This window comes from Diplotaxodon limnothrissa, linkage group LG12 (genome assembly GCF_057381915.1).
Source record: "Diplotaxodon limnothrissa isolate DT_005_m linkage group LG12, D_limnothrissa_male_GT1.1, whole genome shotgun sequence".
In the NCBI taxonomy this organism is placed as follows: Eukaryota; Metazoa; Chordata; class Actinopteri; order Cichliformes; family Cichlidae; genus Diplotaxodon; species Diplotaxodon limnothrissa.
In genome coordinates, this window is record NC_140607.1 from 24,932,165 (window position 1) to 25,003,288 (window position 71,124).

The following is a 71,124-nucleotide window of genomic DNA, read 5'->3' on the forward strand; positions in this document are numbered from 1 at the left end:
TTTTGTTCCTGCAAGCGCTTTTTATGCAACCTTTGCAAAGCTATGTGTGGAAGGAAACCGTGACCTAGGACAAGCTGATGACATAAGATGTAAGTACAACTCCTCCGGTTTCATATGCAAAAAAAATTATTGCGCTAGCTTACACGGTTCCGGTTCTACAGGGATTTAAAAATAGTTACGCAAAACAGAGCGTGCTGCTCTGACCGGCTTTAAAGGGTTAATTCAGGTCAAATTCAAGGGTAGAAGATTTTGATAATTGGAAAACAAAAGTTTCAGTTTTACTCCACACGTCATTTTGATATAAAAAGATCTGCTCCCTCCTCCACACGACCTATAATTAAAACTTATAAAAATATAAGGTAATCCAAGCAGAACACATTGTGAGCAGGATGGTGCAGGGTCAGCCGGGTTGCACTGTCAGTGTAGCTCAACCACATAGCAGACTGAATGTACCTGCAGCTCTAAGATTACAAACATGCACTTTGGCAATGCAAATATTGGTGATCTCTTGAAGCTTGTTGTTATTTTACTTCTCAGTTTTGCATAAAATGCACAAATACAGGTTGGGAAAGGATTCGTGTTTCACCATTAAGTTGACAGAGGTCAACTATGAGCCCTTTTCCTCTTGTACCTACTTGGGGTCAGTTCGACTCAACTCAACTTGGTTTTTAGGGTTTTCTAATAAGTGGTAGTACAGTACCTGGTACCAGGTACTCATTCAGTACCTACTCAGCCGGGTTTCCAAGGTGATCCAAAAATGTGACATCAAGAGACTGCACGCAACTGATTGCCTAGTCAGTAGCATTGCTGAATCATTTTACAGCGTCTCCTTCACAAAAATAAAAACTGCCTTTTTTGTAGCCTGGTAACGAGGGCAATGGTTGCACAAAAAAAAAAAAACAGGGTGATGCTGCAGCAGTATATTAATGACTAACCTCATATGTCGCCGAAGTACTTGCTCATAGGGGGTCAAATGATTGTTGGGTTTTTCTCTATATGTATTACTGTAGGGTCTACCTTACAATATAAAGTGCTTTGAGGCAACTGTTGCTGTGATTTGGCGCTGTACAAATAAAACTAAATTGAACTGAATTGGTATACCATCACCTCGACGTCCTCCAGTGTTGAGATTTTTGTGTAGCATACAAATGATGACATAGGACTTTCGGCCACGTTGCTATAAAGATCTCACACACATTAGGTGGTACTCAGTTGTAATGGAAAACATCCAAAACTGAGTCGAGTTGAGTCAAGTTGAGCTGAGCTGAGCTGAGAAGGTACTAGCTATAAGGGCCCCAAAATGCATCAAGAATATATCACCCACACTATCACATACCCAACAGCAGCCTTAATCATTGATGCCATCCCAATGTTGCAGCAGGATTAGACATTCATTGACATGCACCTGGTGTAGAGTTCTGCTGCTGTAGTCCGTCTTCTTCAAGATTTGACATGTTGTGGGATCACAGAATCTTCTGCATACCTTGGTTGCAATCAGAGTTTGTTTTGCCTTCCTAGCAGATCGAAGCAGTGTGACCATTCTCCTCTGATATCTGACATCAATAACACAGAGATCCAAGGCTCACTTTTCAGCAAGTCATCTTGACAATGTCTAAATGCATAAATGCCACCATGTGATTGGTTAATTAGATATTTATGTGAACAAACAGCTGAACAGTAGTAAATAATAAAGTGAAGAGCAAGTGTGCTTGAAAGAGTACATGCTGCTAGTATTGGAGTACTGCAGTGTGAAAGCTAATTGTTTATTTTCATGTGTTGATTCACTTTTTGGCTCAATGCATTTTTTTGGTGTGGATGTGCGTGTATTTTTTCCCATCTTGTAAATAATAAAATGGCCAGTAAGTGTATTGTTTTATAATTAGTCAATCTGAGTGTGAGATTGAACAATCATTGCAACTGTCAGACCACACAAAAGATGAATGCAGCATTGATTGAGAATTTATTTCCACTGATAAAGGGAAAAGGTCTTCTGACCCGAACAACCATTTAGGATGTTTCCATATAAGTGTCAGTTTTGCATACTTTGTTTGGGTAGTTTTTGTTCTCTCTGTGTTTCCCTGTCTGTTCCTCCCATTGTCTCTTTTGCTAATGTGTCGCCTCCCTGTGTCTGATCTCCTATTAAGTGTTAGTATCCATGCCAGTATTAAATATCTTGCTTGTTTCCTGTCTTACTTTGAGGGCTGGTTTTCTTTCATGCTTAGTTTTGCTTCCTGTCTCTTGATAGCCTTGACTATTTATTTCCCCCTGTGTTGATAATGTGCTGATTTCCCTGCTTTGCCTCATCCCTAATTGTTATGTCGTTGCTTCCTGTGCCTGTTTTTGTTTTGTATCATGTTTTCAAATGGACTTTTTTCCAATTTTGTGTTGGACTTGCAACCAGCCTCAATAAGACCTTGTCTTTCGCTTAATTCAGCCTGCAATGAGGACCTTACTCCACTCTGCATTGCAATATGTAAGGTGTTGAGGTGGAGGGAATGATAACGTGTTGGATTCAAATACTCTGTTGCAATATTAATGAACACAATGTAATGAAAAGTAAACTTTTTAACCAGGGAACACACAGCTGCCAGTAGTAAAAAACACAAAGGTAAGGTAATGGAGTGGTCATGGTTAACTTTTCTCTCCTCTCTGATCTCCTGTCTTGTCCTTCCTGTGCCCATTGTACAGTTGCCCTATACGAGCTCTCCTTTCAGCTAGTTGCCCTACTCAGGTGAGGGATACAGTATATTGAAGGAGATTTTTCTTGTATTTGATTCCGCTCCTTTTCAGAGCAGCTGAAAGCCTGGCCTCCATGCTGCTCCCTCCTCCCTGTCCTGTCCAGTTCCCAGGGGACCCCCACTCTACCGGGCTGGCCTGGGTGGAGCGGTCTCAGAGTGGGGCAAGTAGGGAACAGACAAGGGTATCACTTACAGCCTCCCTCCTGCACTTACACAGCGCAGAGTACACAGGCACCAACAGCGCACCCCTTCACCTTGCCTATCTCCCTCTCTCGGGTGCACACTCAGTGGTTTTGATGTGCGTTCACATGTACATGGAGACACAAGCGTCTTTTCCAAGTCTTACCAATTCGAGATACATGTCCTATCTTTTTCATCTGTCTTTTCAACCTGTCCGCTCAGTCACTGATCCCGGGTGGAGGCAATCCACAGTGGAGCTGTGAAAAGTCATTTCTTTGCACTGCAAAGCCAGGAATTGAGATTTAGTGACTAAGAGTTATGCATAAGTTTATAGTATCTGGATAATTTTAAAATGTTCAAACGCTTATGCACACAACACATAGAAAAATTAATCAATATTGGCTTTCCACTATTGTCAGTTCAGTGTGTCTTCACACACCTTTGCCCTACTTATTATACCCACCAGCTATGTCGATAGGATTCAGTGTTAGAGGCACAGATTGCTTGATTACGATCTGATTTTCTTGAATTAGCAATCTATGTGTGTATTATTGATTAAACCTGAAGCTTTCATTAAATGCTGAAAAGACTGATTATGTTGTTTGCTTCTGAGTTAAAGCTCAACTAACTTCACACATCACCCACTTAATCAGCATAGCAGTGCTGTCACGTAGTTCTTGACTGGTTCTTTTACACACAGAGCAATAGCTATAGGGCATACTCAGAAACAACAAGCCCCCCAGTAGAAAAAAAACAACAGCACGATACTTCCTACAGTGAAGGAAGAGGATTAACACAGATCTTTTCAACTACACAGGAAGGAAAGTGGGTCCCCCCCCCCCCCCCCCCCCCCCGCCCAAAAAAAAAAACCCTCACAAGAATGTTGTTTATAAGATTAAGTTTGTTTGTTTTTTCTTTTTCATTTTTTGAAATAATTTAATTATGACAATTTAAAAGCATATTATAAAGCTTATGAAACCCTTAACTCTTAACATTTCTAAGTATTTGTTTTCTGTTGGTAGGATGAGCTGTGGGGCATTTAAAGGAATCTGTAGGATCCCAGCAGGATAACATAGCCAGACATTTCTGAGCACTGTAAAGGACTAATGAGCTTCTTAGCGGGGCAGCACAAACACACAAAAATGGTTGTTTAACTAACTATAAGATGTGACTCAAATTCCACCTGTTAACCTCATCATTTCTCCTGATGAGACATAAACCACTTGCTTTCTAAAAACTGAAACTAGCTGTGTACCACATTTCCATTCAGATTTCATTCAGACTCTATTTAAAGTAAAAAAAAAAAAAATACCGTATTTTCCTGCTTGTGGAAAAAAAAGACTTTAGTTGATTTTTGGAACTTGGAACTCAAATGCAAGCTTAAACAATATAAGACATAAAAACCTAAATTAACTGTTGCACAGTCAAAGGAGGTTGAAAAATGTAAATCAGGTTTTTTAATGGAAATTGGAAAAAATATCTAAGCTCACTGACGGAGTTTGTGTTGGCTAATTTTACCATCCTGATCTCTCTCCTCCCAGATCTGTGCTTCATTTTCCTTGTTTTCACATCATTAAGGCCAATCCACATCCTCCTCTTTGGGGGCGGGGTCCTGTGGAGATCAGTGACGCCTCACTGACCACATCAATCAATCATTCTCCATCTGACTAGCTCTCTCCTGCTTCCTTTTGTCTCTCTCTGTATGTATCTGTCTCCATATCTCTCTGTCTCGCCTACACAACTTTAATATCGCTCGCTTCCTTCTTTCCCACACGCAACATGGGAACTATTTATCATAAGAGCACAGCTAAATGTTGTCGAGCAATTCTTAGAAAAGCGGCCACTGAAGAAGGCTCTTTGGGTGGTGAACTGTAACCATCAGCAAGTAGCTGTTATTATTGTGGTATTTATTACTGTATATTTTTAATTTTCTACATACACTGTAGACCACAATTATTCAATTTCAGTTTCACTAGCCACACCCAGACCTGACTACTGCCAGATGAGCTGAGTCGAGAAATAATTTAAAAAGCAGAAAACAAAAGCAACAAATAATGCCATGATCTAAAGAAACTCAAGAACAGATGAGAAACATATCATTGAGTCTTGAAAGGATTACAAAGTCATTTCCAAGGCTTTGGCACTCTAATGAACCATGGTGAGAGCCATTATCGACAAATAGAGACACTTGGAACAGTGGAAAACCTTCTCAGGAGTGGCCAACCTACCAAAATTACCCCAAGAACGCAGCAACTGCTCATCCAGGAAGTCCCCAAAGAACCCCAAATAACACTTTAAGAACCCCAGCCCTCACTTGCCTCAGATAAGATCAATGTCTGGGGAAAAATGTCCTCCATAGGAGAGTCCAAGGAGATATCCATTGCTGACCATACAAAAACACAAAGGTTCATCTCACATTTGACCAAAAAACATCTTCATGATTCGCAAGAATTTTGAGGAAATATCCTGTGGACTGACAAGACAAAGGTTTCATTTGGATCCATCCACATAAAACTAACAAAGCACTGTATAAAAAGAACATCATATCAGCAGTAAAAACATGGTGGTGGTAGGGTGATGGTCTCGGGCTACTTTGCTGCTTGAGGACAATTTGCTGCAACTGATGGAACCATGAATTCTGCTCTGTACCAGAAAATCCTAAAGGCCAATATCAGTCCATCATTTTGTTCCCTGAGTTTTAAGCATTATTGGGTAATGCAGCAAGACAATGGTTGAAAACACACCAGCAAGTCCCTCTCTGAATGGCTTAAAACAAAATGGAATTTTTCAAGTTGCCTAGTCAAAGTCTGGTTTCAAATCCAATTGAGATGTTTTTGCTTGACCTTAAACAGGCTTTTCATGCTTACAAAACTTCAATGTGCCTGAGTGAAAACAATTCTGTAAAGAAGATGGGAAAAACTCATTGCCTGTTTTTGCAAGGGCTTCATTGTAGTTTGTGCTGCCAAGGGTGGTATTGTCTTTTCTCTGTTTTTCTACTTTGAATTTGATTTTGCTGCTCTGTATTTGGTAAATCCCGTTTTTACATATTCATTCATTCACACAACTGAGTGCTTTTTGTGTAACATTCACACTCTTGGAGAGAAACTTGGGGTTCCATATCTTGACCAGAGTTCTTTGGCATGCAGACTGGAACAAAAAAAGATACTCAATGACAAGTACAGTGATAGTCTCGATGTTTCCTCTTATCAGATAATCTAATGAACATGTGAAGCAAAAGGCCAAAGCCTTCCTGATCTCATAAATCAGCGGTCCCCAACCCCCAGGCCTCGGACCGGTATCGGTCCGTGAGTCGTTTGGTACCGGGCTGCGAGAGTTGAGGCTCAGGTGTGAAATGTATGGTTTTCAGGGTTTTTATCGGTTTTCAGCGTTATTTTGTTATCATTTTTATCGTTAACTCGGTTTTCCTGGGTCTTTTCACGTGTGTTATGAATACATCTTCTTTTTTTCGGTACCGAAATTATTTTGTTGTATTTATCCGCGACACCTTAAAGGCCGGTCCGTGAAAATAATGTCGGGCATAAACCGGTCCGTGGCGCAAAAAAAGGTTGGGGACCGCTGTCATAAATGCTTGCTAGTTCAGCTCACCATCAGTCATCAACAGCTGAAAATCCATTTATTTCAATTTATTTAGTGTTTGCTAGAGTGCCCTTCTATTTTATTGTCTTAAATATGAAATGATCGATCTATTTGTGAACTACTGTTAAAAAAAATGTGGCTCCTGAATCAGAAAAAAAACAATTTAGGTTTGATAGTTGCAAACAGAGCAGGAAATTAGGAGTGCGATCGCTTGATGAATTATTTGACAACATGAACAATCCAAGATGGTTATCATTATGCATAGTGGCAGATACTGATATGAAACGGATTACAGTATATGGGATAAAATGAGACAAAGATACATGCCTCAGCTATCTATCACCCGTTTGTTGTTTTGAATGCCACCCTACACACCCGATTTTATTTCTCTCCTTTTTTTGTGATTTGCACACTTTGTTGTTCTGTCGTTCTCTTATCTCACCTGTCTGTCTGCATACCAACCTGTCTGCTTCTTAGTGTTCCATTTTACCTCTCAGTCTGTATGTCTGCCAGGTAGGAAAGGTCAGGGCTAAATGGGCTGAGTGTAAACAATGCCTTTGGCACCTAGGACAGGGACAGCCAACGTCCCACAGCCGCCGTCCTGCCATCAGTGCATGTTGTGTGTGGTCACTGGTCACCTCTTTATTGTTTTCCATTTTTCTCCCCTATGCTTTCTGAAATTGTTTAATGATTTTTGCCAACCTTTTCTACTTTTTCTCCTTCTTGCCTCTTCTACTTTCTACCTCCTTTTTTCTACTCCATCTCCATATCTGCCCTTTCTTGCTTTCCTTTTCTCCCCTCCTGTCCCCATCAGTCCCCATCAGAAGGAACTTAATAGGAAATCAAAGTTTCTGGTGGAAGAATGGAGTAGGGCTTAGCATTACTGTCCCCTGGGTCCTTTCTGCTGAAAGAGGAGTGCAGAAAAGACTCTATGCTGGCACTGTGGAGGGGAAGGTTAATGCAGCAGATAGTCTTTCCCTTGCTCTCTTTCCATGTCTCTTTATTTATTCTTTTCTCTCCGAGACACATGCTCTTTCCCACCTGTCTTTTTAGGCCTTTTTCCTCTTTTGCTGCCTTACATTCACTCAAAATCCACACAGTCAAAACACATTCTTCTTTTAGCGGGTGTGTTTGGCTTTTACTGGCTGAATACCATTTGGTGAGGTTGAATTTGCAGCCCGCCACTGCACCATCCGTCCATTGGGATGCAGTTTGGAAATGGATTGTGTGTGTGCATTTGTGTGTGTGTGAGTAAGCCTCCCCCAGCTCTGCACAGAACACAACCCCTGCCCTTCAAAGCACTGCGTATGTGTAGCAATTGACTCCATTGCCCCTGTGAGCTCAGGTACTATTGCCTTGTCAAGCATGTCAAGAAGCATTTACAAAGGCTGTCTGTGTGCCTTGTTAACCACAGAACTCTTTGACTCATAAGCAATAATAATCAGCAGATTATCAAATATACATAATCAGTGAGCAGGTAAACCTTTGCAGGAACTCTCTTGTCTATTGTGACTTAAGATTAAAACTAAATTGTGATAACTGATTTTTTAAAAGTATTTTTCTTAAGGTCAAAAGCAGAATTTATTAAATGAAAGTATGAACTTTTCAGTATGGCTCTTGGAAAACTGCATTTGGAAAATATCCTACCAACGAGAGAGGAAACAGAGTAACAGAATGCTTTTGTTAAAGGACGAAGATGTTAAATGGCTTGCATAAAGTAAATATTTGCAGTGCCTGTGTACCTGCTTGTTGGGCATCACATATCAATATCAACAGACTGGCAGAAAATGCCATGTAAAAGTCAGGGCTAAGCCTAGAATTAGTCTTGTATTAGCTGTTGAGCATGAGCCGACTTTAGGCTAAGTGGTCCAGATCCTGCTGTGTTAAGCTTCTTAAACACTCAAAGGTGGAAAAGCTTAAACAGTGTGAATGCCTGAAGGCACGAGGCAGCACTGAGAGCGCTGAGCAGAGGGCAGGGATGCTGGTAGTATAGAAGAGGGTGGGGCGCAGGAGTCAGAGAGCAGGAAGGGGCAGCAAAAGATAACAATTCATTTAGTGAAGACACATAAAGCACAGAAGAACGAGGAAGACTACATGTGCAAGAAAAGAGAAGATGCTGTAGCAGAATCCATATTTTCCCCTCCACCCCCAAATTTCCTCCTCTCTGCTTCCCTGCCTCCCCACTTTCTCTCTCCTCATGCCTGCACACCACCCACCTGCCCTCTGCACTCCCCCACAGAAGAGTTCGGATTCTTGGAAGGTGTTGGGTGTCTACAGTGTCACAACTAAACAAAACCATTTGAAAACAAAGTGGGCTCGTGAATGTGCCGGCGCAATCCGACCCCTGTCCCTTTGTGGCCGTAGAGAAAAACGGCCTCTCAGAGCGAAGGGGACGGGGGAGGAGGGAGGGGGCGAGCAAAGGGTGGCACACTATTTCAGTCCACGGGTTAGCCCTTATCCACCCACCCAGTCGCGCTTTTACCGCCCCCTCTCCACCCCGCATGCACCCAGACTTTTAAGTGCACCCTTCAAAGGTGAACATGCTATCTGAGACAGAGCGGTCTGTGTTACAGTACCTCCAAGAACGAGATGCTTCTATTTTTCTCCCTCTTTTTTATTTTTTTTCTCTTCTGAGGCATTTTCATTTGCTTGCTTCCCACATTGGATTTTAGCAATGCTATCTTCTCGTACGAATTTGAAAGCAGTCAAGAAATAAAGAAGTAAATAAGAATTGAACAATATAAAAATTGAGAAGTGTTGCAAGACTTATGAAGGAAGATCACCAAAGAAAAAAACAAATAGCTCAATTATGGCATAGATGAAAATATATGTCTTCTGGGAAAGTCCCATAGCTGACCACAGGCAGGATTTAAGGATGATCTTTAGGTAGTAATTCCATTGATTTATATGAAATATGACAACTTAAGAGATACAGACAAAAGGGGAAACCGTCACATGGTTTCTCAGCCATTTGCTTAAATAAGTATATTAATGTCCATCCATCCATTTTTTTACCACTTATCTGGATTCAGATAGCAGGGGGCAGCAGTCTGAACAGAGAAGCCCAAACTTCCCTCACCCCGGCCATCTCTTCCAGCTCATCCGTGGGGGATACCAAGTCATTTCCAAGCAAGCCAAGATAATTGTTAAGTATTAATGACTTTAACATTCAAAAAACAACAACAAAAAGAAAAAGGAAAAAAAACCCCTCTGTTTCTTCACAACATATGCAGGAACAGAGGTACTACTAACTTCTTGTGAATCATTTACTTTACTATCTTTTACATGTTCAGTTGAGACCTTTTATTTATTTATTTAGTATCTTTATTTCAGAACAGGAACTGTGTGTGTGTGTGTGTGTGTGTGTGTGTGTGTGTGTGTGTGTGTGTGTGTGTGTGTGTGTGTGTGTGTGTACATGCATGTGTACCAGTGTGATGCACTGTCTGTCAATCAGCTTCTGAGTTAATTATTTTGTCACCCCGCTGGGTGTGAGTGTGTGTCAGGAACTCTGACCTGGAGACCTGGGGTTGAGTCACCAACACACACATCAACACATTCTTCCCCCTGAGAGCTGAGGGGTCCACCCAAGTACTCAAAGGATGGTTCACTGGCCACCTGACTACCCCCTGTGTTGACCAAGATGAAATGAATGTGTTAATATGAGTAGTTATGAACAATTTTTACTGACTACAGTCAGGATTTCAGGAGACATCTAAAAATGTAAAAATAATATAATATTTTTTGTTTGTTTATTTGTTTGTTTGTTTTATTAATCTTCACTGATTTTTCTTATAGCATCTTATTCGCATCAAGAACTGCATAATAAGAACTGGTAGTTTTGTGTTTTTTGTTGGTTTTTTTTACATTTGCTAACTAGGAGTGTCTTTGTCCTCTATTCTGACTGACCAGTAGCAGATATCAAATACAAACAATGAGTGCTAAGCCACCATGCTTGAACAAATCTTCGCAGCATGATCCAATAGACATTGCATCTGTAAATAAATAATAACAAAAAGCACCCATTCTAATGACATCTAAACCAAAAAACCCTGCACTTCATTTTCCCACAGGAGAGACGCGCTTGTACAATAATCGGCACCTACATGTGTCTCGGTCCATAAGCTCCACCACACACCGTGAGCTAAACTGATGAAGAGTAACCCAAGAATGAAAATTAAAACACTGTCACCTTGTTTTTGAAGATGAAAGATGCCGAGTAAAAGAACAGTGAGCGAGGACTTATTGGATTAGCAGCCGACACAATCGCATCTGTGCAGATTTGCCTCTGTGCTGTAAATGTGATTGTGGGCAATAACATGTCGATTAAGGGGCCGTGGCTGGACTATTGGAGGCTTTATGTGAGACTGCAGAGGAGATGATTTGATTATCGAGGGCTAAAGTGAGAAACCTTCAGGGAGAAGGGGTGAATACTGATGAGAAGGTCCAGAAGTAACCAGTCAAAAAAGTAATACTTTTTACCACATGACGTATTTGCTTTGTTTTAGTCTGAGAACATCAGGAAGCACTGGAAATTTTTTTTGTACATTTATGATAAAATATCCAAATCACTTAAACTCTATATTTAATGTAGAATATTCTGTAACAGAAGTTGCAACCTCTTCTATTTACAGCACTGTGTGAGTGTTTGAAAACTGAGGACATGAAGACAGTGTGTTGTAATTCTGAAAGTATCATGTTTTCCAACTCTTGCTGATACTGGATTTTCATTGGTCAACACTTTGGGCCCCAACTAAGTTTCAAAATGTCCCAAATGTTTTCAGCAGGTACGGAGCCCCGCAGGGGACATGGGAGAAAAAAAATTAAGACGGACTTTTGCAAAAGTTGAATTCCAACAATGGCGGCAGCTACTTAGTTGTAATATTACTCTTTCTGGGTCACAAAATACTTTGAGGCGTGAATGTAGTTGTGTAAACGTCAGATACATGCTCGGTTTACAAGACATCACATATGTGCAAAAGTGCTCCGACGTTTTCGGAGATCTGACACCCACCATCTCGAAGCTAACGGGAGGTCGAGACCTACTACAGCCGGGAGGAACACCGCTTTCCCGGCACATCGTGCCTCGACCTCCCGGTCGGCTTTGAGCTGGCGGCCTCCAAAGAATGCGAGATCCCGAGTTTGTTTTGCGAGATCTCGCAAAAGTCCGTCTTAATTTTTTTTTCTCCCATGTCCCCTGCGGGGCTCCGTAAGCAGGTGACCAGTGTAGGATAAAGTCTATTTTACTCTTTAAGTAAGTGCAAAGATGTAGTTTGGCATTGTGTTGTTGAAATAAGTAAGGCCTGGTCCCAAGAATGAGCTCTAGAGGAGAGGGACCAGAAGATGCATCATCCACAATATTCCAAAAGAATGTCAAACTTTGATTGGTCAGACCATTGAATAGCTTTCCATTTGGGCTCAGGCCGTGTTAAATGATATTGAAATTGACTTTCACTTTAAATCTTTGCCTCACTTTTCGTGACTTTTAGACACAACCAAATTTCAGGTGTCCTTTTGGGACAATGTTATTGCTAATAATAAACACACAAAAATCACCTTGGAAATCTTTGCAATCATTCGTAGATATTCCTGAAATTTTGAAAAACAATATTGCACTAGTATTTCTCTTCTTGAGCTCCTTCCTCCATCTCTGTCCTCCTGGTGATCAAAAAGAGGCCTCTCTGATTTCCACCTTACAAATTGTCTTATCGGTCTGTGAGCTGATTGGGGAGAATGAAAACATGACCTTCTCAGACGGGGTCTCTAACAGAAAACTCCAGGTACACTGATCGGGGCCGATAAAAGCTCAAGGAAGAGGATACTGCAGAGTCATAGAGAGACTTATCTCTGGGTTCACTGATCAGCAAAGATAAAGCCATATGAGGATAAGGGAGAGCAGTGGAGTGGCAAACAAGCACCATTAGGGTTATTCTTTTCCTACGTAGAAAGAGAGAGGGGGGGGGGGGGGGGGGGGGGGTGCAGGCCTGGCAGTTAAGTGGCTAACAAGGTCCATTATTACTTCTTAGACTTTCAGAGCAATGGCGGGCAGACTGACTGAATGACTGATTAGGCTGCGGAGTGACAGGAGTGATGGGTAGAAAGAAGGAGCATTAAAAGTAAAGCGTGATTACATACACATTTGTACACATAACTTAATCACTGTCTGGTTAATATATGTGTTAAGGTGAACAAAAGTTCAAATTAATAAAACTTTTTCATACAGTGTATTTATGTTCACTTATAAAATGATTTAACATCCTTTTTTTGTAATGGGGCAAACTGCAAAAGTCAGTTTTATCACTTAATAAATGAAGTGGCTATAAAAAATGTAATTTGATTTACTTCTCACAGTTTTTAAAAGATAAATGGATAGAATGTGCCACAAAGGGTCACTAAACCCAAATGTGAGATGATCTCATCTTGATACTTGCTTGTGAATATGCCAACACAGCAGATCACTAGAAAGATTTTTAAGTGGGACATCCGAGCAAAAACTATAATTGCACATTATGACTATCTACAGAAAGATTCAGTCTTATTACGCCGCCTTTAATAGACACTATTTTGTGCAATGTGTGATTTTTATTTTTATTCTTTACCTTAAGCTCATAATTTTTTTGAGAAATTATACCAAAAGCATGGTGCATAATGGGTGGCTATCCGGTCGTTAAGTGATGACGTGGCGAATCCTACTTCTGGGCCTAAAGTAGTCTGCGTTTAATATGGCTTTTGTGTTGTTAACATGTTTAATATTTTGTATTTCCTTCTATTTAATCTCAAAAAGCTCCTAAAACAGTCAGTGATCACTGTTGACCTCCCTCGGCTTTTATTACCGCTAATCATTTATTTAAGCTCAGTTTTTAAAACCTTAGGATGTAACTACAGCCCAGCCCATGCAGCAGTATATGAATGACTAACCTCGTATTGTGGATGGATTGTTCTCCTGGCTGAAGTTTGGTCCTTTTACAGCATCCTGCCATGCGATTACATTTGTTCCTGACCACCGAGAACACTCGTGTTAACTTTTATCGAGTGGGAAAAAAGTTTATATTATGCTAACATAGCTGTGTCACCAGCTGTCACGTAGCACATCATTATATACCAGCTAGCCAAACTTCAGTAACCCTACAAACGTCACTGCTGTTTAGTTTTCTGTCTTCATTTATGTTGGAAGTGATAACAGAGCTGTACGTTTTAATATGTTTCCAAAACCCCGCAGTCAGGACATGCTATATTGTATTTAGATAGAAGCTAGCGAGCTAACTTCCTGCTAACTTCTAACTCTGTTAAATGTCATAAATTCCGTTTTCATGGATGCCTGGATGTTAAACTCAATTGTTACACCTCGTAGAGCAGAACACTGATCATTTTTATTAAAGATGAAAGACTTTAGACAATTTTTCAACTCTCAGTAATGCCATAGTGATCGTTTGATATATGGACCTGCAGCGGAGTTTAGGCCCAGACACGGCTAGTGACGTTCAGACTTAACGACCGGAGCTTTGTAGGTAAAGTGGGTCATCTCCCAATTGGAAGGTGAGTGGTTTGCTTCCCACTTCTTCCTGACTGCATCTCAAAGTATTCTCAGGCAGGATACTGAACCCAGAGTTGCCTGTGATGCATCCATCAAAGCGTGTGTGTGAATGTAGACAAGGTGCTTAGGTATAGGAAAATAGCATTTGTATGAATGTGTGTGATTGGGTGACTGAGGCTTGTTGTAAAAGGTTCAGTTAGAGTAGAAAAGCACTATACAAGTACCAGGCTATAAGACATTTTTTAAAATGAAAAATAAAAATAATAAAAATGGTCACAAATAATAATATTAATTAACTTATATTCAAAGATTTAAACAATTAAGGCTTGGGGTGGAGAATAAAATCAGGTCTATGTAGCAGCATAAGAAAGAGAAGGCTCAGCGGAGGGAGGCGAGTGCATGGGGATACAGTGCAAAGGGCTGGCTAAACTTTCAGATCTGTCCCATTGTTCCACATTAAAAGCATCGGTGTCCATTGTGAGAGCTGGGAGGGCAAGGTTTCCATGCAAGCTGCGGATGGCTGGAGGGAAAAAAAGAGGGGGAAAAGGAGACAGAGAATGACAGAAAGTTCAAGAAATTAAGGAGGATGTGTCGGAGCATAAACAATACATCAAAACAAAAAGTATGATGGGGAGAAAGAGAGGAAAAAGGTGGGCGTAGAGGTAAAAGAAGTTGTGATGTGTGCACATGATAAATACCCCCCCCACCCCACCTCTCCCTTTAGCTCACGCTTGGCTGCTCCAGGATGGAGAGAGAAGGAGAGAGAGGGGATGGGGGAAGAATAGAGGGTCATATTAGACAGTGGGGGCTTTGTTGACACTTATCAGACTGATGGCAAGAACTGGACCCAGAGAGGAGAGACAGTGAATAGAAATGGACCAAGGTGTGTGTGTTTCTGTGTGTGCGTGTTGGACTGAGGATGTGGAAGTGAATGAGGAATGAGCCCAGAAAAAAAAGGGATGATGCAAATACAGATGAGACAAGAAACTGTGACGAGCAAAGGGGGATGAAAGAGAACGGAGACGAATGAGGAGAGCCATAGCACGCTGGAGATCACTTTACCAGCCTGAATGCACCTTCAGGAGAGACTGAAGAAGTCGGAAAGAGGTGGAAGAAGGGAGCGCAGGGACACTGACAAAGAGCGAGAAGGTCAAGGAGAGGTATATCATATGGAGTCCGAGAAAACAGAAAGCTAAGGGAGGAAAGGGCCAGAGAAGATTGTATTACACAAGAGTACACCAGAGCTACATCCACATAGGTGGAGTTTCATAGACAGAGGGACTCTGCTGTGTGTGTTGCTATGTATCAGGGTGGTGAAAAAAGTTATTCCCCCCCCCCCGCTGTTTTCTGTAACTCACTTCTTAACTTCATTGCTTTCCTTCACTTTCCCAATAATACACTGAGACATACAGGCACGCACCGTGGCAGCTCCCAGCTCACTGCGGTGCGCCTGCTGAGAGGGGTCATGTCAGACATCAACTCCCGTCGCGTCAGCTCTTTTTATCCCACTATTCAGCACAGCTGAGCCTGTCACCACACTAACCTCCCCCCACCCACAAAAAGGCCCAGACACGGCCTCTAACTTCCACGTAGACGCAAACATATTTATGATGTACGCACATAATTCAAAACGCACTCACACACTCATTCACAAGCCCCATCAGACCCACCTATTTAGATGCAGTGGCGTTCTAGAGGGGACAGACCCCCAACTGGTGTCCACCAGCAGGGGTGCTGATCTTATGCTGGCATTCCCATCTCAGCCACCTCAAACGTCCCTGCCACTTTACAGACTAGAGAGGCCAGGACACGCACATATGAACTCACACAGTCACGACTGTCCCAGAAAGACTGCCAACAAACAGAAACAACCTAACAAGACTTTGTCCGAGCTCTCTTCTCTCAGGACAGCTTTGTTTTTTTAACAAGGGTGAAAGTTTTCCTGGAGCTTGCAAGTGTACATTTGTGTGCATAGGTGTAAAGTCATGGAGTCAAACAACCTGAATCGCTTCATACAAAAGGCTGAAAGTGAACTCCTGACACAGGCAGGTGCTAAAATACTGCAAGTAAACATGTGTATACTTACTTTTAGGGCTTGTTTTAAGATAAGATAACCTTTATTAGTCCCACACGTGGGAAATTTGTTTCAACCAGAAACAAGCCCTAAAAGTAAAAATATGGCAAATACCACTGAACAAGTTCAGGCACCAGTAAATCGAATGGACACCTAGCACTTATTTCAGTGAGCCAAGTCATGTCCTCTAGTATTGTGCCTGCATTTTATATTTCACTTTTTCCCACTTCAACGGTAAAGTTTAAGGCAGACCCTCCCTTTATATTAAAATCAACAGTTTCAGGCTAAACTGTGGGGACAAAATTGTAGCAGTAGTAGATTACACCAAGCAATCCAAGTAGGACAATAATCAGTTGGTAAAAGCAGAAAAATAAATCATGAAGCCAACAATATTATTTGTCTAAATGACAGAGACATAATTGGCATCATTTGACTCAAACAATTGCAGACAGGCAGACAATGCAAAGGCATGGAGCGCCAACAAAGCTCTGTCTGAACAACGTCGTATAAGGCAGCCTGGGGATCATTCATTGTCCGCCTGTCTTTCTGCATGTCTCCTTCTGCTTAATTAAAACACTGCAATAATGTGACAGAACCATCAGAGTTGACTGCAGCCGCTGAAAGGAAGGAAAATCACCGTTTAGTTGTGCCACACTTCAGGCAAACACAATAACGGGACGCTATCGCTACAAAGCAAATGCAGAGATTACAGTAGCAATATATATTTTCATTTTTTGACACAGATCTAATTAACAATGTTTCATTAACGGAGTGCAAAGAGGACAATACAGAGGAATGCAGCGCTAACAAAGCTCTGTTTGACTGATGTTCTGTAAGGCAGCCAGGAGGATCAGTCATTGTCTCTCTGTGATTGGTGTGTTGTCTCGCTGCTCCGCAGCATCACCGCCAGCAACAGGGGAATTCTCCCCCACTGCTGTTTCGCTTTGCCTGCAGAGAGAGAGGTTATGAGTGATGACTAAACAAAAGCAGTTTTTTCTGTAAAGTGTTTTATAAGTTTTCTGACAGCAGATTTTCAAGTGGATATGTTTTAATAACCCAAATGCTGTCCATAAAAAGCATATTGCTGCAGTCCTCAAATCCTGTCTTCTTTCTTGGTTTGTGTTTTTATGTCACTGTAAATTATTCTGGCCACCTTTTTCCAGGAAATCATATTTATTGGTTGCAGTTATTATGCACGGCACAGTCTTGTCTGCTAACCTTTTGGAAATATCATAAAAAATCTTTATGATATTGTTTGTTTCCCGGTGCATGAGCATAAGCTAAACTTGACTTATAGGCTATTTTGATATTGTTTGCCAAAAGTGAAAGTAAGATACGCAGTTAGTGATACTCTTTTATTATTAAACTTTTACCCCTCTACGTGTCAAATGTGGATATGTGTGAGTTTCTCTCTTTATAGAACAGTTGTGGTCACCTTGACTTTATGTCAGTTATACCAAAATGTAATAGTGACAAGTTTTCCCAGCAGAAATAAGAGTCACCACATCCATAAAAGTTTTCACAGCATACTGTTCACTCGCATGTGTTGGTATTTCTTTTTATACACTGCATCTCTGGTAGCAACCACAAAGGAACAAATAAGGTTAGGTGACTTATTTCACTTATTTCAGTTTCCTAAAGCAAAACTTGCATAAAGTACCCAGTGGCTGGCTATGACACAATAACAATAATTTGCTAAATAAGCTCATGTAAGCATAGCATTGTGGCGGCAAATTGAGGCGGCACATTTTTTTATACAACATCAATGGAAAACCTTCTGTTAATTGAACATACAGTAGCTGTGCAGGGTTGGCTGTATAGACAGAGCTGGATATATGAGAGTAATCTACAGCTCCACAAATGTATTATAGTGTCTGTGGTGTGGAACTTGGTAAATGAATGTTAGTAGAGCTTCAAAACTGTTTTGAAATATCATAAGCTGTTTAAAACCAATAGCCACATCACAATGAGATAGTGCTAACATTATGTTTGGTGGCTTTGTGCAAAAAAGAAACCTAGAATCTGTTTCTCAGTGTTTTCACATCAGTTCATGTTGATTGTTACAGTTACTTCTAACATGAAATATGTCCTACACTCAATGAGTGTGTGTGTGTGTGTGTGTGTGTGTGTGTGTGTGTGTGTGTGTGTGTCTCCCTGCATTTCTTGGGGGAGTTGGGGTGGGGGGGTTACATCCCAGACGTGTTACCAGGGTGACAAGGTGCTCCTTGCCGCCGTCGGGTCTCGGCCAAGTTGGGCGCCATGGTGACTGGGTGGTGACAGACACTGTGACAAGTCCACTGGGACATCATGGATGGGTCAACCTTAAAAGTGCACACACAACGAGCGCGCGGGCATGCATGTAAGGCGTGGACTTACACATGCACTTGACACAGGCCCTCATAAACGAATATGTGGATGCAAGCTTTTCACATATTACAGGAGAACATAAACACTATTTAGATTTACAGTATGAGAAGTGCAAGCAAATTATCTGTGTGTGTGTGTATTTGTTACATTAATAATTTGGTTTTAAAGCAGCAGGATGTCATATCACTTGCTTCACTTTTGCTCTGTGTATGTTTCCATACTTTTGTTTCGCTTATTAACTCGAGCAAAAACATACCGTACAAATGGTTCTTGCCTCACACGTGGAAACACGACATGCTTGCTTGTTTTATTTTTGAATCTGTGTGCAATCCTGAGTTTGATAAATACATAGTAGAAAAGCCCATGTATAACAACCCTGACAAAGCAAAACTAACAAAGGAAAAAACATTCTAACTTTAATGGAAAGTACAAACACACACGCATACACACACATGCACGAACACATATACACACAAACCTTGACCAGGAGACAGGAGAAGCCAGGAGCCACAGTTTGAGCATCCTGCTGTGAAGGGTCACAACCCCTATCAGACTCTATGTCAGTCTGTCTATTGTGCTTTGGGTAGAGTACAAACACACACACATACACACAAGCAATGCTATAACTTACATGGTCTCCATGACAATGGTGGGGGCGACAGTAAGGCGGCAAAATGGCGCTGTACTGGCTGCTGAGGTGTTATGATGAGACGACCAAATGTAACCATCAACACTGCTCTGACGCAAGGTGTAGTGACATCATGTTGCCAGGTTTGGTGAAAACTGGGTTTATGGAAGAGGCCGGTGTTTTAAAGTGTTTTGTGATGTGTCATTAGAAGAACATTCAAAGTTCAATCATGTCTTACTGCAGACATGTTTGTCTGACATGTAGCCAGACCATCTCTAACACATAATCTGTGCACACAGTCTGCACATGAAATACAGTTTAAATCCATCTGTCACCACATCCTGTCAAACCACAACCTGATTCAAGCTCTGTGTGTGTGTGTGTGTGTGTGTGTGTGTGTGTGTGTGTGTGTGTGTGTGTGTGTGTGTGTGTGTGTGTGTGCGTGACTGCCCAGGAGGAAGGCAGACCAGTTGGATGGTTGAGGAACTACAGTAGAGCTCAATCTTAGTTGTTGTTGCTTCACAAATTTGCTTCTCTTAGGTGAGAAGATTTGTTAGAAAGCAACATTTTTAACTTGTAATGGAAATAAATAACTTTGCTTTCTTTGAGCCAGCTGTGAGACAAGTGCACAAAGAACATCTACAAAGTGCAGGACTAAAAAGAAAAATTTATATATTTTATTTGCACAGCCAATATAATTTGAATTTATGACCCTCTTTAGTTTCCCTTTGTTATGTATTTAGTAAAAGCAATATATTGTGTAGTGGTACTACTTTATGTTATAAAATAGAGAACACCAAGTGTGGTGTATGTGCGCATTGATATGCCTGCGCCCTTGCAAAACATGTTAAATAAAGTAAGTTACTTCAACAAAAAGGTGTTGTTACCATAGCAGTTAAGTTATAAGAGAGAACATAACACCCTTGTTATTTTTTTATTTAAACCTTGGCTCAGGTTTGGGGTGGCTGTAGCTCAGGTGGCAGAGCAGGTCAGCCACTAATCAGAAGATTGGTGGTTCGATCCCAGGCTGCATGCCAAATATCCTTCCCCAATCCCATCACCAGTGTGTGAATGGGTGAACGACTAAATGTAGTGTAAAGCGCTTTGGGGTCCTCAGGAACAAAGTAAAGTGCTTTACAAATGCAGGCCACTTACCATTTAAACAGGCATGACATTTTATGTAACTTATGTTAATATACTGAATTATGTGGCTTAAGAGAGAGCAGCAGCAAAGGTCAGCTGATTAAATAACCTGTCAACCAAAAAAAAAAAATCTGCAGAAGCCCAATACTCACTTGATGATTGTTATTATTATGCTACCTTACATAAAAATAGCTTCAAGTACACACCAATAACAGGTGAGTGCCTGCTCCGCTCCCAATGGTCTGCAGTTACTGCTAAGTAATATCACTTAAAAGCGTCTGAGTATCACTTTTAAGTGAACCGGTGGAATTCTCTGAACTGAAACAAAGCATGCTTCAATTCTTCCTTTCTTGATCTCCTGTAGCATAGCAGATACTGAAACATCCATCCGACAACAAAAAAGAAACACCAGATACATCAGTTTCCACAAATACATCAGTTATTTAAATTATCACTGTGATCTTCATCTAATGCCAGAAAATTGGCAATTGACAATAAAGTTGTTATTTCTTTAACAACTTTATTGTTTCTGCGCCCATTAAAATGGGCTGTACCTTGCACACAGAGATTTAATATAGAAGAACTAGTTTGACAGTTCTAGGACTGTATAATGATAGGTTTTTTTAATATATAAGGATGAACAAACTGTATTCTCCCAAAGTGGTACTTAAATGAGAGCAAAGAGAACACACCTCCAGAGGATGCTGAAGTTACAAAAGGAAGTGAAGGAAACTTTGTAGTCCTTTACCCCATCTCAAAAAAAATGTATCTGCTGCCACCTGCTGATCTGTGAATGTGTGACAGTGTTTGGCACTTTTTCATTTTTTTCGTTTTTAAACTGGGGGATTTGGTTGCTGAGTAACGGGATATTTATCAGATTATAAGGACAAAATAAGTTTAAACATCTTGTATATTTATTGCAAAAATGCATCAATACATTTGATCTAAATGTGTTTTATACACTGTACTTTGTGAAAGTCTTGAGCCACCCCTTTCATTGGGAAGATGGGAAAATAGCTGCAGGAATTCATGGAAACACTGCTAACCGTACAGTACATGGAAATACAGGATATAAAGCTAGAACAGAGTTTGTACAAATGTAACAGGCTTTGGTATCACACACACACACACACACACACACACACACACACACACACACACACACACACACACACACACACACACACACAATGAAATCTCACTATTGTTGGTTTTAAAATATCCTCTTCAGTTGGATTTACTTAACATATGAGTTTTTTTTAAGTTTACTTAAGTTATTTGTGTTATTTAAGTAAAATTAAAAAGGTTATTTCAAATGTTTCCACCCAACTGTGTTGAGTAACTCCAAAGAAATTGACTGTTGTACTCTAAATTTTTAAACTGAGTGAATGTAAAGGCATTGAGTATTTACAGTATTTAACTGAAATAACAGATAAATAAAGTCAAAATTAAGATGTTTCATATGAGTTACTAAACATAGTTGTGTGAAACTACTTAAGTAAATTAGAAAAAAAACATTCTTTGAGTTCAAGATGATCCCACACTGCTTTTATAATGTTGAGGTCTGGCCTCTCCTTCCAGGTATGCTTTTACTGCATTGGCAGTGTGTTGGAGCTCACTGTCATGCTGAAAAGTGAAGCCATCCCTGATCAGATGCTTTGCTATTCTTTGCTAAATGGTCTGCTATGTGAACACTCGTTCATGCCTGCAATTAGGTGTGTTTTTGTGCTTGAATGATTCATTGGTCAAGCCATTGTGTTAGTGTTAAGTGGCTTAAGAAACGACTACAACAAAACTCCATTCATTTGAAAATGGTAAGGTAGAAGGAAGGACTGAACTAAAAATGAGTGGAAAATCTGCCTTTGCCCAAATAAAAACCTTGAAAGCTCTTCAGAAATCCTAGAGCACTCAAGCACAATTTCAAATATACAATAAAGTCTGGCTCCTTAAAAGCAAAATTTAGAGAAAAAAAGAGTTTCTAAGGACTTCATGCGTCAAGTCAGGGGATAAGAGCCTTCTCCTGACAGAGCCAGATTTTACATATTGGGTATTATCTGGGGATAAATGGCATATAGAGCAGGAAAATTTGTTGTATTTAGAAGACTTTGGGAAAAAATGTATATTCCCAATATAAATTTATATTTATATTTCCCATTAAGAGTTCTCGTGTTGGATGGTTAAATGCAGAAGAAATAAGTTATTATTGCTTTGATGGTAATAAATACATTAATGAAAACAGAACATATCCTTCCAAGACAAATCTGGGTTCACAAAAACAGGCATTCCCTGTAGGCATGCAATGCTATTTGTTTTCACAGTACATCCAGCAGTTTGATGTTCATGATGGAAATTATTATTATCATTATTGTTATCATCATTATTAATATTGCACCACGATTTACTTAGAATTGCTCATTGTCAACGCTCTGTAAAAACCGACGACCCCATTCTAAACAAATTTCATGGACTTGGCTAGTACCTGTAAATTGCATAGTAATTACAATTTAGAAAGACATGTCTGTATCTTTGTAATTAGCTCATACCCAGACAATTTGAAACAAAGTGCATATTGCAGTTAATGATCCATACATTCAAATGATATGGTTACCCACAAGTGCTACCGGGTGTGTAATTTTATACATCAGTGATTTCATAAGCGACGTCAACACTGCCGTGAAAATAATGAACCTCCTTCTCTTCTGCCCACTAGTGGAAAGGAAAACGCCGTGATACCTCACGGATGCATTCATATGTATTTATATTCGCGATGAGACGCTGACACTCATTACATTACCATTAGCCCTGTAAAACTCAATGTGAGCGAAAGCGGAAGTATGCTACAGAGTACCATCTTGACTTACCGATGAGTTTCCGCCCACTTCTTCCTCTTACCAATGAGCTGTGCCGGCTCGGATTCCTCCAGGGCCGAGGGAGTTCGCGGGAAACCGGGTATAGTAGGGATGCAGCATACATAACTCGGGAGTTTAACCGCTTTCTTTGTTACAAAACCCGTGTGACATTACCGATCAATTTTAAGCTAATGCCGTTAAAAACGGAGCAGTGACACAGCTTTCTTACCCTCTATGCTAATATCTGGTGCTAGTTAGCGGACTCACATCGTGCATCACGTTGTGCTTCGTACGGCTGAACAGGAAAAAAATACGGCTGAGTAGGAAGAGACAAAGAAGTGCCGCTGTCAGGCACATAAAGGACCTGGTAAAATGAGTCTCTTCAATTTAGACCGGTTCCGTTTTGATGAGAGGGCATGCAGCAAGGACCAGGTTAACGGGTCAAAAAGTCCAGAGTCTGAAAAGGAGAACAAACCAGGTAACCAGCAGCTACATGTAAAGGCTAGCTCTGCATTGCTGATAGCTAGATGTGTTGAAATGCTATCGTTAGCATGACCTGTATCACTTTAACAGCTCAGCATGGCTTCCCCCCGCAGCAGTATTGAGGTAGATATTTAGAAATAATTCTTTCAATCTATAGCTGGCCATTTACACAATCAAATATTACACCTACAGCATAAAAGACAACAATTGTTAAGCCATTTCAGAAATCCTATTAGAGATTTGAGGTGATGTCAGTCTAATCTTCATCTTTTAGCAGCATACAAACACTAAGCTCAGTATTATGATGATGTCTTGTGTACCAGGGTTCACAAGTCAACCATAATTTCAGGATTTGGTCCTTTTCATATCCACCTTCTTTAACTTCAAGTAGTTCCATGCATGTGGTTATGTTCCATGTTTTTCCAAGAAAAACGTAAAAGCAGACATGTGTCATACAATTTGTAGTATCACTGGTCTTCTTCACTGGTATTTTTCCTGCAAACATTAATTTTAATATATCGAATGAAATTTCTTTGTCTGCTGTTAGGAAAACATCTACCAACATGTTTCTGCTGTCTTTTTTCCCCCCAGCTCAGACAAAGCCTGTCAAAGCCCCACCAAAATCCGTCGCCCGAGGAGTTGTTTTTGAGGAAGTCTTTACTATTGATTTAGAGGAGGATGAAGTCATTTCTGAACCAAAAACCAAGATGTCGTTAACAAAAAACTCCAAGTGTGTATATGCTAAAATAACTAGTAATTATTTTTTTCCCCCCAAATGTATGCATTCATTCACTGATCCACTGCATATTTTAGAGTTGTTATCTTTCTTTTATAGCAAGCCTGCTGGTAAAGCATCCCAAATTGTAGTGCTGGATGATACGGATGTGGACGATGATACGGATGTGGACAATGAATTGGATGACAAATTGAACAGACTAATGGAGATGTTTCCTGAGCTGACAAGACTGGATGCGCTGGAGGTGAGTTTCAATAAAAGTTTTGTATCTTTTAGGGATGCCACGATTAGTCAACTAGTCACGATTACGTCGACTATCAAAATCGTTGACGACTGATTTAATAGTCAACCTGTCGTTTGAAGCTTTGTAAGATCACAACAGACGCAGGAATAAGTAGGATTTAAGAGTGTAATAACGGACTGAAACAGAAGATGGCAGCACTGCATGTACAAGGATACCAGCTGCTGTTAAACCCCGAAGAAGAAGAAGTAGCCCTGTCCCAGAATTCATAGCACAACCCAGCTCAGTTTCCAACAATGGCGGCAGCTAGTTAGTTTTAATATTACTCTTATTCTTTCTGGGTCACAAAATAAACATTTAATATATGTTCAGACAAGAATGTAGCTGTGTAAACCTCAAATATCTGCTCAGTTTATCAAGACAGCACTACTTCGGCAGTAACCGATTTACAGCACTAAATCGGTTTGGCTGAGATTAAAGTTAGTTTTTACACAGCTGAATAAATGTCAAGAAGACAACTGATTATCAGAAGTGTGAGATGCTCGAGAATATACTCCGGTGTCCCGTTATATTTTAGATAGCAAGGAGTTTATTAAACTTAGCTGAAACAATCAGCAAATTTCATGAAAATTTAATAAACTACCATCTTGTCTTTATTTTTAGTTAGGACATACCTTAAACACTTAAAGCTGTAAGCTAATGATAGTTATATAAGAGCAGATGCATGCTGGTTCAATTGACCCTGTGCACGAGAAAATGCTAACTTCCTGGTTTGAGACTGGATGTGGGGTTGTACATTTCCGGTAGCTTTACTTTGCGGTCAATCGCTACTGCGAAGATATATTCCAAAATCATGTCCAAAACGGAAAGATCGCGTTAAGTTACAAAGAGCAGAAGGTGGGAACACTCACCACTGTTGTGTCATAAAAAATCTAATGATCAATTTTGACGTTTAAAGAGTTTAGATCGATCAGTTGTTTACATCACTCAACACAAGCAGAACTGCATCACTGCAGCAGAAGACACATCGTCCACATTCAGAAGCACATCTCTGTATAGTGACTGGTCTTATGATTTAAACAGGCAAATGTTCAGCATTCAAACTACAGGGGAAGAATAGTCAAACCAGATGTTTCCCCCGTTATGTCAAGATCAGCTAGTCAAGTACACACATACACAGCATGTTAACAAACCGTGAAAAAAGCCACACAAAAATAAATGATTGCTGGTAACGGTTTTTATACATTAGTATTTACGAAGGGTATGTTGTGACTTACCTTAAAAATTACAGCGGTCCCTCACTATAACACGGTTCACATTTCACCTCGCTGTTTCGCAGATTTTTTAGTGCAAGTTTGCATGCTTATTTTTTTTACGTCACCTTGTGTCCTGCGTCCTGATCGCTGCAGACGATCTCCTCCGTGCCGTCTCTCCTGTACAGTACACAATCGCTGCATCGATTGCTAGCAGTGTGACTCTGAAGTGCAGTACTGTATGTCCACGAAATGTTTTGCACCGTCAAAAAATAAAATTGGCTACTTGATTTCACCTATGGCTGATTATTTTTAGAACATAACACCCACGATAAACGAGGGACAGCTGAGAAATATAACATTTTTAGAGCTGGGCGATATATCGAGTTTTTAAAAAAATATCGATATATTTTTATACGAGATATAAGATGTGACAATATCCTTTATATCGATATAGTCTATGTTACGTTATAATTATACTTGTGGAGCCGCAAGTTTGCCTCTCTTTCGTCCACTTTCGTCTTTACGCAACGTTACTCGGCCTCGCCTCTCCTTCACTGAACACAACTCCCCCTCCTCCCCCATCGCTTCACCTGCAGGAAGCGACAAGATGGACACGGCAAATCTCCGTTAACGAGTTACTGCGCATCGCCCCGTGCGTGGGGCTGGACGGCGTCAGTGTGTTAGCTAGCTAACCACGCTAACGAGCTAACCACGCTAACGCCATGCAGCCCAGAGGTGCTGCACGGACTAAAATCCTTGCATTTTCTCAAAAGTTGACAGCGCGCCTTATGTATGAATTCTGGTTGTGCTTGATGGCCGCGAACCGATTTTATGTGGAACACGGCGCTCAGCAATCTGTCAAAAAATGTTTTAGTATGACTTTGGTAAGCTACAGAGCTGCACCGCTTGATGGATTGTCGGAGCATTACGGCTGAGCCTCGCGGAGTGATACGTACTGTGCTTCAACGTAATATTACCCTGTGTATAAGGACCATAAATGGCACCTGTTAAGAGACGTGGTTGCGAAGCGGATTTAAAAACTCCAGGCTGTCAGTCACGCAGTACAAGTTGGGAACAGAGCAGCTGTGAAATCTGTCTTTGTTATTGTGCTCAGCGTCTTTTAGTTTACATTTTGACTGCACAATTGTGAGCTTTTTGTTATGCACAAAAACAACATTGTTTTCTTTTATTTATGGAGCATTATTATTTAATAAATGCTCATAATTTAGTTTTGAGTAAATTTTATGTACATCTGCTCTATGTTAATAAAAGTGCCTGTGTGACATCTGGGACACAGCTTTGACTAAGAACTCTCTTTTTGTTCTTACTTTATGGCTTTAAAAAAATATATCGAGATATATATCTTATATCGCCATCCAGCTAAAAAATATCGAGATATGAATTTTGGGTCATATCGCCCAGCCCTAATTTGAATCCCTTTTCTCTTTTGCTCTGAGGTGCGGGGGAAAAAATATCGACAAGTCGATGAACATCATTTACAGATACAGTATATTGGGTAAATGCCCAAGACATCTATAGAAATGTAAATCGCCGCTTGATTCATTCATTTGCTTAACTTGTTTTGGACCGTAAACCAGGCGCGAATAGGACACCGGAAACAAAGCTCCCCACAGCAGTTTCCGCACCGGAAGTAGCATATGCTAACGTGCACATAGTCAATAAGTTGTACGTGTTACGTCCAATGGATGCATGATCTGATTAGCCGACTAATCGCAAAATTAATTGGTGACTAGTCAACTATCAAAATAATCGTTTGTGGAAGCCCTAGTATCTTTATGCATTAATGCCAGTTGCCAAGTATAAAACATTAGGGGTGAATGGGCTTTTTTGTGCCAATAAGAGCTCAATGGTCTGTCCATTTCAGGCTACATTTTTTTTTTTTTTTTTTTTTTTAGCTAATTCTTTGCTCAGTAAATAATCAGCCCACTAATGTTTACGATTGATTTTCTTTAACCCATGTTCATTTACTTTAGTTAAATTTGTGTGTGGCCTGTAAACTGCTAGCATTGAATATAACTTCTTCATAGAGAATACCTAAAATAAGTTCTATATTTTTTATGTTTGCTTTAGAAATTATTTAGTGTTTAAAAATCAGAACCAGCCTGCTGCCTGGTTTTTCAGCACCCTTCCCAAATGTAATATTTATAATGGTGATTGAAAACTGTATTTATATATTAGCCACTTCAAATGTAGTCACTGTTCATTAGAGATGATCCGTTCGGTTTTCCTTTCAGATCGTTGAAAGTACAAGCACACTGGATGGGGCTGTAGCTGCTTGCCTTTTAAAATATGGTGATAAAGAAGGTAAGTATTTATTTTACTTTTCATATTGAGGTTTATTTTATAACTTAAAGGGAAATCTTTAGTTCTACAAAGAATATACCAAATCTAAACCTATAGAGAGTAAGTAAGAGTAAAAAGAAAAAAAGAAGCAATTATTAGGTGTGAAAAATAATTATTCCAAATATATGAGCATGTTATTGTAAAAATAACATCCTCTTAAAGTGATTAAAGTAGATAGATCTGTTTCTTAATTAGTTAGATTTATTAGGAACACTGTCTGTTTTGTCCTCTCAGGCCCGAGTCAAAGCAGGAAGAGAAAGCAGGATGGAAGCAGCAGCTCTAAAGACAGTGTTGAGATTCAACCTAGCAAGAAGACAAAACCATCAGCGGTAAGCCTTCTAACTGTGTCTTAATAGTTTAAAATGGGAAGAATTGTGCATCTTTGCGACACTAATGGTGACTTCAGTCATGATACAGCATGAAAACAGTGTGCACAGAACACTGGGAATACTTTAATTTTCTTTTAAACAGAACAAAAGCGTGGTTTACAAGAACTGACTCCTGCTTTGTTTTGTTTTTTTGTAAATTAAAATGGTAATTTTATTGCATTTTTTAACGGACAGGCCTCTGATGAGGAAGAAAATGAGGACAAAGAGCCAAGCTGGGAGAAGCAGGCATCTATGGTCAGAAGACTGCAGAAGAAATTTCCTGACCAGGACAAGGAGGTGAGTGAGAGACGTCTTAAATTCACAATGTCGCAATTAACATTTCCACTGATGTAAAAAATATGTTACAAAAACTGTATAAAATGGCCTGCAACACTGCAGTAAAAAGTAAATGTGTCAATGTGCCACTTTAGTTCGGCTGGTGAGAAGGCAACCCTTGCTGTAGTGTCCTGGTTCAATTCCACCCTGGGAATTCCCCTTCTGGCTCTGCCTTCTTTTTTACATGCCACAGTCCTAGAAGGCCAACAAGTAAACTTAAAATATACATACAGTGCTTGACAAATTTATTAGACCATGACCAAGTGTATGGTTTTTACCACAGCTGCCTTCTACAATGGTCTATCCACCAGTATGTACAATGTCTTTAAGTGAAAGTTTTTGTTTAAAACAAGATTTCTAAAATGTTTGTTTTCATCCCCTAATAAATGTATTAAGCACCGTATAAAGGTGGAGAAGATGTAGTTGAACATTTACTGATGAGTTCAAAGAAAATTACATCGACACAAAATAGTAAGAAAAGGAAGTCGGTCAAAATTACAGCTGTTTCTGAAACAATGTTTTGTGTTAGTTTGACGACTGATCCGTAGTCTGTGTGTTGTAGGAGCTGAGGATGGTGCTGCAGGAACATGACTTTAATTTTGAAGATGCTCTGCAGGTTCTACAGATGTTCTCAGACACAGGTGCAAACACAACAGCTGTCATCTGAATATTTTCACTGTTTAACAAGCAGTTTATATGTACTTTCAATTTAATGTTGAAGTGCTTAACTGGTTCTGAAACCTCCGTTTGTTTTCTGATATTAGATAATACAAGTTTCAGCTCGCATGGGTCAGAAGGAAAGGTATCCAGCAAATCAAAGAAGAAAGACGAGTCAAAGAGAGAGCTGAGGCCCCGAAAAGACCAGAAAAATGCTGAAAAGAGGCAAGACCATGTCAGTGAAACGGAGGATGACAGTACAGATGATTCTGAAAATACAATGGACAGTGAAGATGATTCTGACTTGGAAGACAACGAAGACTCCAAAGAGAAAAGTGCCACTCTGTCTTCTTGGATTGTAAGAAAATCTGGTCCAGCGGCTTCATCATCCTCTGCCAACAAAACTACTACCTCTTCCTCGCTGAAGTCCTCTTCCTCTTTATCTGCTGCCCAGACTTTGTCCAGATTTGCCAGTGGAACCAGCATAGCTAAGAAGCAGGCGGCAGAGAGAAAGAGGAAGGCGCGTGCCTCCGATGAACATGTCAGTTCAGAGGGCGAAAACGACTATGAAGACCCAGTAAGCAGCGAGTTTGAGGATTCAGATGATGAGCTGGACTCTAAAGTAGGCTTGACAGAAGTGAAGAGGGAGATTCTTGCATTCTTCCAGGATGCATCACTAGACGAACTGTCACTAATGTCTGGGTGCTCCATTAAAAAGGCACAGAAAATTGTGGAACTGAGACCCTTTAAAAGCTGGAAAAGCTTGGTAAGAGGCCATGTGTTTCTAAACAAGAAGCATGAAACCACAAATAGATTTCCAGCAGATTATTTATGTTAAATAAAACAGTTTGATAGAGTTTTTGTCCAAAGAGGTATAAAAACAAAGGGCTGTATTCACAGTCTGAAATCATCTGACTGAATGCAACCTTTTGTTTATGCTGTATTGGCTTGTTCTGCAGATAACATGCTCTGTTCAGCACAATAGTTTTATCACAATAGTTTTCTTTTTCTCCACACCTCTATCATCAGAGGGTAAATATGCAAAGATGGATAAGATTTATCAGAATGTGTACAAATAGAGTAGTAATGACTCCTCTCTATATTTAGTCAGATTTATTTGTCATGTTAATTGTTGTTTGATGTTTTTCTCCTCCAGGTTGATGTTCTCAATAAGAACAATGGACTTTCAGAAGACTTGCTGGCGGGCTGCAGAGTCGTCCTCAAGGAGAGGAAGGTTGTCCTGGGGCTGATGAGCAAATGCGAGACGATTTCATCAAAAATGGTCAAACAAGTCACTCAAGTGATGGAGAAAGGGACAGGAACCATGAAACAGCCCACAGTGCTCAACACCCAGTGAGTACAGTGTAATTCTTGAAAACAGTTTGTGAACCATCTTAAATTTCTTAAGTTTTTGTGTAGTATGACCAACATCAGATTCTAATGCAAGGGTTCAAAGTAAATATTCTGAAACGTACTTCTAGAAATTAAAAGAAAACTGTCTCCGAGAGTTCAGGCTGTGTTAAAGAATAATGGGGAAATAATAGTTCAGTGGTGGTAGCATGTGGGCTGTTGTGGGGAGCTTCAGACTATCTGCAGAGAGTGTCTGTTGTCAAATTGGGGCAAGTGTCAAAAATATGTGGTATAGCCGGTCTGTGGGCCGCTCTTACATGTACTGCTATTGGTTCATCTGTCAGCCATGGGGAAGAATGAAGTTACAACATATAAAGAGCTGAAGTGAAACAGTGTTTAAAAAATTAAATGTCTCCACTGATGTCACTGTTTGTACTTTTCATGCTATATTTTTTTAATGGGTTTTTGTTTGCACAATTGTTGAATGTATCTCTATAAAAAGACGAAGGTCAGTTCAAGATATTTGTGCAAACTGTCGATTGTTTCAATAATTTGTAACCAAAAAAATTGAAATTTCGTAATAAAAAAAATCAGTTCTTTATTATAACAAGATTGTTAAAAATGTCTTTACAGAACTTTTAAAAAATATTTTGTAACTTGATAAAGGAGGCTTTCTGTTGTCATTTCAATGTATAAGACAAGCAAATGTGATACAAAAAACAAGCGAGTATGATGTGCAGAGTATTAGAAAGAAATGTCTGAATGTTTTTGCTACTGAGTGAAAGCTGAACGATCTTTAACTTAACTCTCCAATGTTGGAAGGAAAGTGCAGAATTTGCAAACAGTGTAGGAACCAATGTAGGAAGACTGAGGTGATTTGTGACCTCAGAATGAACTTGGCCATAACTGCTGTTATAACAGCTTTTCATCATTTCTCCATAAATTATGCATGCAGGGTGTGTTTGGGAAAAAAAGACAGACCTAGTTCTTTTTCTCAGTCTGTAATTATTGTTGTTCTTCAGGTTCCAGCTGAAACCCTATCAGCTAATTGGGCTAAAGTGGCTGCTGCTTCTTCATGAACACAAATTGAGCGGTATCCTCGCTGATGAAATGGTGAGGCAATAAGCTTGGGACCTGTTGTTAAATGTTAAATCCGACATAAGTTTGTATAAGTTTGTTTTTTTCTTCCCAAAAAGTATAAATATGGATACTGAATTAAAGCAAATGTGTTGTTTTAGCCTAAAAATGGCAAGAGAGCACTGATTTGTGCAGTTGGTCAACATTTTGTTCTTAATATTGTTGAGAAACAACAGTGTTCAAACATAAGTGTTTGAACACTGTTGCTACTGTTCGTGTCTCATGTCTGATTGTATCGCTTTGTCTCTTTCACTGTCCAACCTGCAGGGTTTAGGGAAAACTATCCAGGCTATAGCATTTCTAGCTCAGCTGTACCAGAATGGTATTGAAGGGCCTCACCTCATCACTGTGCCTTCTTCTACACTGGGTAATGAACTCCACATGTCACGCGCTTTGCCACTTCACTTTATACCGTGTAATCTTTCAGCTTGAATAATAGTCCACATAGATAGATACTTTATTGAAATTATAACTTGAAAATTGAAACAGAACAATATACACACAGATTTTTATCTTCATTAACATTTATGGTACAAACTTCAATATTTCTATCTGAATCTTTTTATTTACATAAAACCTAAAGAAATGACAATTTCTGACCTGTGTTGTTTTCAATTTGTCTTGTAGATAATTGGGTCAGAGAGATGAAACTCTGGTGTCCAGATCTCAAAGTTCTCGTCTATTATGGTAAGGTTATAGTTAATTAAGTGTTGCTAGAAAATTAACTGAAACAGTTTTAGGAACTCGAGGATTTGTGTTCTGTGGAGCATGATGTTCACATGTAAATATGCATAATCTGTGGTGATTGTTAGAAGTTTAGCTGGATGTCACATGTCTGCTGTGTGCACTTGCACAATTAAAAAAGTTTTTTTTTAAATTGTGCATTTGATTTTTGCTTCAGAATGTTTGTATCTGACCTTGCTTAAAAATCTAATTTCCTCAGTTTGTAAACAAAGCATTGTGTTTGTGTTCCTTTATTCTGTATAGGATCTATAGAAGATCGTCGCTACCTCAAACATGACATCCTGAATGGAGATGTTGACTTCAATGTCATTGTGACCACGTAAGCAAACACAGATCACTCATCATTTTAGCAAACATGCTACCAGGAGATCGAATTAGTGCAGTCAAGTATGAGCTCCTGGAGGAAATGATAGAAACTTTTCACTCATACCTTTGCTCTTATTTCATTTTCATTTGTTTCTTTACAGTTATAACTTGGCAATAGGAAACGACAGCGACCGCAGCCTGTTTCGTAAGCTGCGGCTGATATATGCCATTTTTGATGAAGGCCACATGCTGAAGAACATGAACTCTTTGCGCTATCGGCATCTTATGGCTATTAATGTAAGCTGACCTCTGTGTAGTCTTTTTTTTTTTTAAACACCACTGTGGTTTTTCTTTGTTGCGCCTAACGGGGTTCGGTTTCTGTCTGGTTCCCTGTAGGCAGAGCATCGCTTGCTGCTGACAGGAACTCCGTTACAGAACAACCTCTTAGAGCTGATGTCTCTTCTGAACTTCATCATGCCATCTATGTTCTCCAGCTCCACCTCCCAGCTCTCAAAAATGTTTTCTATGGTAAGTGTCTGTCAAGTCGATTTTGTTTTGACAGAAGTGGGGTTTTTTGTACTTTTTAAGCACTAAATAACTCCATAATTACAAGAAAATGCAACTCCTTTCTCTATCTTCTTATGTTAAACTGTAGTCGGTCATGTCTTCTCTTATTAAATAAGAATTTGAGTGATTAAAACAGCTCAAATACCAAAACAGGTGCTGCATCAAGGAACAGGGTTTGAAAATAAACTTGAGCCTCTGAAATTAACTGATTATTCATTGTCCCCTGGTTTTCACTTTAATTACAGACAAATGTCATGATCTTTTGTTTCACAGGTTAAAACAGTGCAAGAAGAACATGAAAAATCTGTTTAGTAGTAACGTGTTCTGTTGTTCTGTCTCCTATCTGACTCAAATTGCTTGTTACATTGCATGTTAGAAATCACATGAAGAGCAGAGTCGTTTCGAGAGGGATCGTATTTCTCAGGCCAAACTCATCATGAAACCTTTCATCCTCCGACGGATCAAGAGCGAGGTCGGTTAATCTGAGAAAGTTGCACATTTGTACTGTAATTTCAAGTATTTGGAATGAAAGCCTGCATTACAGCTTTCGTTTTTTTTGCCCAAGATGTGTGAAACTCTTAATAGTAATGAACTTCTTCAAGTCATAATTGAGTTAGAATTAAATAAATATTCATACATTTTCTATGAAAATCCTTCTTGTCTGGAGTTGATCTTATTTAAATGACTATTTGGCTAAAAGATAAGCTTCCAGGAAAAACTAACAAACCGTTTTAATCATACACATTTACAGGGATTATATGTACTAATTAACTAATGGTGCTCCTTTTCCCCCCCAAGGTCCTTCAGCAGCTTCCAGCAAAGGAAGAGACGGTGGAGTTCTGCTCAATGAGTGAGAAGCAGCGGGGTCTGTACCAGAACCTCTTTCAAAAACTCAAATCCACCACGAATGGTGAAAGTAAGCCCCACATTAAATGAACTGTGTGGAATTAGAGCTCTTTAGTATAACTCGGGATACTATTTTACAGTAATATAGAACAATGTTTGATTAATAATTCCTGACATGCATCTTCTCTTCAGAGCGAGAGATGTGTAATGTGATGATGCAGCTGAGGAAGATGGCCAACCACCCTCTGCTTCATAGACAGTACTACACCACTGAAAAACTAAAAGCCATGAGCAAGCTTATGCTCAAGGTGAGGATACTCCCCAACAACCATTGTTTGTGTTCTTTATTGTGTTTTGTTTGTCTTGTTGGCTGAATTATCGATTAGCTCATGCTAAGACAGTGAGCCCTCTGTCCACATTTCCTAAGAATCACTACTATGTTCTGGAGGACTCCTTGTTTTTGTGAAAGTTGCACACAGTGATCACCTAATAAGTCTTTGCTGATAGTGTTCGAGTTCAATGTCACTTTTGGTGGTTTTCAAGGGAATGTGATTCTCATTAGTCATTAGTTCAATACAACCAATGACATGAAAATATCACTTTCTCTGCTTCACACATTACAACAACCTTTGAATCTTGAAGTTATTGACATTCTGGTTTTTCATTCTGTTATCCAGAAACGTCTTCAAGTTGTGATATTTAGCTTGCAGATTTGGCTCACAACACCAAACATTTAGATTTCTTTGCCATCATCATTTTTTGGATCCTGGTACGCTGTTGACTAGCTGAATGCTGGACTTTGATTTAGTACATTTTCATACATTTTGGGTCGTCTCTTTTTCTCTCTCCTCAGGAGCCAACACACTATGATGCAGATCCTGTTCTGATACAGGAGGACATGGAGGTGATGTCAGATTTTGAGCTGAATCGTCTGTGCCAGCAGTACTCCACTATCAGCTCCTACCAGCTTGAAAATGATCTCCTGCTTGACTCTGGAAAATTCCACCACCTTACAAAGCTGCTGGCCTCACTTAAAGAGAAGGTAGATAGAAATATACCGAACCATTTCGTTCTACGTTTTTGATTTTTGGAGCACAGGTTTAAGATTTTTTACAGCACAACCTTCCTGTCGTCATACAGGGGGACCGAGTGGTATTATTCAGTCAGTTCACCATGATGCTTGATATTGTGGAAGTGCTGCTGAAACATCTTATGCATCGTTACATCAGACTGGATGGATCCACACCCATAGCGGACAGGTGGGTTTCAAATATTGAAATAAGATCATTGTAGCTAACAAGGCATCAAGCATTTGATGTTATTAGGTCTAAATCTTTTCCTTTAAAATTATTTATTGGACTTCATTCTTGCGGTTCTCAGTCATATAGGTCATGCTTATCTAAGGAGCTTGGAAAGAAAAGCGACTAGACTTCTTTAAACTTCTTTTGAGTCACTTTTTTTCCCCAAGCTCCTTAGATTCTAGTTATATTCTATGTTCTGCAAACCAGTAGAATAAAATTGTAACATGATTTAAATTTAATATCTAAAAGGTCACGTTGTGCACATGTGGATGTCTATACAGACACTTTGACTGGAACTTCAACAACATCAGATATTACATTACAGTAAAGGCACCTTAAATCCTGCAGAAGTGTTTGTTAAAGTTTAAGCTGTTTGAAAAGTTTAGCACATCTGTTATTCTAGCTGTTGCATCAGGTAAAAATGTGTCAAAATGGAAGCAATGTCTGTTCAATTCAGCTTGTACCCACCTGTAGCTGTTAAATGGTTTTCTTTCTCCTTCAGGATTGTGTTGATTGATGAGTTCAACACAGACCCTGACATATTTGTGTTCCTGCTGTCAACCCGTGCTGGCGGCCTCGGCATAAACCTGACCTCAGCTAACGTTGTGATTCTACATGACATCGACTGCAATCCCTACAATGACAAACAAGCAGAGGATAGGTGTCACCGTGTGGGCCAGACCAGGTTAGATGGAATCTGTGTACAATCCTAGATATATTTTACCCAACAATGTCTTGTGATTGTGCCTTATCATGTCAGTTACTGGGCAGAAAAGCGTTTTGCAATATCAATGCAGGTTCTGTTGGGAGGAAATTCTGTGGTTAGTATGGTTGCACACATGCAGTGTGTAGTGATGGATCTACTTCTGTGTATCAGAACTGTACAGGTGATTAAGCTGATCAGTAAGGACACTATAGAGGACTGCATCCTGCAACTGGGCAACAAGAAACTAAAGCTGGAGCAGGACATGATCTCATCTGAACAAAGTAAGGAGATATCTAAAGATATGTGCTGTACCTATTTTCACCGAAGGTTTCTCTAGTGGATAAATTCGATTAGATAAATGCATTTGTTTCGGTTTTTAAAATAAACATGAAAAAAATACTCAAAACATTAAAAAAAAGTAGTGAGGATTTCATTAAGAAGTTCTAACCTTTAAGGCCCAAAGTGTGCTTCTGTTCTTTTAAACATGGTCAGCTGCTTTCACAATAAACTCCTGCAAATTTTGTACGAGTACCAAATTTGTCAGAGAGATTATTGCCCCTCACTCACGTCTGTGCTCTGCAAGCAGACACTTTGAATTTTTATTTTAGCAAATAATACTTACTGGCCATCTGACACTTCTCTTTCTCTGTGTGAGCACCCGAATCGATACTCTATTTTGCTTCTTTCTGTCTTTGAGTGACATTTTTAAACACCACAGCCGCTATCTTTAGCTTATGTGTACGACATATTTTTTTCAGATAAAGGTTGCAAGCCTCTGACTGCAGTGTCTACATCTGTAAATATTTGCTTTTGATTTCTGCTAAAACTCCAGCTGACTTTAAAACTGGGTCCACGTTTTATTGGGTTTTTCTGTTTGGAAAGTGCATGAATTCCAGGAGCAGTTATTGGATTAACCTGATTCTATTGTGGAAAATGTGGGAAATTGATTAACATTATTAGGCAGGTGAAGTGCAAACAATGAGGATTGAGAAGATAATCACAGGAAAATGTAGATATTTTTTGCAGTGTGTACCCTGCCTTTTGTTAACTGGAATAGGGTTAGCTAAATTGGTTAGGATAATGCAAAAATAATGCTAACAAATGATTTGTCCTTTAGGTGATGAGGGGACCATACCTGAGGATATGGCATCTTTGATCAAAGCCTCACTGGGACTGTGATACACAAATATGTGAAACTTGAAACTGTACAAATGCATTTGTATGGAGTCTCCTGAGATTTCGGGAAGACTTGAGTATTCTGACTGAGCTAACACCATTGTGTCTGTACTTGAGAACTGCTGTAAACCATAAACTGCCATGCAAACACTGAAATCCAATAGATCAGATTTACAGTGTGACATGGCAGCTGTGCCTAAAACAGTTTTTACATACGCACAGTTTTTGCTCTCACTTTGACTACACGACCAGTATAAACTGCATTTTAGCCTCTGCATTTTGTAAGTGTACCAAGCAGTAAAAACTTGAAAAAGTGTGATTTTTAAATCTTTAGTAATAAAAAAGTATTTAAAGTACACTATCACACTGGTCTGACAGAATTAAAGTGTCGTTTAAGTTTAAACATATGCAGTGTTGCACTGCTCCCATTCAGATAAAAGTAACATGGTGGTAAGGAGAATGATGCTTACTTGCCAAACTTTGATACAGGAAATATTTTAAAATCTAGGACTTAAAGAAAAAGGTTCGAGCATGGAGAATGGTGGATATATTTTTACCCGCCGTTCCATACAGTGTTTACGTGTTCAGAGAAATACAGTTCACATAGCAAGTATACTGAAAATGTTGTTCACATTAAATTCCTCTACCATTTCTGATTTAAAATTTGTGGCTGCATCACATGCATATGGACTCTGTCAGTGTTAAGTGTAATGTCTTACATTTCATCCTGTTGTCATCTTCTAATTACATATTTAGGAAAGGCAGACTGCATCAAGCATACAGATATTTTAATTCTTATCCTGGTATGTAAGAAAAAACCTATGGTGCTTGAATTTCTTTCATAGCTGTTTCTACTCCTTTAATTATCGTGCCGAGAGAAGACTTTTCGATTTAAGGAAGCAGCTGCCGCATTCGTGTACTGTATAAGTAGATAATTTGTTGTTATTGTAAAAGTGTTACTGTAAAAGCTTTTACTAAGTCATGTGTATGTTTGTTTGTTTTTTTTAGTTTCTTGTTAAAACTGAATAATAAATATTGGAATAATTGTTTGTGTGGTGTCTATAACAGTGCACCAGTAGAGGGAGCCAATGACAATTTTTTTTAACTATTATTATCAGAGATTACAAAGATCCTCCCAAAGGCCAGAGTTGGTAACGGTCTGTAGTAGTATACATTGCTGAACTATAATTACATTTCCAATTTTTCATTTGGAGAAACTGTAAAGGATTCTTTGATTAATCTAATGAAAGAGTGCCAAAATAATCACAGCGCAATAATATAAGAACTTATTAATAAACTGAAATTGGGAGGTCTGATATTTTTTCAGAAAATAATTGTTTGTATAAGTGCGTATTGTTACCTTGTTGCTGATGTAGTCAGTTCCAACAGGCTTAAGAAAAGTCAAGGGTACTTAAAAATGAAACTGGTAATGTCTTGATTCAATTGTTTTTTTAATTTTGGTTTATACAAAAATGCTGCTGACATGTATATAGAAGACTAACAACAAGTAGGCTATCAAAATGTATCAATACAATATAATGTACAATGGCACACTTTATCATTCATTATATATGTATATCATTAGAATGCATTCATGTCAGATTAAAAAATTAGGAAAAATTTGTTCCTGTAAAAATGTGCTCAAATACCATTTTGGTGCACATTTTACCAAGTTGTTCTGTCATATAGGCAAATCACAAGAAGGACTTAATGTCTTGGAAAACAGAACCACCAAATGATTATATAGAGTACTGTGCAAAAGTCTTGAGCCATATCTAATTCCTTTTTGTTTCCAAGAGTTTATTGTAATTTTTAAAGTGTCTTTGTTTTTATTTGATCACTCATTTAAAGTCCAGTCCTTGTACCTTGTACCATGCAGCACTGACCCATGGCTTATTCAAGCATAATAAAAAGCACCTATTCCAGTACTGTCTATGCACAGATAGCTCGGCAAAGAAACAGTTTTAAGTTAAAAACGGTTCAAACTTGACATATTTCAGCATGGTGTTCAGCGTGTCCTTAAAAATAGGAGGACTTAAATAAGTCAAAGACCATAGATGGTATCTGAGAGAGAAATCTGTTTTTCCAGTTTATCCATCGACCAGTCACTGAAGCATCATCAGAAATGGTCTTAAGAGAAAAATGGCTGTCGAGGAGTGTTCAAGTAAGGGAAAGATAAAAGGCTGGGGCGTGGCCAATTACACAAGAACTGGACTGAAAATTAAAAGCAACAGGTCTTAACAGCCACAGCCATTGTAAGACATGGTTGAAACTGACTTGGTTTGGGGCTGCATTGGAACCAGTGGTTTTGGGAATCATCTGAATGGCCACAGCTTCATTTTTCAGCATGACAATATTCTATCCATGAATGCAGTAAAAGCATGCATGGATAGAAAAACACAAACGCTCAGATCAGAATCTGGACGTCAGCATTATTGAAGCAGTCTGGGGATCATCTTGACAGAGAACAAAGCAAAAAGTAGCCAACATACAAAGTACAGCATTGGAATGTCCTTCAAGAAGCCTGGAGATCTACTTCTGAAGGCTACTTAAAAAAAAATGACAAGAAAGCTTGTCTAACAGAATTCAGTCTGTGTTGAAGACTACAGCTGGTCATACCAAATATTGACTTTTAAGCTCATTACAAATGTACAAACCCTTATTTTGTCTTAGATTTTTTTTTAATAAATGTTGATCTTGTAATGTTTGTTGCTGCACCTATTTCCTGTTTTCATAGCAAAATATGGAGGAAAAAAAGAAATGAGGTACAGACTTTTGCACTACTGTAAATCCATACCTAATCTACTCAGCATTGGGGGAGTATCGTCCACACCTATATCCTGTCAAGTGAGCATCACAGTTGATTCTGTAGGTAAAATAGAGAACCCCTTTGCGCAGCTGACAGCTTAAGGAATGAATTCCTCGCTCTGGAAACACAATACACCTCCCTGCAATATCATTGTAAAGCACGTCCCTATCCCAGACTTCAAACCTCAACTCCTGACCCAGCTCCACCGAGCCAAAGTCATAGGTGGCATTCCATATCGGGTCATTGTCATCCATCACCGTGTCAGTCTCTTCATATATGCCATTGTAGAAGATCTTCACATAGGCATCTGTTTTTGTGAAGGTGTCTGCCCTCAGGCCTGCAGCTCTGTGAATCTCCAGTTGGAGAGTTCCTCTACCAGCCCTTAAAGGGCAGCAGTTATGGTCCAGGTTGGGAGTCGGTGAGCAGTTCTTGAAACCAAGTTGGTCTTCCTTCAGCTGGTTCTCTTTTATGTACTCTGAGACAGTCCTTATCAGATTAGCGCTGATTTGTGAATCCTCCACCAAGTGATGCAGAGGGAAGATGGCATAAGAAACCACATCGGGGTTTTCATGAAGGCTGTTCATCCAGCTGTGGTAGGCTTCAGATGGGTCCTGCTGATAGAGGATGTCAGGGAAGTACCTCTCTCCTCCAGTAACCTCAATCTTATGGGTCATGAAGCCTTGGTAAAAGCCCATGCTCATGTTGCCTTTAAAGAGGCTGTCACACCTGTTGGAGAAAGATACATTGGCCGGGAGGAAACCCAATGCCATACGGAGTTCAACATTCAGGCAGTTTTTGATCTCTGCCTCTGAAAAGCCCTTCAGGGTGGCCAGGCAGGTCCTGAAGGCAGTGATTCGCCTCACCTTACCACCGAGCTGGACCTAACACAAAACAGTAATAGAATGCATTATAACATCACCATTATTTTGCACCAGAAATGCTTTCCACAGCCTACATATTGCAGCATTAAACCCCTGTGTATCCAACAAGTTTCACTGACCTGGTGTATATAGTGTGTTCCATAAGTGTCTATTAGACGTCTGTATAGGGCTCTGTTCTGGCTTGTGTTTAAACTCTGTGGGAGTCTCTTGAGATGCTTTGTGAACTCTGCACTCAGCGGTGGATGATCAGCCAGCCTGTAGCTGCAAAAACAAAAGGCATGTGGAGTTCAATCATGAAACAACAGCAATTGAACCTTGCTTTTCTGTAAGAGGGACGATAAGCAGCTCAGTCCACTGAGTCCAACAATTCCAAAAGTAAACATTTCTCTCACATTGTAATCAAGGTCATCCTTTCAATTGTAACACATACAACTGAAAGGATGAGCCTGTGTTGCTTTACCTGTAATAGGTGCAACTGATTTCATGAATGGCAAAAGTGGCTTTGTCCACACTGTGCTGCGAACGTGCAAACTTTGCCAAATCTGAGCGGCTTCCTCCCAGAACTGCCTTTCCAATGTTGTCAAGGCTCAAACCCAAATCCCAGTTGTTGTTAACCAGCGAGTTGGAGCTGCGCAGCAGGGAGTCCACAGAGTGGTGAAGTGCACTGGAAAGCTGCTTAGAGCAGCGGCTGAAGGGACGCCAGTCAAGCACTGAAGCTGGGAGTCTCTGAATCTGTGGAGCAGATGAAAGGCAGGAAGTGGAGCGGGATGCAGGTGGTGGAGGAAAATATAGGAAGTTGAGGGGGAGGAAAAATGCAGGAAAGTACAGAAAAAAACAGGGTGAAGGAATGAACTTGAGGCTGATAAAGAGTGTGAAGGTTAAGTAGTAGGTTTCATGTTTTCACCTCTCCTTTTTGGAATCGGTTCGGACACAGTGTGCAGGTGTGGTTGTCAGCTAGGTGGGCTTTGACATTGATGACATATGCTCCTGTCCGACGCATCCGCACCACGTCAAAGCCTTCTCCAGCCAGATTGTGGCCTGGTACAAAAGGAGCTTTCTCACACTGGGACCCTGTGCCACTCCGACAGGCCTGGACACTGCAGTCTTCCAGCATAATTGGCAAAGCCAACATAAACAGGAAAATGTGTCTCTGCTGGTATCCTCCTGCACACATGGTTACCTAAAGGTACAGTGAGGGATAAAAAAGGGAGTCAGTGGATATTAATGGTTACTGTGTATAAGCACATTTTTGTAACTGAGTTATTTTCCTTTGAAATAAAGAAAATGTCATTTTTTTTATTGATGTAAATGCAGATGAGCTTCTAATCCTCTTAAATATATAAGCTGTAATCAGGCCACAGATATTTTGTTAAAGCTGAGAATGTGCACATTGGTGGCATACATTCTTACCTTGTCCTAGCTTTCTTTGTCCTCTACGTTTCGTTGTTGTCCAGTATTTTTTCCACAGCCAAAATAAATCTCTTGATTTTAAGTCCCCCTCCTTATTTGCACCGTTGATTGCACAGCTTGCTGTGAACAATGGAACCTCAAGCTGACGTCTCGATCCTGCTGGAAATAAAATCACGGTTGGACGAGCCTTAGCGTTGCTGAGAGGTTGTGCTGGAAGCCTGCTGCGTGCACACTTTGGTCTATCATCTGCCTTTTAAAAAAAACATGGAGGGAGTTGCCTGGCTATGCTGCTCTCTCCCTCTCTGTCTCTCTCCCTCTCTACCCCAAGGCCTTCCCAATTTCCTCAGCATGAGCGGGTTTGTTTTTATTCTCAAGACCCAGTTCTGTAAATCCCTCACAGCCCTGTATGTCTGTGCACGTGCATGTGCATTTGTGGGGGAGGGAAATTTTGTGTAGTCACGAGAGAAAAGATGAACAGTGGTCTGAGCAGTCTTTACGGGAAATGGGCGTGTATTTATGTATGTTTGTACATGTGAGTGTACAGTGCACGGGTGTATGTCTGCTGGACTGAATCTGTGCTTTCGTTCACATAATGTCTGAGCTGGCCTGTCTGTGTGCTGATAACCTTACCAAAACCATGAGCTCAGCTTTGCCACTGTCTATTTCTGGATGTGGGTGGCGTGTTTGTGGTTTTTTCTCAGTGAGGACAAAGGAGAGAAACATGTCTTTATGCAAAAGGTTTCATTCAGTGTAAGAGGTATTCAGTTCATATTTGAATAAAGAATATTTTGTGTGGTGCCACAGATTTATGCAAGTTTTCCTAGTGTAAGTTCCCTTCACTGTTAAAATTTTGTTCTTTACACTATACAAACTATAAAGCAGGTATACTATAAAGTTCCAGTTAAATATGCTTTGTATCAGGTCAAAGATCTAGCACAAATTCATTTGTTGTATCATGAAAAAAATTCATACACACCCTGATCTAGGTAAGTCTTTTGTGAGGGCTGTTTCTTTGCTGACCATGACAAAGTATAAAGTAAAACTGAATTAAATGTTTTATTTGAGGCAAATGTACAAGCAAGATCTGACCTTGATCTCTCTAATAATCCTGTGTTTGTTTTAATGTCGGCCTTCACTGATTACCCCGTCCCAGATTCACATGAACTCTGGCCCACAAGCACTTGAATTGTGATGGACACTGCTGTGTATATAAGATTTTTATCTTTCATGTTGTTTTAGTGAAGCACTGAGGTCCGTGGGAGCACTGCACTTTCAAGTTCCTGTGTATGAGCTGTACATATGTTTTGACAATAAAGCTGACTTTGACTTTGACTAATGTTAATGACTGATTAAAAATGGTTTGGAGTGGGAGTTGTGAACCTTGTTTGCCTTCTAAAGGGAGTCTACATGGTTAGAGAAATACCATTAATCAATACAATGATAAAATAAAGACTGATCCATATAATGTCTGCTATGCTCTAGTGCACTTTCAGAGTCACACCAGTTTTTATAGTAGGCCTTAGAGACAGAAAGTATCAACATTTAAAAAAAAAAAACATGTGATACTTTAGATTTGTACTCCAAAAGATTGATTTTGTTCATCTGGACGTAACGTTTTCAGTGGGACAAACATTTTGTCACTAATTCAGCTGAGACTCGAGAATTCATGAATCTCAGCTGACTGCAGGTTTCCCCAACCTTGAAAAAAAGTGCATTTGCACAATGAAACTAGCACCCGAATGAACAATGGGCTGTGAGGTGAGTTCCTTGATCATTAATGTGCAAATTCTCATGACTATTGATCAACAACTACTGATCAAAGTGGTGCTAGTTTCAGTCATTGTGCAATGTACTGTTTATAAGGTAGTCAGCTGAGGGTGAAGAAGTCACTTGGATGAGTGATGAAACATTTCTCCCACTGAAAACACTACGTCCAGATGAACAGAATAAACTATATGGGAACCAGGTATTTGTCCAATTAGGCTTGTTAAACTCTAGTTTCTGTTTGCTTGTGTCCACTTTTGGCTCCTTCTCCCGCACTCAACCACAGGGTACTATATAATACAGCTGTAGCATAATATTTGCCTATGAAAATCATTAGGACCTGTCAAAACATGTCCAGTTGCAAGTAAATCAAACCTCCATTGAGTTAATGAGAAAGACACATCTGCTAGTTCTTCTTGCTGGAGGACAGCAAGAAGAATTTAGACACTCTCAAAGCTCATGTTCCCTCTGCTAAAATTGAAACAGCATCCTCCAAAAGAAGTTGCCCGGTTTTGTGCCAAGGTAGGTATCCCCAACAGAAAAATTTTCCCTGCATCAGGAGCACGCAGCAGCTGTCTAAATCATGGACAAATAGTATCTCACATTCTTGGTTTTTAGTTCACAAACACTTCTTAAAATAACTTATTACTCCAGACATTTTTGAGGTTTTAGCTCTTAATACAGTAAAGTTAGGATACAAATAATTATCAGGCAATTATTTGTATCCTGTGTGGTGCCACAGATTTATGTCTACAGTAGTTTTTCACAATTACTGTAGACAAGGCTTAGAGTTAGACCAGTCTAGTTCTTACTTAAGTCGACTTTAAAAAACCATCTCATAGATTTTAGTAACTGGTCCATGATGCAAACAGCATCTAAATACAAAAATAATGATATACTTTGTATTTAGACATTGTGAAATTACAAATAAAGTGTTCTTCGTTTATGAATTATACACGGTTTATTGCAAGCAGTGTGAAAATCATACACAAAGTTCTTTTATTGGAGCAAAAATTTAATTAATATAAAACATGGCATGTGCATATTGACCTCAAGGGGGAGCCGTTGGGCTTAATGTTAACTTTGAAAATCTCTTCGCCTTCTTTTTTAAAAAAAGAGTCAAAACATTTTTCCAGAGCTATAGTATAACAGTATAAAGTTCTCGAGTACAAAACACAAAAAAACAAACTGAAAAGGCTGATCCAAAATAAAAGCTCTTAACATTTTTCAGTGCTGTAAGAAGCATAACAACCAATAGAGTCACATTACTATAATCTTTGTATCTAGTTGATCAAGGTATTACGTTCTTATTACATCTTGTTGTGTATCCATTTCAGCCTCTTCAGGTATTTTCTCATAACCTCTCATAGTTCTAAACCCTGACATCCTCCTCCTTCTTTTCACCAAGAAAACTGCCACTATGGCCACCAGCAGTATCATACCGATCACCCCAAAAGCTACACCTGCCTTTTCGCCACTAGACATCTGATTCAGTTTAGGATGAAGATTTTGAATAAATTCCTTGATTTCTTCTGGTTTGGCAAGTTTCCACGTCTTGGTCTGGCCCACTCTCACCCAGCTGTTTTCTCCTTCAGTCATCACCATCACTGTGTTGGTGGCTTGCATGCTGATAAGTGGAGGTTTGGTGAACGGAGGCAGATCGATGGGATTCAGCTCCCCACCTGTGAACAGTCCAGACTGAACACAGTAGAGGATTTCACAGCCATCACTGATTGCAGCAAGGTGCTGACTAAACTTGGGAGGGCACCTGCGTTGACTCCTTGCCAGTGGGTTGGTTGACTGACAGCTGAAGAGACCTCCGAATGGTACTGAGAATCTGGTACCTGTCTCATAGTCATTACTCATACAGATTACCTCACCATCTGAGAGGAACTTTAGCGGAATAAAGTTTGGAGGACAGCTTTTGCTTTTCGTGAGGGGGTTTGGGAGATTGGGGTTGTAAATACCTCCAAACAGATACCCTGAATTTTCTGGAGCCCTTCCATTTACGGAGCACCAGTAGGTGTTGATGCGAGCAGAGCGAACATAGGTGTTGTCCCGACACCAATGATCATAACAAGTTGACATGTCAAAAAACCCACAATCATAGCTACGTGTATAACATTCATTCTTTGTTTCAGTGACATGTCTCAAAATGTTGAAACATAAGTGTGACAAGTGCAATAAATAAGGAAGAGGAAATAAGAAAACACATTTTCAGAGTGCTGTACATACTCAAATATAGTGGATATGAAGACAGATTACAATCCTGTAAAACAGGAGAGATAACAAGCTGAGGAAACATGCTGCTGTTCGCCAGAATGGCAAGTTTAAGACGGCTATGCGAACAACTGAGTTCCAAGGCACTCTGCTGCCCTCTACTGCCAAAGTGACACACATTCACTTGCAACACTGTTTATTTACTGGTATAATGAGGTTCACAATGTGAAGCATACAAGATTACCTGGACAGGTTGCCAATCTGTTGCAGGGCTAACACAGAGTGGCAGACAACCACTTACACTCACATTGGCCAGTTTAAAATCACCTCCACTCCAATCAAACTCCACTGAGAAAGGCCAGATGATGGATTAGACATTAGGACCTTCTTGCTGTGAGACAACAGTGCTAATCATCGAGCTACCTTGGTCCCCCAGTCATCCAGCCTTCACATGTGAATGACATTTGATTAATTTGTGCACTAAAGGATATGTCCTGGTCAAAAATGACTCCAGGCTGTTTCACAGTGCTACTGCAGGTCATCCTGATTGAACATCAAGTCTGACATTTTTAGTGAAATGCAATATCCAAGTATTTTTGTTCTTTTACATGCATGGATATGGTTTAACCAATATGTGTCATCGGGTGATTAAAAGCTCTGATGACCCTTTGTCAGTGAGCTGAGGGAGTCAACAGGCAGCTTGTTGGGTTTACTTTGACATTATAAGACTTTTTTAAGTTCCACGTCCACACTACTTGCCAGAACACTCATGCATCACCTAATGGAAGGCTAAATGAATCCCCATCATTGGCAACAGGGTGTGGAGATGTTCTATAGGTGGAGTGTAAATGCTATACAAACCATCTGGGACTCTCCACCATTTGACCCTAGAACTGAAGAAGCTTCTCAGATGAGAGGTGAAACGTCTTCAAGCAACTTAAAGAAGTCCAGACGCTTTTCTTTCCAAGCTCCTTAGACTACGATGACCTGGATAACTGAGAACCTTCACAGACATATTGCCGTTATGCGGTTATCCTAATTGGGCGTTTATAAAGTCAGCAAAGAGTAATTAGTAATTAGATATGTTACTAATCTCCCTGTGCAATACAGCAGCTGGACCTTTAGCTAGCAACACACTGTGCAAACTGCATACAAGCAGTTTGTTTCTTTACTGATGTTTGTTGAGCTGATGGCTAGCAAGATACTGAAGTACCGCAATTTATGGACACCTGCAGTTGTTCCGGTGTTCAACAAAAAATAAATAAATAAAAGGAAAAAGGACAAACATCCCCACTTAAACCCCTGACTATAGCACTCAGTTTTGCCTCTTTCATCTATTTTTATGCAACATCCTCTGGTGATTAATACAGGAACAGGATTGAGTTTCATGTGTTACTTTTAGGAAAATTAGTTTGATGTTTAAAGGCCCACAGTGACGAAATAATAACGCAAATGTGTCAAACCAAAAGTAACGAGCCTGTTTTGAAAACACAAGAAGTAGAAATTACAGATATTTGTTTAAAGAATGTAGAGAGTAAAATTAAAAAGTTAACGTAAAGTAAACAAATAAACTATAGATACCTGATAATTGTACTTAAGTAAAGTATGTATTTGTAAATTGTTACTTCCCGCTCTCTGGTTATGTGTGTTTTATTTAACGTAGTTCTAAACAAAGTTTCATGCAACCTCTCAATATTTGTACAAAATTATTTATAATCAACATGGAATTCTGCAGCTGGGCCTGAAGAGGGCAGTATTGGTTCAATGTGGAGTTTGGAAATCTCTGATTTCTGTTTTAAAAGCACCACTTAGTACTTTCAAAGATGGTGTGACAAAGCTATCTGTCCACATATACAGTACCCAAAAATAAGACGGCATGGTTGACAAACCATTGTTGGCAAAGATGCATAAGACAGTCTCTTGTCAGCCTCACACATGTAGAGCTTGGAAGTAGAAGTTAAGATCAAGATAGAAACAGTACAAACCAAAGATAGCCACTTCCTCCTCCATCAAACACATCCTGCATCAAGACTGATGATGATGTGATCTCCATAGCACAATCTTCTCTGTGCCGCTATCGACTTACAGAGAAAGTCTTGAATTTGGCGCAGATTGTATTTTATTGTAATTGTACCGGTAAGTGTTTTTAAAAACTCTGCCATAAGGGGTGTCATGTAAAAGAAATACAAACTTTCATAGCCGCTTTCATTCTGGGCCTCTACAGGGCTAGAAACATACAATGCATAATATTAGTAATGTGCACAATAAAAACAGTTTTCATTTTAATCAGCTTAAGATACATAACAGAAAAGGTGTGCAAGAAACTACACAAAACAGAAAACTCTTTTTCTTTGCTTGTTTATTAGAATATATTGTGGAAAAAATGAAAACCCTTCTCAGATTATCTATTATACATGTTTTCTTGAAAGTATTTGCAAACAAAATCATGCATACAGTGCTTAGATATTTACAAAAAAAATTTTACAGCATGATCTTATGCATCTTGGGCCTTAGTATAAAATCACCCCTGCTTTCCCTTTTTGATGGCTCCATCTGGTGATTTCAGAGGCAGACTGCTACAAAGTCATTTCTCCCTGCATATATGTTAATAGTCTACAGGTTAAAGTACAAAATGTGGAGCATAATAAACTAAAGTAATGCAAAGACTGATTCAAAATAGAAGCTCTTAAATGTAAATATTTTCCAGTGCTGTAAGAAGCATGAATGTGGAGACAATCAAAAGAGAAGTTCAAAGCTAAACCTGCCACACCGGTTTCATTTCTCTATGTGAGTGATCAAACTTCTAAGCTGTGTTCTGCTCAGGAGCCTCATCTTCCTGTGACTCCCTCTCAACTTCTTCACGTATTTCCTCATAACCTCTACTTCTAAGCCCTGACATCCTCCTCCGCTTGAATAGGACCACTCCCACTATGGCCACCATCAGCATCACACCCATCACACCAAAAGCTACACCTGCCTTTTCTCCATTAGACATTTGACTGAGTTCAGGGTTAAGGCCTTGAACAATTTCCTGGATTTCTTCTGGTTTGGCAAGTTTCCACATTTTGGTCTGGCCCACTCTCACCCAGCTGCTTTCTCCTTCAGTCATCACCATCACTGTGTTGGTTGCTTGCACGCTGATAAGTGGAGGTTTGGTGAATGGAGGCAGACGAATTGGTTTGAGCTCTCCACCTGTGAACAGTCCAGACTGAACACAGTAGAGGATTTCACAGCCATCACTGATTGCAGCAAGGTGCTGACTGAACTTGGGAGGGCACCTGCGTTGATTCCTTGCCAGTGGGTTTGTTGACTGACAGCTGAAGAGACCTCCGAATGGTACTGAGAATCTGGTACCTGCCTCATAGTCATTACTCACACAGATCACCTCACCATCTGAGAAAAAATTTACTGGAATGAAATTTGGGGGGCAGCTTTTGCTTTTCGTGAGGGGGTTCAGGAGCGAGGGGCTGTATATGCCTCCAAACAGATACCCTGAGTTTTCTGGAGCCTGTCCATTTATAGAGCACCAGTAGGTGTTGATGCGAGCAGAACGAACATAGTTGTTGTCTTGACAACGTGTTTTGTGACAAGTGAAAAAACCCCAACAGGAATGACTTTCCCTATGACATTCATACTTAGAGTAACTCTGAAGTCTCACCTCTGATCTGAGTAAAGTTGGTGAGTAAGGTGGACGACAGGAGAAGTCACCTGTATCTGGGTTTTTCTGGGCCAGGGCATTACATAGTGGATCTGCATCTGAGCTGATTTTAACACACTCTTGGTAGACACCACCAAAACTGAGGTTTGTAGCTGGACCCTCACAGGAATTATCATCCATGTTAGCCTGGAAGTTGAAGTTCTTGGAGTTGACATCAACACATCCGGGGCGAGTATTGATCTTGTAGTAGCGCTCTACAGCCTGACTGACTTTAAGAGCAACTTTTCCAATCGTAGGGTGTGGCAGATCAGTGAGAGTGTTGGTGTTTATGAAATAGTTCAGAGGAAATCCTGAGCGATCGATGGCAACGAGGTTGTTTCTGGTACTTTCCTGCCACTTCTGCAGAGTGATACCAGGATAGAAAGTTGTGCCTCCATTGCTTTGAATGAGAGAGTATGTAATGTTGGATTGATATGTATGAAGTGATGAGCTCTGTTGGGCACTTTGACTGCTAATGTCATACTTTAGTTTATCAAAGAAGTTTAATCCAGCCTGTGCTTTCACAGAGGAGCTTTGTGACTGGCTGTCTGACACATAAGAGGAACGGAGATAGTCCTCCTGCACCAAAGCAGCCCCAGCATCCACAGTAGTGATGACATGAGTCCCATAGTCCAGCACCATCTTCTCCGAGAGATAGTCTGCACTTCTTGTCTGGTTGTTCTCAATTGCATCAGCGATGTTTCTGACTTGCTGAACAAATCGTGTGTCCAGAGTGAAGTCTGGATAAGCCTTAACTGTGTAGAGGAAGTTACGAACCTTTGAAAGAGAGGATTATAAGATTAATTATTGTTGTACATCACTGTGTATCTCAATCTCTTCTTTATTTTCTGTAATTAAAATTACTTTTAACATATGTGCTGAGACTACAGTTAAAAAAGCTTTTTTTTTGGCTAACTCTAATATTTTTACAGTGATTTTAAAAGTGCATTATATAGGATCATAAAGGAATAAAATGCTAAAGCTAAATTTCTAAGGATGTTCTACAACACTGTGCTGGCGTCTGCTATTTTTATGCTGTGGTCTGCTGGCGTGGTGGAATGGCAGAGAGGGACATGGGGAAACATAACAAACTGGTAGCAGCTGTCAGAATCTATAACACAGTTTAACATGGTTATCTTACTCATTACCGGTTTAATTGACATATCACTTGTTTTTAATTGCTGTTAGTCATTTGCATCTTGTTTGTACATATTCATGGTATTCATAACCCCCTCCCCCCCTCCAACACACACACACACACACACACACACACTTTTGTACATGTCTCTGTACACTTTTATGCATATCTCAGTGGCTTATGTATATAGGACTACTTTGTGTCTATATTCCTCTTGCTATAAGAGTTGTATAGCACCCAAATTTCTCATTCGTGGGATAATAAAGGTTTATTCTATTCTATTCTATTCTAAATATAATGTCTTAGCATACTGTACAAATACTGTATGATTAATAAATGGTAAATTGCTTAATATAAAAAAAGTCTCAACATCAGTACTGTGCATTTTCCTTTACCTTGTTATTGTTATTTATTCAAAACATCTGAAAACTTACCTGCACTCTGGCTGTGGTTGAAGAGTCTCTGACCTGATGGGTTTTCATTCTAGTGTTCTCAACAGAAAATTTACCATTGAGCACCGTGAGGAAGGATATGTCTGCATTAATGGAGTGAGATGTTGAGCTTTTCTGCTCAAGCCAGGAACTGATGATCTCTGAGCTGGTCTCCACACCTGTCTGTTTTTGAGGGATGACAAACACTTCATCTGGAATGAGGTAGAGCCCATCCTCAGTGGTCTGGCACTGGGAGTAGCTGAGGTTCATGACTCGACCCATGTCCATGTTCCGGAGGTTGTCCCATCCTCCACCTGGCAGCACCTCCAGTGCTGTGATGGAGAGGTTGGTAGAAGCACGGCATTGTCTGAGCCAGTTTGTTGGACGGCTCACAGGTACTGAAGAGCAGACATGAAGGAAAGAGAGAGCCAGGAGGGCCACTGCAGTTTTCATGATGACTGTGTCAAAAGTGAGTGCTGACACCACTGACTATAAACCCTAAGCCCCTCCTACTTTTGGGCAGTTTATCATATGACAAAGAGGAACATCTTTTTCCACAACTTTAGCTTATTAGCTTATTCCCACACATAAAAATGTCTTATCAGTAAAATGTAGCCACAGTAAAGGCACCACACCTTTTATTTACCTACTGCACATAAACCTGCAGTGATTTATCTAATGTTTCAGGTCATTTAAAGCTGTTATTTCATCAGTCAGTGGCAAAGTGTGCTGAAATGAATTCAAAATTGAATGAATTCATAGGAAAGTGCAGTTAGTTGGGTAAATGAGAGCTCCTAGGAGGAAAAAAATATTTATTAAACTTGCAAAAATGCACAATAATCTGGCAAAAGAAAATAATATTTAAGTAAGAGAAGTAAAATCAAAAACCTCTGCACCAGAAAAGGGTAGACTGGTTAAGTCTTCCTCATATTAAAAGGAACTGAAAGTTGATCTGAAAACATGTTGTGTCTGTTTTCACACGTATTTGCAAGTAAGTCACATGAGTACACGTCATTGGGGTTTTCCTGAAAATTTCTCAGTTTCTACCCAGAAGTTGATAATAAGCTTTCTGCATGTTTCCTCTTACATGCATGGTGATGTCTACCTCATTTCCAATAGTTTATTTTTGATGTGTGACTTCTTTTGGTTATGTGAAAAAAAGGGGCGGGGGGGACGACACACTCTCCACACATTCAGCTCTTGTTTCCTGTCTGCTGTATGGAAAAAGCCTTAATTGGGACCTCGGTTTTGGCAAGATCCCCAACACCACTGTCTGAAATGCAACACCCCACTGTTCTACCTCTTTCCTTACCTCCTCCACACATGCAATATCAACTAAAAAAGGTTACGTTTGGGTTCATCACTTCATAAAACCTGTTGTCCCTGATTTTCACTCCAGTTCTTGTGTAATTTGGCATACATCTGGCTTTTTTTCCCTGTTTCCCTTCCTTAAGAATGGCTTGACAGCTGCCCTTTTGATGAGATCATTTTAACTTTTGACTCAAGGCCCAGATGCAGTTTTCAGGTCCCGTGCGAGGTCTTTTAGAGTCTTTCCTGTTTCTTAAGGACAGGACTTTTAGATACAGTTCATCTGCTGCTGATGTTTTTTTTTAGGCCTGCAACTTCTTCTTTTGTCCTGTGATTGTGCATTTCCCTCTTTTATTATTATTTTTTTTTTAATTGCACCACATGCCCGGTTTTGCTTATGCAAAATCATTTTGTTTGTGCACAAATACTATTTTATATCTCCAAAGTGTTGTCTTTGACATAAAAATCTACTTAGAGTCAACTAAAGAAATGTGAACATATGATGTGCTTTTGCAACAGGCTTGTACCGTGCACAGGTACATGTTGTGAACTGAATTTCTTTTAGCTTCTTTTAATAATGCTATCAGAGATGCGAGGGCTGCCTATTTCTAACAAATGGTTACAAAGAGCAGAGGTAATCATAAGGTGTTATTCAACCATTAGTCACCATTGTTACTCCTGCTCTACCTGCAGCCCCTATTTCCTCTAATGAAGATTGTGAAAATTTTCTGTCTTTTCTGCTTGCAAAAATTAATAATGTAAGAATGATTTTTTTTTACAATCAGTACCTGTTTTGTCTGTCTCTACCCCATCTCGGACCATCATCTTGGATACTTTCGCTCCTGTTTCACTACCTGCGCTGGTAAAACTAGTGAATTCAGTGAAAGCATCCTCTTGTTGTTGTTGTACCTGTATCATTATTCAAAAATGTCTTCCAGTCTGTTGGTCCATGTGTGCTCACTTTAATCAACTTTTCACTGGCATCTGGTATAGTTCTGGTTTGTTTTAAAAATGCTGCTATTCTCCCACTTTAAAAAAAATCCCAGCCAGACCCTTCTCTTTGGAGCAGTTACAGGCCAATCTCTAAATTACTGTTAATTTCTAAGCTTCTAGAAGAGGTTGTGGCTAAGCAACTTATAGAGGCTCTGGATAAAGATAGCTTTTCTTGATACGTTTCAGTCCGGCTTTCGTAGAGTTCACTCCACACAAACAGCCCTTCTTAGGGTCTCTAGCAATATTTTGATGAGTAATGATGCAGGAAAATGCTCTGTTCTGCTTATGTTGGACCTCACGTTGGCGTTTGACACAGTTGACCACCATATCCTGCTTGAAAGGCCAAAACTTTGGGTTGGTGTATGTGGAACTGCCTTAGAGTGGTTCTCCTCATATTTACATCACCGATGTTTTTCTATGGGGTTTCTGCTTTTAGGTCATCCTCTACCTCCCTTACTTATGGTGTCCCTCAAGGTTCGGTCTTGGGGCCTTTATTGTTTTTAATATATCTTCTCCCCCTCCAGCATATAATGGGCTCCTTCAAGGACATCTCTTATCACTGTTATGCTGATGACATTCAGTTTTAAGCCCCAAGATTTATCCAAGCTCCAGCTTCTGAATGACTGCCTAGATTATATCAAAACCTAGCTTTTGGTTCATTTTTGCCTGTTTTATATTGTCTGTTTTACCTTTCATGACTTATCTTTTTGCAGCATTTCGTGATTCTGTCTAGAAAGGTGCTACGTAAATAAAATGTTATTTATTTGTTGTTTATAAAATGCGTGAAAAAGCTATTCAGTGCCTTGAGTTTATTATTATTGGGTTTATCGTTGATAGTTCTTGATAGTGCTTCATGTTCCCATGTTCCATGTTTTAGTGCCGAGTCTGCATCATGGTGTTATTCTCAGTTTCCTGTTTTACTTTGGTAATCCTTGTCCCATGTTTCTGGTTTCAGTGTTGCTTCCCCGTCTTTCATCGTCCCTGCATTGTCCCAGCTGTGTCTCCCTCCTGTCTCGCATTCCTTTATTACGCCAGTATGTATTTAAGCCCTGTGTTTTTCCCTGCCCTTTGTCGTGTCCTCTGCGTTAGCTGTGTGTTCATCCCTCATCCTATGTCGTCAGGTTATGACATGCCACGCTACTTAATTACATACAGGTACACATGACTACCAGTATACTGTAAGGACCTGAAGAATGAGACTATTTCCAGTCACAGAAAAATTACTTCAAGCAGACTAGATTAAAATCTAGCCTTATTAAAAGGCAGTGTCAGAAAAACCACCATTAGAGATTATTAGGTTAAATGTTTAGGTAACAGCCATGATGCTGAATCTGTTGTGCAATTGGACTATCAGATGACACAGTGATTTGTGTTTTTTAATTGTCTAAGTTCAGTTTTAAAGGAAAGTTCCATGTGGACAACATGAGAAGCCACTTAGGAGAGTTGCAAGTAAACGAGGGACCTTTGCTTTCTTCTGTCAAATCTATTTTATTCATTTCAAAAGTAACTCACTACTTTCTTTTTTATTAGTATTTACAAACACAAAAACTGTTACCTGTTCAAATACAAGTGAGGAAGTATGCAGCAGAAAAGGGAACTGACATTTATTCTTAGTCTAAGCTAAGACTAGCACAATGTCAGTTTTATTATTAAACAGAAAACATGAAGTAAATGTATAGACATGCTTTGTTTTCAAACATACGGTTCCGTAGAATCCAATTCATCATCATGTCTATTTGAGTGCAGACCTGATGATGATTTAGGTCATATTCATAAAGAAATGCAGACAATTGAAAACTGTTCATAAACTCAAATGCACCACTTTACATGGCCAATGATCTCCTGGTACTTCCTAAGCCCAACAATAAAGTTCTAATCTTTAGCAAACTGCATATTTTAATGGAAAAAAATAAACAAAAAGAAAACGATTTGTACGAATAAACTGCAGAATTTCAATTAATGCATCAATTCAAAACAGCAAAGGGAGAACAACTGATTGTTATTTGTTTCGGTTTATTTTGGGTTAATGTTTGGCACTGAATAAATCAGTATGTTCACACTTTTCTCTCAGTTCCTCTCTCATGCTCTGCCACTGACAAACGGAGTAAAACTTCCAGAGTTACAGGAAATACATTACAGTAGCATGGGCACTGTCTCCATTTTTAAAAGTTTTAACATTTTTCATCTGTTCTTTAATTTAAAAAAAAAAAAAAGCTCACTCGGTTTTATGACAAATTTTTGAGTGAGAGGGATGCCAGCTTGTATTTGTGCAATAGGGTTCTGTAAAATACTTAGTTGGTTACATTTTTCGTCAGTAATCTGCATGTTACAGTGAAATTAAACCACACACAGTATATGCATCTGACCCCAGATAAACGTTGCCTACATTTCCAGTTAACAGTTGTTAATTAATCCCGCCAGCAGGTGGCAACACTAAACCACTCAGCCAATGAATCGCACAGTGGCGCGAGTCACTGCTGTTTGGATACCTACAGTCTTTCTTTGTTTTGCTTCTGTAAAGCACCTTCAAAACGCAATCAAGGTGTGATTTTAAATGTAGGCTTTAGTTTGAGAGGCCTTATAGAAATCTACTGTTGATGGTTTTGTCATTTTAACTTACTTGTATCACATGTCTTCAATTGGTCAAGCTGTGAGCTTGGTTTTTAGTCAGGTGTCTGTTGTAATTTCTTGTGTAATTTCTGAGTAGTTAAATAATTATTTTTGAGGTACCCCCTGGTGTGAATGGTTTTGTAGATTATTTCGCATTAGTTTAAAACCTCATGAAGTCAGAATATAATAATTAACAACAATATCACCCCTTCATCCCTATCACGTTCTCATGCTAAGCTCAGAGTAACAGCTGTCCTCTGCTGTGTACATTCAGTCATAAACTGCGGTAATGAGTGTGATAAAATAAGCCCCTTTTGGGAGATAAGCGGAAACCATGTTGTGATACGCCCATGAAGCTTCACTCTTCTTAGTATTGGTGAGTCCTTATGGGTGTCACTTCCTGTCGATTTTCCTTTTTTCACATTTATATGAGTATCTAACCGGTTTCTTTTTCTTTTATTTTTTTTTAAATCAATGTGGAATAATAGTAAAAGTGAAAACTTTGCATAAGTATCTCAACAATTTAATTTAATAACTCAAACTTCTGAGAAAAAACTTGACTACTAAGTAGGAATTTCAGATAATAACCCATATGGACATATGGATAAGGATGGCCCAAAGTTTTGTGTTTGTTTGTTTGTTTGTTTTACTACTTACTATCTTCCATAAAGTCGTTTGACACTGTGGGACTAAAAAAGATAATCTACCACTTCCCAAGAAACGGATTACATAGAGTTGAAAACTATAGAACTCTGGGAAACTAGCTCCCTGTGCGTAATTGTGCGTAATTGCGCGTAATACGCACTCCTCCCAAACTTAGCCGTGAGTCAGGCAAATCAGCTGTTAAGGCGTCACACACCAAAAATAGTTAACCGCCGTTCAGAAAACATCGATTTTTTTGTTTTCCCGATATGGTTTGTTTTTTCAATTAAATTTTATCAGGCTGGAGAATTTCTTTTTCAAATAAAAGCACACTGTACGCTCTGTAAATGAAAATAATTTTATTTCAAGCAAGTGCTATTCAGTTCATTAGAACATCATGACAGGAAGCAGGAAAGAAAGGCTTGTACAAACTGCGAGTTCATTTTTTCTACTTTAGAAAAAAAAAACTACTTAAAGCTTGACTTGAATGCAGCTCAGTCCGCATAGAGTCCACAAAGACCAGCATTTAGTGTTCAGTGGAAGAGCATTCACTTCTTGGCAGCAGACCTGGTCTTGGAGACTCTGCGTTTGGTCTTCTTTGGGCTCTTTGGCTTCTTGGGCTTCTTGGCCGCAGCGGGTCTCTTGGCTTTCTTCGGGCTCTTTGACTTTCTCCTTTTCTTGGGGGACTTCTTGGCTGCAGGAGTGGCTCCTGCTGCTGCTGTTTTCTTGACGCTGGCCCGCTTAACCTTTTTCGCCTTTGGCTTCTTCTTTCTCACCACCTTCCTCTTCCTAGGTGTGGGGGGCTTTTTGTTGAGCTTGAAAGAGCCCGAAGCCCCGCTGCCCTTGGTCTGGACCAGAGACTTTTTAGTCACCAAGCGCTTCACGGCGATGAGAATCCTGGCATTGTTTTTCACCACATCATATCCACCGGCCTTCAGAGCCTTCTTCAGGGCTACCAGAGACACACCGCCACGCTGTGTGGATGTGGACAGAGCCTTCAGTATCAAGTCTGACACAGTCAGGCCTGTTTTCTTCCTCGGAGACTTTGCTCTCTTTTTAGGAGATTTGGCCGGAGCTGGCGGAGTCAAAGCAATCGCAGCAGAAGACATTGTAACAGCTGTGATACCGAGATGAAGTCAGTGAGGGCCACAGACAGAATCAGTAGAGAGTGATATCTCTGCTTGCCCTCTTGGCTGGTTGAGGCTTTATAAAACCCCAATGAGAACCGTGTAGAGTCAGTCCCACTGCCACAGTGCGCCTCTTCTCCTCCTCCGCCACTTGATCAAATTTGTGTTTTCTTCAACTGGATAATTCTTTAAAATTCCAACGTTAATTGTCATACAACTATATAAAAGTCACTTCACAGCAATCAGGGAAATGTGAACTGTCTGTCTGTGTGTTTTTATTCAGCATGCGTTCAAATATATTAGCACCTGTTGAGCGATTAGAAGCTGACAAACGAAGAATGCAATGTGGGAATCGTGCTTTTAACATTTTGACTATGTTATATTTCCCAAATAAGTAAGAAAAAAGTTTTACAATTAAATAAGCTCTAACATAGCGACGTGTCTAGTACACCGAGCCCAAAATTTAGTTTTATTTCCACCGTTATTGTGAAATATTTTCACCTAAAGAAGACTCAAGAAACACACTTGCCTTGATTCTATTTCAAGGTAACCACAGAGAGACTTCTAACGATAAATATTCAACTTGGAATCACAGCAAGGGCGGTCTTTGAGTTCGGGATGATGTGTTAAAGTATAATTAACAGAAAAATTTGTTTGATATGAATATATGTAACATGAAAGTGAAATTAAGGCTGTACATTGTGTATTCCCTGTGTGGAGATGGACCAAAGCCAGAGTAGTTATCAGCCTGTGAGGAGGGGCAGCCCAAGAAACGAATTTCTGATTAATTTCCCGGGCTTTCTTAACTAGACACTTTGTGGAATGACTCCAGTGGGGTGCTTGTACATAAATATAAATTTAAATTAATTTGAATTTAGATCATTTATTATTTATGCATCAATTAACTTTTATGAGGAACTGCTGCGTAAAAATTGTGCAAAAATAACTTCACTTATGAGATTATAACAGTTCTGCGCATATAAATGCAAAAACACGAATCATGTTTCATTACACTGCACTTAAATGTCCTCGGGTCAGTTTTCCTCAGCCTGTGTTGGTTTTGGTAAAACAGCACAGCACACATGAATGTACAAAAACCATCCTTTACTTGCGCATCTGTGAAACCAAAACAAACTTCAGGCACTATGACGCGCTTTACACGGCTTAGCTGTTTGACCTTTTAATGATAAACCATCGGTTTTATTGGGTTTTACAGGGTTGTTACAAACCTGTGGGGGACAGGGGGGTTGTGATATTTGTTTACAAAAACACGCAATAAAATCTGCCACAGGTGGAGCCAAACAGCGGGAAAATAAACCAGAAAAAACTAAATCGTGTAGTCCAACATTGGAGTCTTTGTTTTATATTAATTTTATATTATTTTTATATCAGTTTTAAAATGAATGCAATTATCAGACATACTTCTGGGAATGTTTTAATATTACACTCTTAGTGCAATCCATCAAAAACGTCTCCAGTGAAAGAGGGATGTGTTTTTCTCTTCTTCGTGGTTTCTCGCGCTACTTTTGTTTGTTTTCTTATTATTAATGTGAGATAAGATATGTACTTGTGTGTGCGTGCGCGCGAGGGAAAAGATTGGCAAACGTTTCCGTGCCTTCTGTAGTGCGCTGATAGCGCCTCCTCACAAACACTGGAGTTTTGTTTGGCTGGAGTGCAGTTCTGATGGACACCTGTAGGTGGTGAGAGTGTTGTCACGGGAGACCAGCTTGAAGTGCCCACTGAAAGCCTCAGATGTGTAGTTTTTGTTTCCATTTCTCGCGTGTGGAAGCTTTTAATCGTGGGCTTGTATGCAGAGCAGGATGATGCAGGTATACTGCAGCACGTCTGATAAGGCTGTTGTTGGTCATCTTGGCCTCATTATCAATACAAAACCTTTACTTCTATAGGCAAAGAGACCTACTCCGAGGCTTCTACGTGTTCCTCTGAATAGCGTGCAGCCGTGGTTTAACAGTTATAACCCATGTCACAGTCGGAAGAGCAACTGAATATTTCTGCCGCTCCCGCATTCATTTAAATGAGTGTCAATTGCTTTAATCTAAATGTGTCAGTTGCTTTAATCTCTTGCAGTGATACAGAACTGAGCGCATAAAGGTCAAACGAAGCCTTCTGCTGAACTACTCTGAATAAAACAATTGTTTTTGTGGCTGCAAATTGTCTGTGTTGTGGTTTTCTCTTTCTATAACTCCCATCCACATAACCTTTTGACTCAATCCGAAAGAATAGCTGCCTATTGTCCTCAGAGTTACTGCAAAAAGAGTCACTACTTAAGCATGCTTCACACGACTAAAATACATATTTTTTCTGTTATTAATAACAATAAAAAAAAGAAATGTGACCCCCCTATTATCTCACATACTTAGACAATGAAGGACAATGAATCTTGTGCTGTATTTCACAACCAATGACTGTATAATTGATGCCAACATTAAATTACATTACTGGAGCACATCGGTGGGATTAAAACCAATATGCAAATTTGAGACATAACCTTCAAAAAAATGTATGCTTAAACAGTAAGCTTAAACACACCTTCCTCATGCAGTGATATGAAAAGCATGCTGCTTATGTGCACTCTTCTTTGCCTCGAGCATTGGAAGTTCCATCCTTTGTGTATTTGTTTTTATTTTTATTTTTTTAATGGCTGTCACAAACTGCAAATAGGTAATTTTATTTTCTACAAATTTATAAGATCTTTGGCTTTATAATGGAACTTAACTGAACTGCATGTTGAATTAAAGGGGGGAATGAATAAAAATACATTTTTAAATGCCAAAGGCATTTAAAAGTAGAATCCTTTCTACGCAAAATTATGTTAAAATCCTTTAACCAAAATAAAACGCGTGTGATATCAAGCAGCTTGATAGAGTCTCGGGCTTCCTCGTGTGAGACTGATGTATGACGTGATGCACGGGTTGGAGTGGGAGGGGGAGCTGCAGGATCTGCTGTGTAGCTTTGCTCTCCTCCCATCATCATGTGACCAGGTGATCAGTCGGTACAGTCAGAACACAACGGAAACTTGTGACCAAAGCGGGCGGGCAGCTGGAGAAACTCGGCGTACATAAAACGCGACATAAAAAGCTGGACATTCGGTCTTTTTCTTTCTCTCCTCCACCATCCACTGAGACGCCATGGACTGCGGAGTCGCCAAGATCATCCTCCTGTTTATCAGCTTGATATTTTGGGTGAGTCGCTGTGTAATTCTGTCGTTCGTCCACCTGCAGAGATTTTATTTCCTACTGACGACGCTCTGTGATGCGGAAAGGGAAAAAATAAATATGTGGGGGCTTTTCTATTTGTGTTTCTCAAAAAAAAAAAAATCTGCTGCTATTTGTTTTCTCTTTACTCCTCCTGTGTGAATTGTGCTGTTTGGGGTGTAAACAAATCAGTATTATGGTTTGATAAAGATCCCAGTAGTCAGCCCCCCGCCCTCCTTTTTTTATTCTAGCACAGTCGCAGCATTACAGAGCACTTCCTCATTTCACCCCACCTACCCTTTAATAGACTTCTAACGTATGTAGCTCTGAAATAAAAAGGCCTGGGAAATTTTCATGAGATCACTGACCTGCCCGACTCTGCTCTTATTTTTCCGGCCATTCACTCCCTCGTGCAGTCATGTCTGTCTTTGTGTCAGAGTACTTTCAGTTGTGTGCTGCTCGTTAATGTTGACTTAATAAACCCAAGCTTCCCCGCCTGTGTCCTCTTCAGTGACCTTACGAAGGCTTTTGAAAGGAGTGGGTAAATTTCCCAGCCTGTCCCTTCCGTGGTTAATGTGTGTGTCTAATTGGATAACTGTAAGACAGAAACAGCCTATGTGTGTGATTATTTACCAGAGACAACATGGACGTGCTTTAATTTGAGTATTCAAATCCTTTTTTCCTCTCCTCTCCACTTCCTAGTTTTCCTATCTTCTGTTCCAGCCTGTATACTTTCTCTTTCTATGCCACACTTACCATCTTACATCCAGCAGCCTTGGGTTGGATTACCAAGCCTCTTTGAATCAAATGAAGGTGTTATTGCATTTCTCTGACCTTCACTTTATTTCAGTAATGTTCACTCCCTCCCAGCATGTGAGCATTACAGACAACAAATGACTCCATATTTTAAAAACACCTCTGCTTTTTTTTTTTTTTTTTTTTCCTCCTTTGTTGCACAGCTCAGATGTGGAGTTAGTCAAACCTGCTGAGATTGTTTAGCCAACAAACAGCATTCCTGTGTTTGAGCTTCAGGCTGAATGTGCAAGTTTGACATTTTTTTTTTGTTTGTTTTTTTGTTGCTGATTTATCAGAGCAAGAGCCCTGATTAGACATGAGTTGATGAAGAAATCACGTATCCGGTTGAATTAACTATTGACCTTCATGATATACCCAGCAATTTGATAAATTAAGGAGTTTCAGCTTTCTGTGGGAAAGTGAACATTTTTTTAAATGATAAACAGCCAGTTTCATTCTGGGGGATTGTTTAAAGAAAATCATTCAAAAGATTGAACTGAACTATGACCCACAGTGATAAACATTACACAGATCCTCACACGTGTTTTAAACAGTTGCTGATATTTCATGGTTAGATTTAGTGAACATGTTCATAGTTTGCTTTTATAAAACAGGATTTCTGCTGCTTCACAGCAATAAAGTTCATGTATCTGATTTAAGGAAACGATAAGTAAATGGTTCCTGGTTCACAAAATTTACAGTAAGTCTTGTCTTTTCCTGGAATCAGATTGAAGCTGGACCTTCAGAGAACCCCTCATGGCCTCAGAGAGCTAGTTACATTCCAGAGAGGTTGCGTTTTACGTTGTGTAAGCCTCTTTGTTCTGCTTCTGAGCCCCAGGATCTGAGATTCTGGAGGGATTAGGGGGTGAGCACTGGATGGGCGGGGGGGGGCACAGCGTAACAAACCCACAGGGTTCCCGTGACCGTGAAGTGATCAAGAAAAGTGAGTCATGGGGCTGAGCTACAAAGTGAATTGTTAGGATGCGCTAGACACAAGCAACCAATGTATAAGTTGCTTAACTATGAGGGGAAGTAAAACTGAAAATTGCATGAATGACTTACCTCGGGGAAACTTTGTGTGTGAGACTTTCCGTCTGCTACAGAAATGAAAACGTTGCTGGTTAACACCTCCTCTGTTCCTGTGTTCTGACTGACATCACCAACGTATGAAGAAAGAATCTTTCATAGACTAGATACAAAAATGTTAGCTTATTAGTTAATGAAGCATTTTTTAAATATCTTTTTTTTTTCCATTGCTACAGTAGATTTTTTTTTTTTTTTTTTATTATTATTATTATTTCAGTGTGAAGAATCAGTGTGATTCTTTTTTTCCCCTTTGTTTTTAGGCGTGAGCTCCCTATGCACAAACTTGGCCCTCATACCTGCGGTCATATGACTGGTGATCTCACTACTAAAGCATGACTAGCAGAAAGGTCGTGATGGCAGTGTGACTTAACGCCAGACATGCATCAAAGTTCAATGGGGCAGACTATCAGTGACCCTCACAGAGTATGTTAATCACATGAGAGCCAGTAGGACAGAAAAATAAGAACAAACATCTTTGTGCTCAGTTTTAACAAAAAGTTTTAAAATCAATACAAAAAATAGAACTAAAACAAATAATTGATTTTAACAGTTATAGGTTTGGCCAGTGTAACATGTCAGAAACAGAAGTGTTGTAGAGGAGGAAGTATGATGCGGTGTGTCTGGTTTTAATGTTGTGTTGACAAAGCAAGGAGCATGTGACTGACTCGAATTTTAACAGTGTAAGCTTTTAAAAACCGGTTGCAGTCTGGTTTCTAGCAACTTCATGTCTAGAACGTCAGTTTCTTCATGAAATCGTCAGAATGACTTGTGAAGGTGCAGATGATTTAGCATCTATTGTAACCTGTGTTTATTTATAGTGGAATCTTTTTTTTTTTTTTCTGTCCCCATTTCCTTCAGGCTGCAGGAGCAGGACTGGCCTATGTCGGTCACTACGTGATCAAGTCCTTCGGCAGCTTTGACAGTCTGATTCAAAATAAGTCAACTCTAATCCCAGCAGCCATTATCATCGGAATCAGTGCGGTGATGTTCTTTGTTGGGATCGTGGGATGCTGCTCAACCCTCCGCGAGTCCAAATGTGGCCTCAGCTTTGTAAGTGTGTGTGAGGGAATTAGGACAAGACGTGATTTGTGCCTTAATCATATTCCCAATTCCTTAATGTTTATATGCTCATCTGTAAAATCTGAAGGTAGAAGCCCAAGAGCAAACCCTTATCACCTCAGCTATGAAGTTACTTACCATCCTTTCTGTTACATTTATGTTTGTTTCTGTTGATCTTTCGCTCTGTTTTAGGATCCAAATTTACATCTCATTTCTTTTTTCCATTCATTTTAGTTCTTTCTGATCATCATGTTGATCTTTGCAGCTGAAGTGACTGCTTTGGTGTTTAGCTTCATCTACCGCAGCAAGGTGAGTCACGGACGCTTCAGGTGTTCGAAATAATCCTAGAATATTAATCTGTGTTTAGTTATTTATTTTAAGTAACAGTAGGGAAAATATACTTGTCGTAGCTCACGGTTAACTTACATGACTGCTTACATTTGGGGGGGGATTTGTTTCTCAACAGATCAATGGACAGCTTGAGAGCCCCATAAGAGACTCTCTTTCCAAGTATAATGGGGAGAAGAACTCTGATACCGAAGCAGTGGACAGCATGCAGACTTTGGTTAGTGTATTTTCCACTTTGATAATAGATTTGTTTTCTTGATTCTATTTTCATTCTCCATTGTCTCTTTTGTTGTTGTGTGCATTCTCTCTCTTACATGGTTTCACTTCCTCTTCTCCCTCCAATTTTGTCTTCAGAAGACAACAATAAAAATAAAAATGAAGTTCATAGGAAGTCGTTGCACTTTACAGCTTCATGACCTACATGCACCACTTTTACTTCTCCTGTGTCTGTCAAACGTAACTGTGGGAAACTGATAACTGGATTAGAAGAAGAAACCGATCCAGTGTGTACAAAACTTGAAACACTGCAACACAGCCGCAGTACCATATTTCCCTTAGCTCAACTTCTTGTAGGACCTTTATCTTTACCTGTACCTTTATCATAGTTTCCGTTTGCACATGACCCTCTTCTCTTTGACTTTTTGCAGTTAAAGTGCTGCGGTGTCAAGAATTACACCGACTGGACCAACACCACCTATTTTTCTACAAACAAAACGCTGCCTTTGTCCTGCTGTAAAAACTCCTCATCGCCACAGTGCAATGGCAGACTGGAAGAAAAGGACCAGTTTAACACTGAGGTGAATCACACTTGAGTCACACGTGTTTGTCTTTCTCTGGACTGTACGATGTTTACTCTGACTGCGTGTTCACCTGCAGTTTGGATACTTCTGTCATTCAGTCTCAGATTTTTTTTTATTTTTTTTAATGATTAAAAAAAATGTTATTATGACAGTTTTTAAGTCTGCAAAAACTCCCAGCAGTAAAGGCAACAAAAAAGGAGCTAAAGTCAAGTAAATACCTTTGATGTGCATGTACTGTATGTATACTCACAACGATTGTGTATGTGTTTTTAGGGTTGTGAGCCCAAGCTGGAGAAGTTCATACAGGATGTTCTGACCTACGCCATGCTGGTCGTTGTTGCTTTTGCCATCATCAAGGTAAGACCAAGCTTAAATGTGGTTTGGCAGGTAAATGAGGATATGTCATTGACCTGCGTCTTTCAAACTCTGAAGTGCATGGATTTGTTAACTTAGCACTTGTGTGATCATTTTGTCTTCTATGTGAAGAAAAAAAATGAATTGTTAAAGAAATTCTAAAAAAAAAAAAAATTTCCTGCAAGCATGTCTGTATTATTGTAGGGTGTTACATAATTCAATTTTATATATAAATATATATTTCAAGGTTTTGTTTTTTTTTTTTCACTCAGGAAGCCAAACTTTGTGATAGGTTTGTAAGATAAAAAATTTCATCCCCCTTATTAGTCGGTTCATGTAACCTAAACAGAAAACGTATTTTAATTGTGTCTCTGATTTTTATTTTTTCCTTTTCCAGTTTTTTGGGATGGTGAGCGTGTGTGCGATAACCTGTAAAAGCCGAAGGAATGGTTACGAACCCCTCTACGCTTGAAACAGTTCCCGCAACCTCCCACTGTACCTCCTCCTCATTTAGCTCCACTGGGATTTCTGAGAGCTTGCTCTACATTGCACAGAAGCATCTGTTCGTTGTGCTCTTCTAGTTCTATTTAAGTAATTACATGACGATCATTGTCTGGGCCTTAATGGGGTCATACCGGAACATTCCTGCACGAAAGAAATCTTGGTGAATCTTTTTGGTTAATGTGAACGCAGCTCTTTATTCGTAGTTTTTGTTTTCCAGCTATGGTTTGGAATTTTTTTTTTTTCTCTCCTTCATTTCTTTGGTATCGTTTTCAAAATAGTTTAAATAATCATAAATGTTGTTCGCAGCTTGATTGTGCTTCCAGCGCAGGCCATCGTCATAGCTGCCATTTCATCAAAGGGGAAAAAAAGAGAACGAATATGAACATTTACTCATGTGCTTGTAAATCCTGCTGGGCCCTTCCTGCCCTGCTGCATCTTGTAGATACTCATTAAGAGGAAATTACGCTTTGCATTTCCACTGTACTTTAATGAATGAGCTCTGTCCTTGTTTTAAGCTGTATGCGATCGTAAACAAAAAGACAGCAGTTATATGCCTTATCTAGGACAGCAGAGTTTATAACCACCTGCACGAATGAATACATGCAACACTTTATGGTCAGTTAACTCTGGTAAATTGAGTTGTAGTTCCACTTTGACTTTTACTGTGTTTATTATATTTCTAAATTAAAAAAGGTGAATATCTCACAAGCGTGTGGTGTGGTTGTGTCACTTTCTTTTTCTTTTTTTTTTCTTTTTTTTTTTTTTCTTTGTCAACTTATTTGCAACATTCAATGATTTTTATAGAAATGGCAAGCATCGCATTTCTTGTTTCTGTTGCTGTTGTTCTGAACTGAGGGCAGAGGGAGCAGTTGTCTACTCCTGTGGCCACTTTAGTGCCTTCTAGCTTTACTATTCACTGCTGCACGGTGTTCAGAGCATCCTATTAAACGTGACCCAAAGCATTTATCTGTTACCTCCTGACTCTGCTGATAAAGAGGCCCCTCAGTGTGGCACATACAGAAGATAGGAGTATTCATATTGCATAAGCAAAGTTAGCGTTCAAAGAGATAAATAATACAGACTCCTGTCCAGGAGATCATTATTCAATCAATGTGCAAGAGGAAACTGATATAGCAGACACTGATGAAGCTGTAGATAAAACTATTTTCAACCATTTAATCTCAAATGATCCCTGTACTACGTTTTTGAAATTAATGACACATTCAAGCTGTTCACACTTCAATCCTTATTCGTTTCCCTATTTGTTCCTTCAATTTTTCAGTTTGCAGCTGTGACATTTGATAATGCATAGTCATGTTGGATGCTGTGTATTTAGTTGCAATAACATATAAAATCCTGTATATGGTGCTAGAGAACCTTTTATCTGAGTTTAAAGTTTAAACCATCAGCTGTAGCTGTGACCGGGACCTCAAAACATTGACTTCTGTGGAAGATAGTTCATAATTTGTCAGTAATTACTTGAAAGGTAAGATGTGATGGTTTAGAGCCTAAAGAGACATCTGAAATTTTTTTTTTAACCGTTACATTTACACTCGCAAATCTCACATCTCTGATAAAGTTTAGTTGCTCTTCGTCTGCCTGGGATCTTTCCGTGGTTGCTGCTGTATTAATGACATCGACTGATGTAAATGACCCTGCTGCTGCGTGTCATTCTGGGTCCCTCTCATATCTCCTGGCTGCATATCTTATGCCGTGCACATCCCCACTGCCCCAGGCTGTGTTGACATTTAGACAGGCTGTTCCTTTTCAGAGAGAACTTGGCACGCACACTCCTAGATAACCTTGTCAGCTCCGAGACTTGCCTGTTCCTCAAACTGCTTTTTTCTCCTCTCTCTCTCTCTCTTTCGCTTTCATGGCAGTTTCTTCTTGTGTGTTTGTGCCATTTCCCTAGCCTCACCTTCTTCTTTCTTGTCATACATTTTTGTTTGCTCTTATTCTTTTTCTTTTTGTTGACATTTAAAAGTGTATTTGCATCTCTATCTGACACCTGGAGCACCCATCTGTTTTCTGTTCTGTCTTCTTGTTTTTCTGAACTTAACCCTTATCATATCAGCTGGTGCAGCAACGAAGATAGTGCTCTTTCTCACTCACTCTTGCTGAATACTGCGAATAATACCAATCGTTCTCAACACAGCAGCTGTCTATAAAAAGTAGGTCAGTTAATTAAAATCATGAACTAAAAAGGTGTTAATTTGAATTAAGCACTTGCTTAACTATATTAAGCAAGTCTATTTAAAAGTTGTGTCTAATCAGTGCATAAAATGCATATTAGAATAAAGCTCCTGTGTGAAAACAGTGTTATACTCTTATATTTATACAAACCCAGTTTCCAAAAAGTTTAGGAGGCTGTGTAAAATGTAAATAAAAACAGAACCCAATGATATGGAAATCTGATGAATGCATGTTTTATTATAGAACAGAGAAAACACACTCTTTCTATTTCATGCAAATTATTAGCTCATTTTGAATTTTATTGCAGCAGAAGGCTGCGAAAGGCTTTTTAGGGGGTACTAAAAAGAAACAACTGGAGGAATATTTTCCAACAAATTAGGTTAATTGGGAACAGGTCAGTAACGTGATTGGGTATAAAAAGAGCATCTCAGAGATGCAGAGTTTCTCAGAAGTAGAGTTGGGCAGATGTTCACCAATCTGTAAAAAAAACTACAGATTGGTGACAAATCTACAAATTTTGCAACAATATTCCTCAGTGTTAAAATGCAAAGACTTTGAATATCTCATCTACAGTAAATAATAACATCAAAGGATTCAGAGAATATGGAGAAATTTCTGTGCAAAAGGGACAAAAATCAATATTGGATTGGGGCCCTCGGGCAGCGCTGCATTTAAAACAGGTACGATTCTGTCATGGAAATCGATGTAGGGGCTCAGGAACACTTCCAGAAATCACTGCTATAAACACGGTTCATCGTGCCATTCTCAAATGCAAGTTAAAGCTCTATCGTGCAAGGAAGAAGCCAAATACTGTATGAACATGATCCAGAAACGCAGAGTGGAAAAATGTTATGCGGACAGGCAAATCAAAATTTGAAAATCATTTTGGAAAACATGTACGTTGCATTCTGTGGGCTAAGGAAGAGAGGGACCAAATGTGACAAAGAACTGTTGAGCAGCAAGAATCTTTTTTTTTTCAGCTTAAACATCTGACATGTTTTCTGTGTTCTGTTAAAAATGAAATATTATATTTATATTTTACACAGACCAAACACCTTTTTTTTAGGAATCCCGTTTGCATACTGGAGGAAAACACTAGGTTTGTTTGTTGTTTTATGACAGTATCGTGTTCACTTTGAAGATAAAAAGAACCAACCAGAGAGCGATGAATTCATGAGGTTGTGAGTCACTTGTGTGGATAATTTATTACCGTGGCATTTTCTGTTGTCTTACGTGGACACCTCCAGATGTGGCCCCTTTCTCGCTCTCTCACACGCTTTCCAATTTGGGCCATCAACTCACAGGAAGAAATTCCTCACAACCCAAGTGCACATGCCAAATGTCATCACAAGAAGATTTCTGCCTGCCCTCTAATTTATTTATTTCCTTTCCTACTTAGAGAGGGATCTTTGCTTTTATTTATTTATTTTGACAGGAGCTAACCTGAGGAGGACGCACATACAGTGCTGCTGCTCACTTCCTGCAGGAAGATGGACAAAAAGTTCAGAAGGACTGTTTTTCTGCCTCTTTGAAAAGATTTGAGGACACTTACCTGAAGAATTCCTTCATGATGTGTGCAGCTATTCAGCTACTAAGTGTCTTTTCTGGATTTGTTTCATAACTGCTGCCTTTGTCAGCTTTACCATCAAAGGTTTAACAAAGAACATGCCTTGAAGTGTATCACATGGTGGATTAGGGGGATGTTTGCTTTCTTATAGGTACAGCAGGGGGAAAAAGGTGGGATTTGTCTCCTTTTTATTAAAAAGTTATACAAACAAATTGTAGTAGAGTTGTAGTAGTGTCAAGGTTTATTTGATTTTCCAACCTTTCACCATCCTTTGAGACCAAATATTAAATATGCATTGTCAGGACCAAGAGCAGGTGCTACTGACAGCAAGCATGCCCACTACTGTTTATGTGTGCTTCTCTACATATTCATCCACAACCGACGCTGTGATGTCTCCATTTGTTCTACGCCATCACTGTTAATTAGAGAGGGAAGCCAGAGAAGAGGCCCAGACACACAGGACAGAGAACAGAGGCTGAAATAGACCACATG

General features: G+C 39.6%; 5 protein-coding genes across 5 annotated transcripts; 2 read left to right on the plus strand and 3 right to left on the minus strand.

Annotated features, from left to right (window-relative positions):
* Positions 1-23,174: 23,174 nt before the first annotated feature.
* smarcad1a (SNF2 related chromatin remodeling ATPase with DExD box 1a) lies at positions 23,175-38,224 on the plus strand. Its single transcript, XM_085368401.1, has 23 exons — positions 23,175-23,585; positions 24,182-24,320; positions 24,426-24,570; positions 28,079-28,148; positions 28,422-28,516; positions 28,751-28,852; positions 29,454-29,532; positions 29,656-30,314; positions 30,705-30,901; positions 31,921-32,011; positions 32,303-32,402; positions 32,663-32,722; positions 33,023-33,098; positions 33,247-33,382; positions 33,482-33,613; positions 34,029-34,124; positions 34,451-34,568; positions 34,691-34,806; positions 35,352-35,540; positions 35,639-35,757; positions 36,302-36,484; positions 36,677-36,786; positions 37,623-38,224. Exons 1-23 carry the CDS (start codon positions 23,480-23,482, stop codon positions 37,682-37,684), a joined length of 3,180 nt encoding a protein of 1,059 aa, XP_085224527.1. The 5' UTR covers positions 23,175-23,479; the 3' UTR covers positions 37,685-38,224.
* A 2,259-nt stretch (positions 38,225-40,483) lies between these two features.
* On the minus strand, positions 40,484-42,553 carry LOC146621385 (perforin-1-like). The gene is made up of 4 exons (XM_085368403.1): positions 42,276-42,553; positions 41,832-42,103; positions 41,491-41,632; positions 40,484-41,371 (listed from the first exon to the last, which is right to left on the minus strand). Exons 1-4 carry the CDS (start codon positions 42,543-42,545, stop codon positions 40,484-40,486), a joined length of 1,572 nt encoding a protein of 523 aa, XP_085224529.1. The 5' UTR covers positions 42,546-42,553.
* A 7,015-nt stretch (positions 42,554-49,568) lies between these two features.
* Positions 49,569-52,484, minus strand: mpeg1.1 (macrophage expressed 1, tandem duplicate 1). Its single transcript, XM_085368404.1, has 2 exons — positions 52,035-52,484; positions 49,569-51,239 (listed from the first exon to the last, which is right to left on the minus strand). Exons 1-2 carry the CDS (start codon positions 52,482-52,484, stop codon positions 49,569-49,571), a joined length of 2,121 nt encoding a protein of 706 aa, XP_085224530.1.
* A 5,478-nt stretch (positions 52,485-57,962) lies between these two features.
* LOC146621387 (histone H1.5) lies at positions 57,963-58,752 on the minus strand. Its single transcript, XM_085368405.1, has one exon. It carries the CDS (start codon positions 58,691-58,693, stop codon positions 58,133-58,135), a length of 561 nt encoding a protein of 186 aa, XP_085224531.1. The 5' UTR covers positions 58,694-58,752; the 3' UTR covers positions 57,963-58,132.
* Positions 58,753-61,737: 2,985 nt separating this feature from the next.
* Positions 61,738-67,565, plus strand: tspan36 (tetraspanin 36). The gene is made up of 7 exons (XM_085368407.1): positions 61,738-61,914; positions 64,666-64,857; positions 65,101-65,175; positions 65,333-65,431; positions 65,862-66,011; positions 66,288-66,371; positions 66,766-67,565. The coding sequence occupies exons 1-7, from the start codon at positions 61,861-61,863 to the stop codon at positions 66,838-66,840; spliced, it is 729 nt and encodes a 242-aa protein (XP_085224533.1). The 5' UTR covers positions 61,738-61,860; the 3' UTR covers positions 66,841-67,565.
* Positions 67,566-71,124: the final 3,559 nt, after the last annotated feature.

Bases quoted from the DNA above. Each gene is read 5' to 3' on its own strand.
- LOC146621385 (XM_085368403.1), bottom strand. From the start codon at position 42,545: ATGTGTGCAGGAGGATACCAGCAGAGACACATTTTCCTGTTTATGTTG. The intron at 42,104-42,275 runs GTGAAAACATGA...TCTGCTCCACAG, and splicing joins ACCGATTCCAAAAAGGAGAG to ATTCAGAGACTCCCAGCTTC. The intron at 41,372-41,490 runs GTCAGTGAAACT...GTTTTGTGTTAG, and splicing joins GAACACACTATATACACCAG to GTCCAGCTCGGTGGTAAGGT.
- LOC146621387 (XM_085368405.1), bottom strand. From the start codon at position 58,693: ATGTCTTCTGCTGCGATTGCTTTGACTCCGCCAGCTCCGGCCAAATCT.
- tspan36 (XM_085368407.1), top strand. From the start codon at position 61,861: ATGGACTGCGGAGTCGCCAAGATCATCCTCCTGTTTATCAGCTTGATA. The intron at 65,176-65,332 runs GTGAGTCACGGA...GTTTCTCAACAG, and splicing joins GCTTCATCTACCGCAGCAAG to ATCAATGGACAGCTTGAGAG. The intron at 65,432-65,861 runs GTTAGTGTATTT...GACTTTTTGCAG, and splicing joins TGGACAGCATGCAGACTTTG to TTAAAGTGCTGCGGTGTCAA.
- smarcad1a (XM_085368401.1), top strand. From the start codon at position 23,480: ATGAGTCTCTTCAATTTAGACCGGTTCCGTTTTGATGAGAGGGCATGC. The intron at 28,517-28,750 runs GTAAGCCTTCTA...TTTAACGGACAG, and splicing joins AGAAGACAAAACCATCAGCG to GCCTCTGATGAGGAAGAAAA. The intron at 30,902-31,920 runs GTGAGTACAGTG...GTTGTTCTTCAG, and splicing joins CCCACAGTGCTCAACACCCA to GTTCCAGCTGAAACCCTATC.
- mpeg1.1 (XM_085368404.1), bottom strand. From the start codon at position 52,484: ATGAAAACTGCAGTGGCCCTCCTGGCTCTCTCTTTCCTTCATGTCTGC. The intron at 51,240-52,034 runs GTAAGTTTTCAG...TCTCTTTCAAAG, and splicing joins CAACCACAGCCAGAGTGCAG to GTTCGTAACTTCCTCTACAC.